The sequence below is a fragment of the Camellia sinensis genome, chromosome 14, assembly GCF_055761805.1.
Source record: "Camellia sinensis isolate YWXY chromosome 14, ASM5576180v1, whole genome shotgun sequence".
In the NCBI taxonomy this organism is placed as follows: Eukaryota; Viridiplantae; Streptophyta; class Magnoliopsida; order Ericales; family Theaceae; genus Camellia; species Camellia sinensis.
Window position 1 is genome coordinate 123927119 of NC_138974.1, and position 72089 is coordinate 123999207.

Here is a 72089-nt window from a genome sequence, read left to right on the forward strand (position 1 = left end):
GATATGTAAATACGGGGTTTACATACCATTTTTTGCGCATTATGGTTCGAACACACGAACACCTATGCGGATTCTCCTGCACAGTGGCAGATATGTAAATACGGGGTTACATACCATTTCTTGCGCATTACGGTTCGAACAATCGAACACCTATACAGATTCTCCAGCACAGTGGCAGATATGTAAATACGGCGTTTACTTACCTTTTCTCACGCATTAGGGTTCGAACACTCGAACACCTATGCGGATTCTTCTGCACAGTGGCAGATATGTAAATACGGGGTTTACATACCATTTCTTGCGCATTACGGCTCGAACACTCGAACACCTATACGGATTCTTCAGCACATTGGCAGATATGTAAATACGGGGTTTACAAACCATTTCTTGCGCATTACGGTTCGAACACTCGAACACCTATACGGATTCTCCCGCATAGTGACAGATATGAAAATACGGGGTTTACTTACCATTTCTTGCGCATTACGGTTCGAACACTTGAACACCTATACGGATTCTCCTGCACAGTGGCAGATATGTAAATACGGGCTTTACATACCATTTCTTGCGCATTACGGTTCGAACACTCGAACACCTATACGGATTCTCCTGCACAATGGCAGATATGTAAATACGGGGTTTACATACCATTTCTTGCGCATTACGGTTCGAACACTCGAACACCTATACGGATTCTCCTGCACAGTGGCAGATATGTAAATACGGGGTTTACATACTATTTCTTGCGCATTACGGTTCGAACACTCGAACACCTATACGGATTCTCCTGCACAGTGGCAGATATGTAAATACGGGGTTTACATACCATTTCTTGCGCATTACGGTTCGAACACTCGAACACCTATACAGATTCTCCAACTCAGTGGCAGATATGTAAAAACGGCGTTTACTTACCATTTCTCACGCATTACGGTTCGAACACTCGAACACCTATACGGATTCTTCTGCACAGAGGCAGATATGTAAATACGGGGTTTACATACCATTTCTTGCGCATTACGGTTCGAACACTAGAACACCTATACGGACTCTCCCGCACAGGGGCAGATATGTAAATATGGGGTTTACAAACCATTTCTTGCGCATTACGGTTCGAACATTCGAACACCTATACGGATTCTCCCGCACAGCGGCAGATATGTAAATACGGGGTTTACTTACCATTTCTTGCGCATTACGGTTCGAACACTCGAACACCTATGCGGATTCTCCTGCACAGTGGCAGATATGTAAATACGGGGTTTACATACCATTTCTTGCGCATTACGGTTCGAACACTCGAACACCTATACGGATTCTCCGGCACAGTGGCAGATATGTAAATACGGGGTTTACATACCATTTCTTGCGCATTACGGTTCGAACACTCGAACACCTATACGGATTCTCCAGCTCAGTGGCAGATATGTAAATACGGCGTTTACTTACCATTTCTCACGCATTAGGGTTTGAACACTCGAACACCTATACGGATTCTCCCTTACAGTGGCAGATATGTAAATACGGGGTTTACAAACCATTTCTTGCGCTTTACGGTTCGAACACTCGAACACCTATACGGATTCTACCGCACAGTGGCAGATATGTAAATACGGGGTTTACTTACCATTTCTTGCGCATTACGGTTCGAACAATTGAACACCTATACGGATTCTACTGCACAGTGGCAGATATGTAAATACGGGGTTTACATACCATTTCTTGCGCATTACGGTTCGAACACTCGAACACCTATACGGATTCTCCTGCACAGTGGCAGATATGTAAATACGGGGTTTACATACCATTTCTTGCGCATTACGGATCGAACACTCGAACACCTATACGGATTCTCCTGCACAGTGGCAGATATGTAAATACGGGGTTTACATACCATTTCTTGCGCATTACGGTTCGAACACTCGAACACCTATACGGATTCTCCAGCTCAGTGGCAGATATGTAAAAACGGCGTTTACTTACCATTTCTCACGCATTACGGTTCGAACACTCGAACACCTATACGGATTCTTCTGCACAGAGGCAGATATGTAAATACGGGGTTTACATACCATTTCTTGCGCATTACGGTTCGAACACTCGAACACCTATACGGATTCTCCCGCACAGGGGCAGATATGTAAATATGGGGTTTACAAACCATTTCTTGCGCATTACGGTTCGAACATTCGAACACCTATACGGATTCTCCCGCACTGTGGCAGATATGTAAATACGGGGTTTACATACCATTTCTTGCGCATTACGGTTCGAACACTCGAACAGCTATACGGATTCTCCAGCACAGTGGCAGATATGTAAATACGAGGTTTACAAACCATTTCTTGCGCATTACGGTTCGAACACTCGAACACCTATACGGATTCTCCCGCACAGTGGCAGATATGAAAATACGGGGTTTACTTACCATTTCTTGCGCATTACGGTTCGAACACTTGAACCCCTATACGGATTCTCCTGCACAGTGGCAGATATGTAAATACGGGCTTTACACACCATTTCTTGCGCATTACGGTTCGAACACTCGAACACCTATACGGATTCTCCTACACAGTGGCAGATATGTAAATACGGGGTTTACATACCATTTCTTGCGCATTATGGTTCGAACACTCGAACACCTATACGGATTCTCCTGCACAGTGGCTGATATGTAAATACGGGGTTTACATACCATTTCTTGCGCATTACGGTTCGAACACTCGAACACCTATACGGATTCTCCTGCACACTGGCAGATATGTAAATACGGGGTTTACATACCATTTCTTGCGCATTACGGTTCGAACACTCGAACACCTATACGGATTCTCCAGCTCAGTGGCAGATATGTAAAAACGGCGTTTACTTACCATTTCTCACGCATTACGGTTCGAACACTCGAACACCTATACGGATTCTTCTGCACAGAGGCAGATATGTAAATACGGGGTTTACATACCATTTCTTGCGCATTACGGTTCGAACAGTCGAACACCTATACGGATTCTCCCGCACAGGGGCAGATATGTAAATATGGGGTTTACAAACCATTTCTTGCGCATTACGGTTCGAACATTCGAACACCTATACGGATTCTCCCGCACTGTGGCAGATATGTAAATACGGGGTTTACTTACCATTTCTTGCGCATTACGGTTCGAACACTCGAACACCTATGCGGATTCTCCTGCACAGTGGCAGATATGTAAATACGGGGTTTACATACCATTTCTTGCGCATTACGGTTCGAACACTCGAACACCTATACGGATTCTCCGGCACAGTGGCAGATATGTAAATACGGGGTTTACATACCATTTCTTGCGCATTACGGTTCGAACACTCGAACACCTATACGGATTCTCCAGCTCAGTGGCAGATATGTAAATACGGCGTTTACTTACCATTTCTCACGCATTAGGGTTCGAACACTCGAACACCTATACGGATTCTTCTGCACAGTGGCAGATATGTAAATACGGGGTTTACATACCATTTCTTGCGCATTACGGTTCGAACACTCGAACACCTATACGGATTCTCCCGCACAGGGGCAGATATGTAAATATGGGGTTTACAAACCATTTCTTGCGCATTACGGTTCGAACACTCGAACACCTATACGGATTCTCCCGCACAGTGGCAGATATGTAAATACGGGGTTTACTTACCATTTCTTGCGCATTACGGTTCGAACACTTGAACACCTACACGGATTCTCCTGCATAGTGGCAGATATGTAAATACGGGGTTTACATACCATTTCTTGCGCATTACGGTTCGAACACTCGAACACCTATACGGATTCTCCTGCACAGTGGCAGATATGTAAATACGGGGTTTACGTACCATTTCTTGCGCATTACGGTTGGAACACTTGAACACCTATACGGATTCTCCTGCACAGTGGCAGATATGTAAATACGGGATTTACATACCACTTCTTGCGCATTACGGTTCGAACACTCGAACACCTATACGGATTCTCCTGCACAGTGGCAGATATGTAAATACGGGGCTTACATACCATTTCTTGCGCATTACGGATCGAACACTCGAACACCTATACGGATTCTCCTGCACAGTGGCAGATATGTAAATACGGGGTTTACATACCATTTCTTGCGCATTACGGTTCGAACACTCGAACACCTATACGGATTCTCCTGCACAGTGGCAGATATGTAAATACGGGGTTTACATACCATTTCTTGCGCATTACGGTTCGAACACTCGAACACCTATACGGATTCTCCTGCACCGTGGCAGATATGTAAATACGGGGTTTACATACCATTTCTTGCGCATTACGGATCGAACACTCGAACACCTATACGGATTCTCCTGCACAGTGGCAGATATGTAAATACGGGGTTTACATACCATTTCTTGCACATTACGGTTTGAACAATCGAACACCTATACAGATTCTCCAACACAGTGGCAGATATGTAAATACGGCGTTTACTTACCATTTCTCACGCATTAGGGTTCGAACACTCGAACCCCTATACGGATTCTTCTTCACAGTGGCAGATATGTAAATACGGGGTTTACATACCATTTCTTGCGCATTACGGTTCGAGCACTCGAACACCTATACGGATTCTCCAGCACAGTGGCAGATATGTAAATACGGGGTTTACAAACCATTTCTTGCGCATTACGGTCCGAACACTCGAACACCAATACGGATTCTCCCGCACAGTTGCAGATATGAAAATACGGGGTTTACTTACCATTTCTTGCGCATTACGGTTCGAACACTTGAACACCTATACGGATTCTCCTGCACAGTGGCAGATATGTAAACACGGGGTTTACATACCATTTGTTGCGCATTACGGTTCGAACACTCGAACACCTATACGGATTCTCCTGCACAGTGGCAGATATGTAAATACGGGGTTTACATAAGATTTCTTGCGCATTACGGTTCGAACACTCGAACACCTATACGGATTCTCCGGCATAGTGGCAGATATGTAAATACGGGGTTTACATACCATTTCTTGCGCATTACGGTTTGAACACTCGAACACCTATACGGATTCTCCAGCTCAGGGGCAGATATGTAAAAACGGCGTTTACTTACCATTTCTCACGCATTACGGTTCGAACACTCGAACACCTATACGGATTCTTCTGCACAGAGGCAGATATGTAAATACGGGGTTTACATACCATTTCTTGCGCATTACGGTTCGAACACTCGAACACCTATACGGATTCTCCCGCACAGGGGCAGATATGTAAATATGGGGTTTACAAACCATTTCTTGCGCATTACGGTTCGAACATTCGAACATCTATACGGATTCTCCCGCACTGTGGCAGATATGTAAATACGGGGTTTACATACCATTTCTTGCGCATTACGGTTCGAACACTCGAACAGCTATACGGATTCTCCAGCACAGTGGCATATATGTAAATACGAGGTTTACAAACCATTTCTTGCGCATTACGGTTCGAACACTCGAACACCTACACGGATTCTCCCGCACAGTGGCAGATATGAAAATACGGGGTTTACTTACCATTTCTTGCGCATTACGGTTCGAACACTTGAACCCCTATACGGATTCTCCTGCACAGTGGCAGATATGTAAATACGGGCTTTACATACCATTTCTTGCGCATTACGGTTCGAACACTCGAACACCTATACGGATTCTCCTACACAGTGGCAGATATGTAAATACGGGGTTTACATACCATTTCTTGCGCATTATGGTTCGAACACTCGAACACCTATACGGATTCTCCTGCACAGTGGCAGATATGTAAATACGGGGTTTACATACCATTTCTTGCGCATTACGGTTCGAACACTCGAACACCTATACGGATTCTCCTGCACACTGGCAGATATGTAAATACGGGGTTTACATACCATTTCTTGCGCATTACGGTTCGAACACTCGAACACCTATACGGATTCTCCAGCTCAGTGGCAGATATGTAAAAACGGCGTTTACTTACCATTTCTCACGCATTACGGTTCGAACACTCGAACACCTATACGGATTCTTCTGCACAGAGGCAGATATGTAAATACGGGGTTTACATACCATTTCTTGCGCATTACGGTTTGAACACTCGAACACCTATACGGATTCTCCAGCTCAGTGGCAGATATGTAAATACGGCGTTTACTTACCATTTCTCACGCATTAGGGTTCGAACACTCGAACACCTATACGGATTCTTCTGCACAGTGGCAGATATGTAAATTTTGGGGTTTACATCCCATTTCTTGCGCATTACGGTTCGAACACTCGAACACCTATACGGATTCTCCCGCACAGGGGCAGATACGTAAATATGGGGTTTACAAACCGTTTCTTGCGCATTATGGTTCGAACACTCGAACACCTATACGGATTCTCCCGCACAGTGGCTGATATGTAAATACGGGGTTTACTTACCATTTCTTGCGCATTACGGTTCGAACACTTGAACACCTACACGGATTCTCCTGCACAGTGGCAGATATGTAAATACGGGGTTTACATACCATTTCTTGCGCATTACGGTTCGAACACTCGAACACCTATACGGATTCTCCTGCCCAATGGCAGATATGTAAATACGGGGTTTACATACCATTTCTTGCGCATTACGGTTTGAACACTCGAACACCTATACGGATTCTCCTGCACAGTGGCAGATATGTAAATACGGGGTTTACATACCACTTCTTGCGCATTACGGTTCGAACACTCGAACACCTATACGGATTCTCCTGCACAGTGGCAGATATGTAAATACGGGGTTTACATACCATTTCTTGCGCATTACGGATCGAACACTCGAACACCTATACGGATTCTCCTGCACAGTGGCAGATATGTAAATACGGGGTTTACATACCATTTCTTGCGCATTACGGTTCGAACACTCGAACACCTATACGGATTCTCCTGCACAGTGGCAGATATGTAAATACGGGGTTTACATACCATTTCTTGCGCATTACGGTTCGAACACTCGAACACCTATACGGATTCTTCTGCACAGTGGCAGATATGTAAATACGGGGTTTACATACCATTTCTTGCGCATTACGGATCGAACACTCGAACACCTATGCGGATTCTCCTGCACAGTGGCAGATATGTAAATACGGGGTTTACATACCATTTCTTGCGCATTACGGTTTGAACACTCGAACACCTATACGGATTCTCCTGCACAGTCTCAGATATGTAAATACGGGGTTAACATACCACTTCTTGCGCATTACGGTTCGAACACTCGAACACCTATGCGGATTCTCCTGCACAGTGGCAGATATGTAAATACGGGGTTTAGATACCATTTCTTGCGCATTACGGTTCGAACACTCGAACACCTATACGGATTCTCCAGCACAGTGGCAGATATGTAAATACGGGGTTTACACACCATTTTTTGCGCATTATGGTTCGAACGCACGAACACCTATGCGGATTCTCCTGCACAGTGGCAGATATGTAAATACAGGGTTTACATACCATTTCTTGCGCATTACGGTTCGAACAATCGAACACCTATACAGATTCTCCAACACAGTGGCAGATATGTAAATACGGCGTTTACTTACCATTTCTCACGCATTAGGGTTCGAACACTCGAACACCTATACGGATTCTTCTGCACAGTGGCAGATATGTAAATACGGGGTTTACATACCATTTCTTGCGCATTACGGTTCGAACACTCGAACACCTATACGGATTCTCCCGCACAGTGGCAGATATGTAAATACGGGGTTTACAAACCATTTCTTCCGCATTACGGTTCGAACACTCGAACACCTATGCGGATTCTCCTGCACAGTGGCAGATATGTAAATACGGGGTTTACATACCATTTCTTGTGCATTACGGTTCGAACACTCGAACACCTATACGGATTCTCCGGCACAGTGGCAGATATGTAAATACGGGGTTTACATACCATTTCTTGCGCATTACGGTTTGAACACTCGAACACCTATACGGATTCTCCTGCACCGTGGCAGATATGTAAATACGGGGTTTACATACCATTTCTTGCGCATTACGGATCGAACACTCGAACACCTATACGGATTCTCCTGCACAGTGGCAGATATGTAAATACGGGGTTTACATACCATTTCTTGCACATTACGGTTTGAACAATCGAACACCTATACAGATTCTCCAACACAGTGGCAGATATGTAAATACGGCGTTTACTTACCATTTCTCACGCATTAGGGTTCGAACACTCGAACCCCTATACGGATTCTTCTTCACAGTGGCAGATATGTAAATACGGGGTTTACATACCATTTCTTGCGCATTACGGTTCGAGCACTCGAACACCTATACGGATTCTCCAGCACAGTGGCAGATATGTAAATACGGGGTTTACAAACCATTTCTTGCGCATTACGGTCCGAACACTCGAACACCAATACGGATTCTCCCGCACAGTTGCAGATATGAAAATACGGGGTTTACTTACCATTTCTTGCGCATTACGGTTCGAACACTTGAACACCTATACGGATTCTCCTGCACAGTGGCAGATATGTAAACACGGGGTTTACATACCATTTGTTGCGCATTACGGTTCGAACACTCGAACACCTATACGGATTCTCCTGCACAGTGGCAGATATGTAAATACGGGGTTTACATAAGATTTCTTGCGCATTACGGTTCGAACACTCGAACACCTATACGGATTCTCCGGCATAGTGGCAGATATGTAAATACGGGGTTTACATACCATTTCTTGCGCATTACGGTTTGAACACTCGAACACCTATACGGATTCTCCAGCTCAGGGGCAGATATGTAAAAACGGCGTTTACTTACCATTTCTCACGCATTACGGTTCGAACACTCGAACACCTATACGGATTCTTCTGCACAGAGGCAGATATGTAAATACGGGGTTTACATACCATTTCTTGCGCATTACGGTTCGAACACTCGAACACCTATACGGATTCTCCCGCACAGGGGCAGATATGTAAATATGGGGTTTACAAACCATTTCTTGCGCATTACGGTTCGAACATTCGAACATCTATACGGATTCTCCCGCACTGTGGCAGATATGTAAATACGGGGTTTACATACCATTTCTTGCGCATTACGGTTCGAACACTCGAACAGCTATACGGATTCTCCAGCACAGTGGCAGATATGTAAATACGAGGTTTACAAACCATTTCTTGCGCATTACGGTTCGAACACTCGAACACCTATACGGATTCTCCCGCACAGTGGCAGATATGAAAATACGGGGTTTACTTACCATTTCTTGCGCATTACGGTTCGAACACTTGAACCCCTATACGGATTCTCCTGCACAGTGGCAGATATGTAAATACGGGCTTTACATACCATTTCTTGCGCATTACGGTTCGAACACTCGAACACCTATACGGATTCTCCTACACAGTGGCAGATATGTAAATACGGGGTTTACATACCATTTCTTGCGCATTATGGTTCGAACACTCGAACACCTATACGGATTCTCCTGCACAGTGGCAGATATGTAAATACGGGGTTTACATACCATTTCTTGCGCATTACGGTTCGAACACTCGAACACCTATACGGATTCTCCTGCACACTGGCAGATATGTAAATACGGGGTTTACATACCATTTCTTGCGCATTACGGTTCGAACACTCGAACACCTATACGGATTCTCCAGCTCAGTGGCAGATATGTAAAAACGGCGTTTACTTACCATTTCTCACGCATTACGGTTCGAACACTCGAACACCTATACGGATTCTTCTGCACAGAGGCAGATATGTAAATACGGGGTTTACATACCATTTCTTGCGCATTACGGTTTGAACACTCGAACACCTATACGGATTCTCCAGCTCAGTGGCAGATATGTAAATACGGCGTTTACTTACCATTTCTCACGCATTAGGGTTCGAACACTCGAACACCTATACGGATTCTTCTGCACAGTGGCAGATATGTAAATTTTGGGGTTTACATCCCATTTCTTGCGCATTACGGTTCGAACACTCGAACACCTATACGGATTCTCCCGCACAGGGGCAGATACGTAAATATGGGGTTTACAAACCGTTTCTTGCGCATTATGGTTCGAACACTCGAACACCTATACGGATTCTCCCGCACAGTGGCTGATATGTAAATACGGGGTTTACTTACCATTTCTTGCGCATTACGGTTCGAACACTTGAACACCTACACGGATTCTCCTGCACAGTGGCAGATATGTAAATACGGGGTTTACATACCATTTCTTGCGCATTACGGTTCGAACACTCGAACACCTATACGGATTCTCCTGCCCAATGGCAGATATGTAAATACGGGGTTTACATACCATTTCTTGCGCATTACGGTTTGAACACTCGAACACCTATACGGATTCTCCTGCACAGTGGCAGATATGTAAATACGGGGTTTACATACCACTTCTTGCGCATTACGGTTCGAACACTCGAACACCTATACGGATTCTCCTGCACAGTGGCAGATATGTAAATACGGGGTTTACATACCATTTCTTGCGCATTACGGATCGAACACTCGAACACCTATACGGATTCTCCTGCACAGTGGCAGATATGTAAATACGGGGTTTACATACCATTTCTTGCGCATTACGGTTCGAACACTCGAACACCTATACGGATTCTCCTGCACAGTGGCAGATATGTAAATACGGGGTTTACATACCATTTCTTGCGCATTACGGTTCGAACACTCGAACACCTATACGGATTCTTCTGCACAGTGGCAGATATGTAAATACGGGGTTTACATACCATTTCTTGCGCATTACGGATCGAACACTCGAACACCTATGCGGATTCTCCTGCACAGTGGCAGATATGTAAATACGGGGTTTACATACCATTTCTTGCGCATTACGGTTTGAACACTCGAACACCTATACGGATTCTCCTGCACAGTCTCAGATATGTAAATACGGGGTTAACATACCACTTCTTGCGCATTACGGTTCGAACACTCGAACACCTATGCGGATTCTCCTGCACAGTGGCAGATATGTAAATACGGGGTTTAGATACCATTTCTTGCGCATTACGGTTCGAACACTCGAACACCTATACGGATTCTCCAGCACAGTGGCAGATATGTAAATACGGGGTTTACATACCATTTTTTGCGCATTATGGTTCGAACGCACGAACACCTATGCGGATTCTCCTGCACAGTGGCAGATATGTAAATACAGGGTTTACATACCATTTCTTGCGCATTACGGTTCGAACAATCGAACACCTATACAGATTCTCCAACACAGTGGCAGATATGTAAATACGGCGTTTACTTACCATTTCTCACGCATTAGGGTTCGAACACTCGAACACCTATACGGATTCTTCTGCACAGTGGCAGATATGTAAATACGGGGTTTACATACCATTTCTTGCGCATTACGGTTCGAACACTCGAACACCTATACGGATTCTCCCGCACAGTGGCAGATATGTAAATACGGGGTTTACAAACCATTTCTTCCGCATTACGGTTCGAACACTCGAACACCTATGCGGATTCTCCTGCACAGTGGCAGATATGTAAATACGGGGTTTACATACCATTTCTTGTGCATTACGGTTCGAACACTCGAACACCTATACGGATTCTCCGGCACAGTGGCAGATATGTAAATACGGGGTTTACATACCATTTCTTGCGCATTACGGTTTGAACACTCGAACACCTATACGGATTCTCCAGCTCAGTGGCAGATATGTAAATACGGCGTTTACTTACCATTTCTCACGCATTAGGGTTCGAACACTCGAACACCTATACGGATTCTTCTGCACAGTGGCAGATATGTAAATACGGGGTTTACATACCATTTCTTGCGCATTACGGTTCGAACACTCGAACACCTATACGGATTCTCCCGCACAGGGGCAGATATGTAAATATGGGGTTTACAAACCGTTTCTTACGCATTATGGTTCGAACACTCGAACACCTATACGGATTCTCCCGCACAGTGGCAGATATGTAAATACGGGGTTTACTTACCATTTCTTGCGCATTACGGTTCGAACACTTGAACACCTACACGGATTCTCCTGAACAGTGGCAGATACGTAAATACGGGGTTTACATACCATTTCTTGCGCATTACGGTTCGAACACTCGAACACCTATACGGATTCTCCTGCACAGTGGCAGATATGTAAATACGGGGTTTACATACCATTTCTTGCGCATTACGGTTTGAACACTCGAACACCTATACGGATTCTCCTGCACAGTGGCAGATATGTAAATACGGGGTTTACATACCACTTCTTGCGCATTACGGTTCGAACACTCGAACACCTATACGGATTCTCCTGCACAGTGGCAGATATGTAAATACGGGGTTTACATACCATTTCTTGCGCATTACGGATCGAACACTCGAACACCTATACGGATTCTCCTGCACAGTGGCAGATATGTAAATACGGGGTTTACATACCATTTCTTGCGCATTACGGTTCGAACACTCGAACACCTATACGGATTCTCCTGCACAGTGGCAGATATGTAAATACGGGGTTTACATACCATTTCTTGCGCATTACGGTTCGAACACTCGAACACCTATACAGATTCTCCTGCATAGTGGCAGATATGTAAATACGGGAATTACATACCATTTCTTGCGCATTACGGATCGAACACTCGAACACCTATACGGATTCTCCTGCACAGTGGCAGATATGTAAATACGGGGTTTAGATATCATTTCTTGCGCATTACGGTTCGAACACTCGAACACCTATACGGATTCTCCAGCACAGTGGCAGATATGTAAATACGGGGTTTACATACCATTTTTTGCGCATTACGGTTCGAACGCACGAACACCTATGCGGATTCTCCTGCACAGTGGCAGATATGTAAATACGGGGTTTACATACCATTTCTTGCGCATTACGGTTCGAACAATCGAACACCTATACAGATTCTCCAACACAGTGGCAGATATGTAAATACGGCGTTTACTTACCATTTCTCACGCATTAGGGTTCGAACACTCGAACACCTATACGGATTCTTCTGCACAGTGGCAGATATGTAAATACGGGGTTTACATACCATTTCTTGCGCATTACGGTTCGGACACTCGAACACCTATACGGATTCTCCCGCACAGTGGCAGATATGTAAATACGGGGTTTACAAACCATTTCTTGCGCATTACGGTTCGAACACTCGAACACCTATACGGATTCTCCCGCACAGTGGTAGATATGTAAATACGGGGTTTACTTACCATTTCTTGCGCATTACGGTTCGAACACTTGAACACCTATACGGATTCTCCTGCACAGTGGCAGATATGTAAATACGGGGTTTACGTACCATTTCTTGCGCATTACGGTTCGAACACTCGAACACCTATACGGATTCTCCTGCACAGTGGCAGATATGTAAATACGGGGTTTACATACCATTTCTTGCGCATTACGGTTCGAACACTCGAACACCAATACGGATTCTCCAGCTCAGTGGCAGATATGTAAATACGGCGTTTACTTACCATTTCTCACGCATTAGGGTTTGAACACTCGAACACCTATACGGATTCTTCTGCACAGTGGCAGATATGTAAATACGGGGTTTACATACCATTTCTTGCGCATTACGGTTCGAACACTCGAACACCTATACGGATTCTCCTGCACAGTGGCAGATATGTAAATACGGGGTTTACAAAACATTTCTTGCGCATTACGGTTCGAACACTCGAACACCTATACGGATTCTCCCGCACAGTGGCAGATATGAAAATACGGGGTTTACTTACCATTTCTTGCGCATTACGGTTCGAACACTTGAACACCTATACGGATTCTCCTGCACAGTGGTAGATATGTAAATACGGGGTTTACATACCATTTCTTGCGCATTACGGTTCGAACACTCGAACACCTATACGGATTCTCCTGCACAGTGGCAGATATGTAAATACGGGGTTTACATACCATTTCTTGCGCATTACGGTTCAAACACTCGAACACCTATACGGATTCTCCTGCACAGTGGCAGATATGTAAATACGGGGTTTACATACCATTTCTTGCGCATTACGGTTCGAACACTCGAACACTTATACGGATTCTCCTGCACAGTGGCAGATATGTAAATACGGGGTTTACATACCATTTCTTGCGCATTACGGTTCGAACACTCGAACACCTATACGGATTCTCCAGCTCAGTGGCAGATATGTAAAAACGGCGTTTACTTACCATTTCTCACGCATTACGGTTCGAACACTCGAACACCTATACGGATTCTTCTGCACAGAGGCAGATATGTAAATACGGGGTTTACGTACCATTTCTTGCGCATTACGGCTCGAACACTCGAACACCTATACGGATTCTCCCGCACAGGGGCAGATATGTAAATATGGGGTTTACAAACCATTTCTTGCGCATTACGGTTCGAACATTCGAACACCTATACGGATTCTCCCGCACAGTGGCAGATATGTAAATACGGGGTTTACTTACCATTTTTTGCGCATTACGGTTCGAACACTCGAACACCTATGCGGATTCTCCTGCACAGTGGCAGATATGTAAATACGGGGTTTACATACCATTTCTTGCGCATTACGGTTCGAACACTCGAACACCTATACGGATTCCCCGGCACAGTGGCAGATATGTAAATACGGGGTTTACATACCATTTCTTGCGCATTACGGTTCGAACACTCGAACACCTATATGGATTCTCCAGCTCAGTGGCAGATATGTAAATACGGCGTTTACTTACCATTTCTCACGCATTAGGGTTCGAACACTCGAACACCTATACGGATTCTTTTGCACAGTGGCAGATATGTAAATACGGGGTTTACATACCATTTCTTGCGCATTACGGTTCAAACACTCGAACACCTATACGGATTCTCCCGCACAGGGGCAGATATGTAAATATGGGGTTTACAAACCATTTCATGCGCATTACGGTTCGAACACTCGAACACCTGTACGGATTCTCCCGCACAGTGGCAGATATGTAAATACGGGGTTTACTTACCATTTCTTGCGCATTACGGTTCGAACACTTGAACACCTACACGGATTCTCCTGCACAGTGGCAGATATGTAAATACGGGGTTTACATACCATTTCTTGCGCATTACGGTTCGAACACTCGAACACCTATACGGATTCTCCTGCACAGTGGCAGATATGTAAATACGGGGTTGACATACCATTTCTTGCGCATTACGGTTCGAACACTCGAACACCTATACGGATTCTCCTGCACAGTGGCAGATATGTAAATACGGGGTTTACATACCACTTCTTGCGCATTACGGTTCGAACACTCGAACACCTATACGGATTCTCCTGCACAGTGGCAGATATGTAAATACGGGGTTTACATACCATTTCTTGCGCATTACGGATCGAACACTCGAACACCTATACGGATTCTCCTGCACAGTGGCAGATATGTAAATACGGGGTTTACATACCATTTCTTGCGCATTACGGTTCGAACACTCTAACACCTATACGGATTCTCCTGCACAGTGGCAGACATGTAAATACGGGGTTTACATACCATTTCTTGCGCATTACGGATCGAACACTCGAACACCTATACGGATTCTCCTGTACAGTGGCAGATATGTAAATACGGGGTTTACATACCATTTCTTGCGCATTACGGTTCGAACACTCGAACACCTATACGGATTCTCCAGCACAGTGGCAGATATGTAAATACGGGGTTTACATACTATTTTTTGCGCATTATGGTTCGAACACACGAACACCTATGCGGATTCTCCTACACAGTGGCAGATATGTAAATACGGGGTTTACATACCATTTCTTGCGCATTACGGTTCGAACAATCGAACACCTATACAGATTCTCCAGCACGGTGGCAGATATGCAAGTACGGCGTTAACTTACCATTTCTCACGCATTAGGGTTCGAACACTCGAACACCTATACGGATTCTTCTGCACAGTGGCAGATATGTAAATACGGGGTTTACATACCATTTCTTTCGCATTACGGTTCGAACACTCGAACACCTATACGGATTCTCCTGCACAGTGGCAGATATGTAACTACGGGGTTTACATACCATTTCTTGCGCATTACGGTTCGAACACTCGAACACCTATACGGATTCTCCAGCATAGTGGCAGATATGTAAATACGGGGTTTACATACCATTTCTTGCGCATTACGGTTCGAACACTCGAACACCTATACGGATTCTTCTGCACAGTGGCAGATATGTAAATAAGGGGTTTACATACCATTTCTTACGCATTACGGATCGAACACTCGAACACCTATACGGATTCTCCTGCACAGTGGCAGATATGTAAATACGGGGTTTACATACCATTTCTTGCGCATTACGGTTCGAACAATCGAACACCTATACAGATTCTCTAGCACAGTGGAAGATATGTAAATACGGCGTTTACTTACCATTTCTCACGCATTAGGGTTCGAACACCCGAACACCTATACGGATTCTTCGGCACAGTGGCAGATATGTAAATACGGGGTTTACATACCATTTCTTGCGCATTACGGTTCGAACACTCGAACACCTATACGGATTCTCCCGCACAGTGGCAGATATGTAAATACGTGGTTTACAAACCATTTCTTGCGCATTACGGTTCGAACACTCGAACACCTATACGGATTCTCCCGCACAGTGGTAGATATGTAAATACGGGGTTTACGTACCATTTCTTGCGCATTACGGTTCGAACACTGGAACACCTATACGGATTCTCCTGCACAGTGGCAGATATGTAAATACGGGGTTTACATACCATTTCTTGCGCATTACGGTTCGAACACTCGAACACCTATACGGATTCTCCTGCACAGTGGCAGATATGTAAATACGGGGTTTACATACCATTTCTTGCGCATTACGGTTCGAACACTCGAACACCTATACGGATTCTCCAGCTCAGTGGCAGATATATAAATACGGCGTTTACTTACCATTTCTCACGCATTAGGGTTCGAACACTCGAACACCTATACGGATTCTCCTGCACAGTGGCAGATATGTAAATACGGGGTTTACATACCATTTCTCACGCATTACGGTTCGAACACTCGAACACCTATACGGATTCTCCCGCACAGGGGCAGATATGTAAATATGGGGTTTACAAACCATTTCTTGCGCATTACGGTTCGAACACTCGAACACCTATACGGATTCTCCCGCACAGTGGCAGATATGTAAATACGGGGTTTACTTACCATTTCTTGCGCATTACGGTCCGAACACTCGAACACCTACACGGATTCTCCTGCACAGTGGCAGATATGTAAATACAGGGTTTACATACCATTTCTTGCGCATTACGGTTCGAACACTCGAACACCTATACGGATTCTCCTGCACAGTGGCAGATATGTAAATACGGGGTTTACATACCGTTTCTTGCGCATTACGGTTTGAACACTCGAACACCTATACGGATTCTCCTGCATAGTCGCAGATATGTAAATACGGGGTTTACATACCACTTCTTGCGCATTACGGTTCGAACACTCGAACACCTATACGGATTCTCCTGTACAGTGGCAGATATGTAAAAACGGGGTTTACATACCATTTCTTGCGCATTACGGATCGAACACTCGAACACCTATACGGATTCTCCTGCACAGTGGCAGATATGTAAATACGGGGTTTACATACCATTTCTTGCGCATTACGGTTCGAACACTCGAACACCTATACGGATTCTCCTGCACAGTGGCAGATATGTAAATACGGGGTTTACATACCATTTCTTGCGCATTACGGTTCGAACACTCGAACACCTATACGGATTCTCCTGCACAGTGGCAGATATGTAAATACGGGGTTTACATACCATTTCTTGCGCATTACGGATCGAACACTCGAACACCTATACGGATTCTCCTGCACAGTGGCAGATATGTAAATACGGGGTTTACATACCATTTCTTGCGCATTACGGTTCGAACAATCGAACACCTATACAGATTCTCCAGCACAGTGGCTGATATGTAAATACGGCGTTTACTTACCATTTCTCACGCATTAGGGTTCGAACACCCGAACACCTATACGGATTCTTCTGCACAGTGGAAGATATGTAAATACGGGGTTTACATACCATTTCTTGCGCATTACGGTTCGAACACTCGAACACCTATACGGATTCTCCCGCACAGTGGCAGATATGTAAATACGTGGTTTACAAACCATTTCTTGCGCATTACGGTTCGAACACTAGAACACCTATACGGATTCTCCCGCACAGTGGTAGATATGTAAATACGGGGTTTACGTACCATTTCTTGCGCACTACGGTTCGAACACTTGAACACCTATATGGATTCTCCTGCACAGTGGCAGATATGTAAATACGGGGTTTACATACCATTTCTTGCGCATTACGGTTCGAACACTCGAACACCTACACGGATTCTCCTGCACAGTGGCAGATATGTAAATACGGGGTTTACATACCATTTCTTGCGCATTACGGTTCGAACACTCGAACACCTATACGGATTCTCCAGCTCAGTGGCAGATATTTAAATACGGCGTTTACTTACCATTTCTCACGCATTAGGGTTTGAACACTCGAACACCTATGCGGATTCTTCGGCACAGTGGCAGATATGTAAATACGGGGTTTACATACCATTTCTTGTGCATTACGGTTCGAACACTCGAACACCTATACGGATTCTCCAGCTCAGTGGCAGATATGTATAAACGGCGTTTACTTACCATTTCTTGCGCATTACGGTTCGAACACTCGAACACCTATATGGATTCTCCCGCACAGTGGCAGATATGTAAATACGGGCTTTACATACCATTTCATGCGCATTACGGTTCGAACACTCGAACACCTATACGGATTCTCCTGCACAGTGGCAGATATGTAAATACGGGCTTTACATACCATTTCTTGCGCATTACGGTTCGAACACTCGAACACCTATACGGATTCTCCTGCACAGTGGCAGATATTTAAATACGGGGTTTACATACGATTTCTTGCGCATTACGGTTCGAACACTCGATCACCTATACGGATTCTCCATCACAGTGGCAGATATGTAAATACGGGGTTTACATACCATTTCTTGCGCATTACGGTTCGAGTGTATACGGATTCTCCTGCACAGTGGCAGATATGTAAATACGGGGTTTACATACCATTTCTTGCGCATTACGGTTCGAACACTCGAACACCTATACGGATTCACCAGCTCAGTGGCAGATATGTAAAAACGGCGTTTACTTACCATTTCTCACGCATTACGGTTCGAACACTCGAACACCTATACGGATTCTGCCGCACAGGGGCAGATATGTAAATATGGGGTTTACAACCCATTTCTTGCGCATTTCGGTTCGAACATTCGAACACCTATACGGATTCTCCTGCACAGTGGCAGATATGTAAATATGGGGTTTACTTACCATATTTTGCGCATTACGGTTCGAACACTCGAACACCTATGCGGATTCTCCTGCACAGTGGCAGATATGTAAATACGGGGTTTACATACCATTTCTTGCGCATTACGGTTCGAACACTCGAACACCTATACGGATTCTCCGGCACAGTGGCAAATATGTAAATACGGGGTTTACATACCATTTCTTGCGAATTACGGTTCGAACACTCGAACGCCTATACGGATTCTCCAGCTCAGTGGCAGATATGTAAATACGGCGTTTACTTACCATTTCTCACGCATTAGGGTTTGAACACTCGAACACCTGTACGGATTCTTCTGCACAGTGGCAGATATGTAAATACGGTGTTTCCATACCATTTCTTGCGCATTACGGTTCGAACACTCGAACACCTATACGGATTCTCCTGCACAGTGGCAGATATGTAAATACGGGGTTTACATACCATTTCTTGCGCATTACGGTTCGAACACTCGAACACCTATACGGATTCTCCTGCATAGTGGCAGATATGTAAATACGGGGTTTACATACCATTTCTTGCGCATTATGGTTCGAACACCCGAACACCTATACGGATTCTCCCGCACAGGGGCAGATATGTAAATATGGGGTTTACAAACCATTTCTTGCGCATTACGGTTCGAACACTCGAACACTTATACGGATTCTCCCGCACAGTGGCAGATATGTAAATACGGGGTTTACTTACCATTTCTTGCGCATTACGGTTCGAACAGTCGAACACCTATACGGATTCTCCCGCATAGTGGTAGATATGTAAATACGGGGTTTACGTACCATTTCTTGCGCATTACGGTTCGAACACTTGAACACCTCTACGGATTCTCCTGCACAGTGGCAGATATGTAAATACGGGGTTTACATACCATTTCTTGCGCATTACGGTTCGAACACTCGAACACCTACACGGATTCTCCTGCACAGTGGCAGATATGTAAATACGGGGTTTACATACCATTTCTTGCGCATTACGGTTCGAACACTCGAACACCTATACGGATTCTCCAGCTCAGTGGCAGATATTTAAATACGGCGTTTACTTCCCATTTCTCACGCATTAGGGTTTGAACACTCGAACACCTATACGGATTCTTCTGCACAGTGGCAGATATGTAAATACGGGGTTTACATACCATTTCTTGCGCATTACGGTTCGAACACTCGAACACCTATACGGATTCTCCAGCTCAGTGGCAGATATGTAAAAACGGCGTTTACTTACCATTTCTCACGCATTACGGTTCCAACACTCGAACACCTATACGGATTCTTCTGCACAGAGGCAGATATGTAAATACGGGGTTTACATACCATTTCTTGCGCATTACGGTTCGAACACTCGAACACCTATACGGATTCTCCCGCACATGGGCAGATATGTAAATATGGGGTTTACAAACCATTTCTTGCGCATTTCGGTTCGAACATTCGAACACCTATACGGATTCTCCTGCACAGTGGCAGATATGTAAATACGGGGTTTACTTACCATATTTTGCGCATTACGGTTCGAACACTCGAACACCTATGCGGATTCTCCTGCACAGTGGCAGATATGTAAATACGGGGTTTACATACCATTTCTTGCGCATTACGGTTCGAACACTCGAACACCTATACGGATTCTCCGGCACAGTGGCAGATATGTAAATACGGGGTTCACATACCATTTCTTGCGAATTACGGTTCGAACACTCGAACACCTATACGGATTCTCCAGCTCAGTGGCAGATATGTAAATACGGCGTTTACTTACCATTTCTCACGCATTAGGGTTCGAACACTCGAACACCTATACGGATTCTTCTGCACAGTGGCAGATATGTAAATACGGTGTTTACATACCATTTCTTGCGCATTACGGTTCGAACACTCGAACACCTATACGGATTCTCCTGCACAGTGGCACATATGTAAATACGGGGTTTACATACCATTTCTTGCGCATTACGGTTCGAACACTCGAACACCTATACGGATTCTCCTGCATAGTGGCAGATATGTAAATACGGGGTTTACATACCATTTCTTGCGCATTACGGTTCGAACATCCGAACACCTATACGGATTCTCCCGCACAGGGGCAGATATGTAAATATGGGGTTTACAAACAATTTCTTGCGCATTACGGTTCGAACACTCGAACACTTATACGGATTCTCCCGCACAGTGGCAGATATGTAAATACGGGGTTTACTTACCATTTCTTGCGCATTACGGTTCGAACACTCGAACACCTATACGGATTCTCCCGCACAGTGGTAGATATGTAAATACGGGGTTTACGTACCATTTCTTGCGCATTACGGTTCGAACACTTGAACACCTATACGGATTCTCCTGCACAGTGGCAGATATGTAAATGCGGGGTTTACTTACCATATTTTGCGCATTACGGTTCGAACACTCGAACACCTATGCGGATTCTCCTGCACAGTGGCAGATATGTAAATACGGGGTTTACATACCATTTCTTGCGCATTACGGTTCGAACACTCGAACACCTATACGGATTCTCCAGCTCAGTGGCAGATATGTAAATACGGCGTTTACTTGCCATTTCTCACGCATTAGGGTTCGAACACTCGAACACCTATACGGATTCTTCTGCACAGTGGCAGATATGTAAATACGGTGTTTACATACCATTTCTTGCGCATTACGGTTCGAACACTCGAACACCTATACGGATTCTCCTGCACAGTGGCAGATATGTAAATACGGGGTTTACATACCATTTCTTGCGCATTACGGTTCGAACACTCGAACACCTATACGGATTCTCCTGCATAGTGGCAGATATGTAAATACGGGGTTTACATACCATTTCTTGCGCATTATGGTTCGAACACCCGAACACCTATACGGATTCTCCCGCACAGGGGCAGATATGTAAATATGGGGTTTACAAACCATTTCTTGCGCATTACGGTTCGAACACTCGAACACCTATACGGATTCTCCGGCACAGTGGCAGATATGTAAATACGGGGTTTACATACCATTTCTTGCGAATTACGGTTCGAACACTCGAACACCTATACGGATTCTCCAGCTCAGTGGCAGATATGTAAATACGGCGTTTACTTGCCATTTCTCACGCATTAGGGTTCGAACACTCGAACACCTATACGGATTCTTCTGCACAGTGGCAGATATGTAAATACGGTGTTTACATACCATTTCTTGCGCATTACGGTTCGAACACTCGAACACCTATACGGATTCTCCTGCACAGTGGCAGATATGTAAATACGGGGTTTACATACCATTTCTTGCGCATTACGGTTCGAACACTCGAACACCTATACGGATTCTCCTGCATAGTGGCAGATATGTAAATACGGGGTTTACATACCATTTCTTGCGCATTATGGTTCGAACACCCGAACACCTATACGGATTCTCCCGCACAGGGGCAGATATGTAAATATGGGGTTTACAAACCATTTCTTGCGCATTACGGTTCGAACACTCGAACACTTATACGGATTCTCCCGCACAGTGGCAGATATGTAAATACGGGGTTTACTTACCATTTCTTGCGCATTACGGTTCGAACACTCGAACACCTATACGGATTCTCCCGCACAGTGGTAGATATGTAAATACGGGGTTTACATACCATTTCTTGCGCATTACGGTTCGAACACTCGAACACCTATACGGATTCTCCAGCTCAGTGGCAGATATTTAAATACGGCGTTTACTTACCATTTCTCACGCATTAGGGTTTGAACACTCGAACACCTATACGGATTCTTCTGCACAGTGGCAGATATGTAAATACGGGGTTTACATACCATTTCTTGCGCATTACGGTTCGAACACTCGAACACCTATACGGATTCTCCAGCTCAGTGGCAAATATGTATAAACGGCGTTTACTTACCATTTCTCACGCATTACGGTTCCAACACTCGAACACCCATACGGATTCTTCTACACAGAGGCAGATATGTAAATACGGGGTTCACATACCATTTTTGCGCATTACGGTTCGAACACTCGAACACCTATACGGATTCTCCCGCACATGGGCAGATATGTAAATATGGGGTTTACAAACCATTTCTTGCGCATTTCGGTTCGAACATTCGAACACCTATACGGATTCTCTTGCACAGTGGCAGATATGTAAATACGGGGTTTACTTACCATATTTTGCGCATTACGGTTCGAACACTCGAACACCTATGCGGATTCTCCTGCACAGTGGCAGATATGTAAATACGGGGTTTACATACCATTTCTTGCGCATTACGGTTCGAACACTCGAACACCTATACGGATTCTCCGGCACAGTGGCAGATATGTAAATACGGGGTTCACATACCATTTCTTGCGAATTACGGTTCGAACACTCGAACACCTATACAGATTCTCCAGCTCAGTGGCAGATATGTAAATACGGCGTTTACTTACCATTTCTCACGCATTAGGGTTCGAACACTCGAACACCTATACGGATTCTTCTGCACAGTGGCAGATATGTAAATACGGTGTTTACATACCATTTCTTGCGCATTACGGTTCGAACACTCGAACACCTATACGGATTCTCCTGCACAGTGGCAGATATGTAAATACGGGGTTTACATACCATTTCTTGCGCATTACGGTTCGAACACTCGAACACCTATACGGATTCTCCTGCATAGTGGCAGATATGCAAATACGGGGTTTACATACCATTTCTTGCGCATTACGGTTCGAACAGCCGAACACCTATACGGATTCCTCCGCACAGGGGCAGATATGTAAATATGGGGTTTACAAACCATTTCTTGCGCATTACGGTTCGAACACTCGAACACTTATACGGATTCTCCCGCACAGTGGCAGATATGTAAATACGGGGTTTACTTACCATTTCTTGCGCATTACGGTTCGAACACTCGAACACCTATACGGATTCTCCCGCACAGTGGTAGATATGTAAATACGGGGTTTACGTACCATTTCTTGCGCATTACGGTTCGAACACTTGAACACCTATACGGATTCTCCTGCACAGTGGCAGATATGTAAATACGGGGTTTACATACCATTTCTTGCGCATTACGGTTCGAACACTCGAACACCTACACGGATTCTCCTACACAGTGGCAGATATGTAAATACGGGGTTTACATACCATTTCTTGCGCATTACGGTTCGAACACTCGAACACCTATACGGATTCTCCAGCTCAGTGGCAGATATTTAAATACGGCGTTTACTTACCATTTCTCACGCATTAGGGTTTGAACACTCGAACACCTATACGGATTCTTCTGCACAGTGGCAGATATGTAAATACGGGGTTTAAATACCATTTCTTGCGCATTACGGTTCGAACACTAGAACACCTATACGGATTCTCCAGCACAGTGGCAGATATGTAAATACGGGGTTTACTTACCATTTCTTGCGCATTACGGTTCGAACACTCGAACACCTATACGGATTCTTCTGCACAGTGGCAGATATGTAAATACGGTGTTTACATACCATTTCTTGCGCATTACGGTTCGAACACTCGAACACCTATACGGATTCTCCTGTACAGTGGCAGATATGTAAATACGGGGTTTACATACCATTTCTTGCGCATTACGGTTCGAACACTCGAACACCTATACGGATTCTCCTGCATAGTGGCAGATATGTAAATACGGGGTTTACATACCATTTCTTGCGCATTACGGTTCGAACACCCGAACACCTATACGGATTCTCCCGCACAGGGGCAGATATGTAAATATGGGGTTTACAAACCATTTCTTGCGCATTACGGTTCGAACACTCGAACACTTATACGGATTCTCCCGCACAGTGGCAGATATGTAAATACGGGGTTTACTTACCATTTCTTGCGCATTACGGTTCGAACACTTGAATACCTATACGGATTCTCCTGCACAGTGGCAGATATGTAAATACGGGGTTTACATACCATTTCTTGCGCATTACGGTTCGAACACTCGAACACCTATACGGATTCTCCTGCACAGTGGCAGATATGTAAATACGGGGTTTACATACCATTTCTTGCGCATTACGGTTCGAACACTCGAACACCTATACGGATTCTCCTGCATAGTGGCAGATATGTAAATACGGGGTTTACATACCATTTCTTGCGCATTACGGTTCGAACATCCGAACACCTATACGGATTCTCCCGCACAGGGGCAGATATGTAAATATGGGGTTTACAAACCATTTCTTGCACATTACGGTTCGAACACTCGAACACTTATACGGATTCGCCCGCACAGTGGCAGATATGTAAATACGGGGTTTACTTACCATTTCTTGCGCATTACGGTTCGAACACTCGAACACCTATACGGATTCTCCCGCACAGTGGTAGATATGTAAATACGGGGTTTACGTACCATTTCTTGCGCATTACGGTTCGAACACTTGAACACCTATACGGATTCTCTTGCACAGTGGCAGATATGTAAATGCGGGGTTTACTTACCATATTTTGCGCATTACGGTTCGAACACTCGAACACCTATGCGGATTCTCCTGCACAGTGGCAGATATGTAAATACGGGGTTTACATACCATTTCTTGCGCATTACGGTTCGAACACTCGAACACCTATACGGATTCTCCGGCACAGTGGCAGATATGTAAATACGGGGTTTACATACCATTTCTTGCGAATTACGGTTCGAACACTCGAACACCTATACGGATTCTCCAACTCAGTGGCAGATATGTAAATACGGCGTTTACTTGCCATTTCTCACGCATTAGGGTTCGAACACTCGAACACCTATACGGATTCTTCTGCACAGTGGCAGATATGTAAATACGGTGTTTACATACCATTTCTTGCGCATTACGGTTCGAACACTCGAACACCTATACGGATTCTCCTGCACAGTGGCAGATATGTAAATACGGGGTTTACATACCATTTCTTGCGCATTACGGTTCGAACACTCGAACACCTATACGGATTCTCCTGCATAGTGGCAGATATGTAAATACGGGGTTTACATACCATTTCTTGCGCATTATGGTTCGAACACCCGAACACCTATACGGATTCTCCCGCACAGGGGCAGATATGTAAATATGGGGTTTACAAACCATTTCTTGCGCATTACGGTTCGAACACTCGAACACTTATACGGATTCTCCCGCACAGTGGCAGATATGTAAATACGGGGTTTACTTACCATTTCTTGCGCATTACGGTTCGAACACTCGAACACCTATACGGATTCTCCCGCACAGTGGTAGATATGTAAATACGGGGTTTACGTACCATTTCTTGTGCATTACGGTTCGAACACTTGAACACCTATACGGATTCTCCTGCACAGTGGCAGATATGTAAATACGGGGTTTACATACCATTTCTTGCGCATTACGGTTCGAACACTCGAACACCTACACGGATTCTCCTGCACAGTGGCAGATATGTAAATACGGGGTTTACGTACCATTTCTTGCGCATTACGGTTCGAACACTCGAACACCTATACGGATTCTCCAGCTCAGTGGCAGATATTTAAATACGGCGTTTACTTACCATTTCTCACGCATTAGGGTTTGAACACTCGAACACCTATACGGATTCTTCTGCACAGTGGCAGATATGTAAATACGGGGTTTACATACCATTTCTTGCGCATTACGGTTCGAACACTCGAACACCTATACGGATTCTCCAGCTCAGTGGCAGATATGTATAAACGGCGTTTACTTACCATTTCTCACGCATTACGGTTCCAACACTCGAACACCTATACGGATTCTTCTACACAGAGGCAGATATGTAAATACGGGGTTCACATACCATTTTTGCGCATTACGGTTCGAACACTCGAACACCTATACGGATTCTCCCGCACATGGGCAGATATGTAAATATGGAGTTTACAAACCATTTCTTGCGCATTTCGGTTCGAACATTCGAACACCTATACGGATTCTCCTGCACAGTGGCAGATATGTAAATACGGGGTTTACTTACCATATTTTGCGCATTACGGTTCGAACACTCGAACACCTATGCGGATTCTCCTGCACAGTGGCAGATATGTAAATACGGGGTTTACATACCATTTCTTGCGCATTACGGTTCGAACACTCGAACACCTATACGGATTCTCCGGCACAGTGGCAGATATGTAAATACGGGGTTCACATACCATTTCTTGCGAATTACGGTTCGAACACTCGAACACCTATACAGATTCTCCAGCTCAGTGGCAGATATGTAAATACGGCGTTTACTTACCATTTCTCACGCATTAGGGTTCGAACACTCGAACACCTATACGGATTCTTCTGCACAGTGGCAGATATGTAAATACGGTGTTTACATACCATTTCTTGCGCATTACGGTTCGAACACTCGAACACCTATACGGATTCTCCTGCACAGTGGCAGATATGTAAATACGGGGTTTACATACCATTTCTTGCGCATTACGGTTCGAACACTCGAACACCTATACGGATTCTCCTGCATAGTGGCAGATATGTAAATACGGGGTTTACATACCATTTCTTGCGCATTACGGTTCGAACAGCCGAACACCTATACGGATTCTCCCGCACAGGGGCAGATATGTAAATATGGGGTTTACAAACCATTTCTTGCGCATTACGGTTCGAACACTCGAACACTTATACGGATTCTCCCGCACAGTGGCAGATATGTAAATACGGGGTTTACTTACCATTTCTTGCGCATTACGGTTCGAACACTCGAACACCTATACGGATTCTCCCGCACAGTGGTAGATATGTAAATACGGGGTTTACGTACCATTTCTTGCGCATTACGGTTCGAACACTTGAACACCTATACGGATTCTCCTGCACAGTGGCAGATATGTAAATACGGGGTTTACATACCATTTCTTGCGCATTACGGTTCGAACACTCGAACACCTACACGGATTCTCCTGCACAGTGGCAGATATGTAAATACGGGGTTTACATACCATTTCTTGCGCATTACGGTTCGAACACTCGAACACCTATACGGATTCTCCAGCTCAGTGGCAGATATTTAAATACGGCGTTTACTTACCATTTCTCACGCATTAGGGTTTGAACACTCGAACACCTATACGGATTCTTCTGCACAGTGGCAGATATGTAAATACGGGGTTTAAATACCATTTCTTGCGCATTACGGTTCGAACACTAGAACACCTATACGGATTCTCCAGCACAGTGGCAGATATGTAAATACGGGGTTTACTTACCATTTCTTGCGCATTACGGTTCGAACACTCGAACACCTATACGGATTCTTCTGCACAGTGGCAGATATGTAAATACGGTGTTTACATACCATTTCTTGCGCATTACGGTTCGAACACTCGAACACCTATACGGATTCTCCTGTACAGTGGCAGATATGTAAATACGGGGTTTACATACCATTTCTTGCGCATTACGGTTCGAACACTCGAACACCTATACGGATTCTCCTGCATAGTGGCAGATATGTAAATACGGGGTTTACATACCATTTCTTGCGCATTACGGTTCCAACACACGAACACCTATACGGATTCTCCCGCACAGGGGCAGATATGTAAATATGGGGTTTACAAACCATTTCTTGCGCATTACGGTTCGAACACTCGAACACTTATACGGATTCTCCCGCACAGTGGCAGATATGTAAATACGGGGTTTACTTACCATTTCTTGCGCATTACGGTTCGAACACTTGAATACCTATACGGATTCTCCTGCACAGTGGCAGATATGTAAATACGGGGTTTACATACCATTTCTTGCGCATTACGGTTCGAACACTCGAACACCTATACGGATTCTCCTGCACAGTGGCAGATATGTAAATACGGGGTTTACATACCATTTCTTGCGCATTACGGTTCGAACACTCGAACACCTATACGGATTCTCCTGCATAGTGGCAGATATGTAAATACGGGGTTTACATACCATTTCTTGCGCATTACGGTTCGAACACCCGAACACCGATACGGATTCTCCAGCACAGTGGCAGATATGTAAATACGGGGTTTACATATCATTTTTTGCGCATTATGGTTCGAACACTCGAACACCTATGCGGATTCTCCTGCACAGTGGCAGATATGTAAATACGGGGTTTACATACCATTTCTTGCGCATTACGGTTCGAACAATCGAACACCTATACAGATTCTCCAGCACAGTGGCAGATATGTAAATACGGCGTTTACTTACCATTTCTCACGCATTAGGGTTCGAACACTCGAACACCTATACGGATTCTTCTGCACAGTGGCAGATATGTAAATACGGGGTTTACATACCATTTCTTGCGCATTACGGTTCGAACACTCGAACACCTATCCGGATTCTCCCGCACAGTGGCAGATATGTAAATACGGGGTTTACAAACCTTTTCTTGCGCATTACGGTTCGAACACTCGAACACCTATGCGGATTCTCCCGCACAGTGGTAGATATGTAAATACGGGGTTTACTTACCATTTCTTGCGCATTACGGTTCGAACACTTGAACAACTATACGGATTCTCCTGCACAGTGGCAGATATGTAAATACGGGGTTTAAATACCATTTCTTGCGCATTACGGTTCGAACACTCGAACACCTTTACGGATTCTCCTGCACAGTGGCAGATATGTAAATACGGGCTTTACATACCATTTCTTGCGCATTACGGTTCGAACACTCAAACACCTATACGGATTCTCCTGCTCAGTGGCAGATATGTAAATACGGCGTTTACTTACCATTTCTCACGCATTAGGGTTCGAACACTCGAACACCTATACGGATTCTCCTGCACAGTGGCAGATATGTAAATACGGGGTTTACATACCATTTCTTGCGCATTACGGTTCGAACACTCGAACACCTATACGGATTCTCCCGCACAGGGGCAGATATGTAAATATGGGGTTTACAAACCATTTCTTGCGCATTACGGTTCGAACACTCGAACACCTATACGGATTCTCCCGCACAGTGGCAGATATGTAAATACGGGGTTTACTTACCATTTCTTGCGCATTACGGTCCGAACACTTGAACACCTACACGGATTCTCCTGCATAGTGGCAGATATGTAAATACGGGGTTTACTTACCATTTCTTGCGCATTACGGTTCGAACACTCGAACACCTATACGGATTCTCCTGCACAGCGGCAGATATGTAAATACGGGGTTTACATACCATTTCTTGCGCATTACGGTTTGAACACTCGAACACCTATACGGATTCTCTTGCACAGTGGCAGATATGTAAATACGGGGTTTACATACCACTTCTTGCGCATTACGGTTCGAACACTCGAACACCTATACGGATTCTCCTGCACAGTGGCAGATATGTAAATACGGGGTTTACATACCATTTCTTGCGCATTACGGATCGAACACTCGAACACCTATACGGATTCTCCTGCACAGTGTCAGATATGTAAATACGCGGTTTACATACCATTTCTTGCGCATTACGGTTCGAACACTCGAACACCTATACGGATTCTCCAGCATAGTGGCAGATATGTAAATACGGGGTTTACATACCATTTTTTGCGCATTATGGTTCGAACACACGAACATCTATGCGGATTCTCCTGCACAGTGGCAGATATGTAAATACGGCGTTTACTTACCATTTCTCACGCATTAGGGTTCGAACACCCGAACACCTATACGGATTCTTCTGCACAGTGGCAGATATGTAAATACGGGGTTTACATATCATTTCTTGCGCATTACGGTTCGAACACTCGAACACCTATACGGATTCTCCTGCACAGTGGCAGATATGTAAATACGGGGTTTACATACCATTTCTTGCGCATTACGGTTCGAACACTCGAACACCTATACGGATTCTCCAGCTCAGTGGCAGATATGTAAAAACGGCGTTTACTTACCATTTCTCACGCATTACGGTTCGAACACTCGAACACCTATACGGATTCTTCTGCACAGAGGCAGATATGTAAATACGGGGTTTACATACCATTTCTTGCGCATTACGGTTCGAACACTCGAACACCTATACGGATTCTCCCGCACAGGGGCAGATATGTAAATATGGGGTTTACAAACCATTTCTTGCGCATTTCGGTTCGAACATTCGAACACCTATACGGATTCTCCTGCACAGTGGCAGATATGTAAATACGGGGTTTACTTACCATATTTTGCGCATTACGGTTCGAACAATCGAACACCTATGCGGATTCTCCTGCACAGTGGCAGATATGTAAATACGGGGTTTACATACCATTTCTTGCGCATTACGGTTCGAACACTCGAACACCTATACGGATTCTCCGGCACAGTGGCAGATATGTAAATACGGGGTTTACATACCATTTCTTGCGAATTACGGTTCGAACACTCGAACACCTATACGGATTCTCCAGCTCAGTGGCAGATATGTAAATACGGCGTTTACTTGCCATTTCTCACGCATTAGGGTTCGAACACTCGAACACCTATACGGATTCTTCTGCACAGTGGCAGATATGTAAATACGGGGTTTACATACCATTTCTTGCGCATTACGGTTCGAACACTCGAACACCTATACGGATTCTCCTGCACAGTGGCAGATATGTAAATACGGGGTTTACATACCATTTCTTGCGCATTACGGTTCGAACACTCGAACACCTATACGGATTCTCCAGCTTAGTGGCAGCTATGTAAAAACGGCGTTTACTTACCATTTCTCACGCATTACGGTTCGAACACTCGAACACCTATACGGATTCTTCTGCACAGAGGCAGATATGTAAATACGGGGTTTACATACCATTTCTTGCGCATTACGGTTCGAACACTCGAACACCTATACGGATTCTGCCGCACAGGGGCAGATATGTAAATATGGGGTTTACAAACCATTTCTTGCGCATTTCGGTTCGAACATTCGAACACCTATACGGATTCTCCTGCACAGTGGCAGATATGTAAATACGGGGTTTACTTACCAAATTTTGCGCATTACGGTTCGAACACTCGAACACCTATGCGGATTCTCCTGCACAGTGGCAGATATGTAAATACGGGGTTTACATACCATTTCTTGCGCATTACGGTTCGAACACTCGAACACCTATACGGATTCTCCGGCACAGTGGCAGATATGTAAATACCGGGTTTACATACCATTTCTTGCGAATTACGGTTCGAACACTCGAACACCTATACGGATTCTCCAGCTCAGTGGCAGATATGTAAATACGGCGTTTACTTACCATTTCTCACGCATTAGGGTTCGAACACTCGAACACCTATACGGATTCTTCTGCACAGTGGCAGATATGTAAATACGGTGTTTACATACCATTTCTTACGCATTAGGGTTCGAACACTCGAACACCTATACGGATTCTCCCGCACAGGGGCAGATATGTAAATATGGGGTTTACAAACCATTTCTTGCGCATTACGGTTCGAACACTCGAACACTTATACGGATTCTCCCGCACAGTGGCAGATATGTAAATACGGGGTTTACTTACCATTTCTTGCGCATTACGGTTCGAACACTTGAACACCTATACGGATTCTCCTGCACAGTGGCAGATATGTAAATACGGGGTTTACATACCATTTCTTGCGCATTACGGTTCGAACACTCGAACAACTATACGGATTCTCCTGCACAGTGGCAGATATGTAAATACGGGGTTTACATACCATTTCTTGCGCATTACGGTTCGAACACTCGAACACCTATACGGATTCTCCTGCACGGTGGCAGATATGTAAATACGGGGTTTACATACCATTTCTTGCGCATTACGGTTCGAACACCCGAACACCTATACGGATTCTCTTGCACAGTGGCAGATATGTAAATACGGGGTTTACATACCATTTCTTGCGCATTACGGTTCGAACACTCGAACACCTATACGGATTCTCCTGCACAGTGGCAGATATGTAAATACGGGGTTTACATACCATTTCTTGCGCATTACGGTTCGAACACTCGAACACCTATACGGATTCTCCAGCTCAGTGGCAGATATGTAAAAACGGCGTTTACTTACCATTTCTCACGCATTACGGTTCGAACACTCGAACACCTATACGGATTCTTCTGCACAGAGACAGATATGTAAATACGGGGTTTACATAACATTTCTTGCGCATTACGGTTCGAACACTCGAACACCTATACGGATTCTCCCGCACAGGGGCAGATATGTAAATATGGGGTTTACAAACCATTTCTTGCGCATTTCGGTTCGAACATTCGAACACCTATACGGATTCTCCTACACAGTGGCAGATATGTAAATACGGGGTTTACTTACCATATTTTGCGCATTACGGTTCGAACACTCGAACACCTATGCGGATTCTCCTGCACAGTGGCAGATATGTAAATACGGGGTTTACATACCATTTCTTGCGCATTACGGTTCGAACACTCGAACACCTATACGGATTCTCCGGCACAGTGGCAGATATGTAAATACGGGGTTCACATACCATTTCTTGCGAATTACGGTTGGAACACTCGAACACCTATTCGGATTCTCCAGCTCAGTGGCAGATATGTAAATACGGCGTTTACTTACCATTTCTCACGCATTAGGGTTCGAACACTCGAACACCTATACGGATTCTTCTGCACAGTGGCAGATATGTAAATACGGTGTTTACATACCATTTCTTGCGCATTACGGTTCGAACACTCGAACACCTATACGGATTCTCCCGTACAGGGGCAGATATGTAAATATGGGGTTTACAAACCATTTCTTGCGCATTACGGTTCGAACACTCGAACACTTATACGGATTCTCCCGCACAGTGGCAGATATGTAAATACGGGGTTTGCTTACCATTTCTTGCGCATTACGGTTCGAACACTTGAACACCTATACGGATTCTCCTGCACAGTGGCAGATATGTAAGTACGGGGTTTACATACCATTTCTTGCGCATTACGGTTCGAACACTCGAACACCTATACGGATTCTCCTGCACAGTGGCAGATATGTAAATACGGGGTTTACATACCATTTCTTGCGCATTACGGTTCGAACACTCGAACACCTATACGGATTCTCCTGCACAGTGGCAGATATGTAAATACGGGGTTTACATACCATTTCTTGCGCATTACGGTTCGAACACCCGAACACCTATACGGATTCTCCAGCATAGTGGCAGATATGTAAATACGGGGTTTACATATCATTTTTTGCGCATTATGGTTCGAACACTCGAACACCTATGCGGATTCTCCTGCACAGTGGCAGATATGTAAATACGGGGTTTACATACCATTTCTTGCGCATTACGGTTCGAACAATCGAACACCTATACAGATTCTCCAGCACAGTGGCAGATATGTAAATACGGCGTTTACTTACCATTTCGCACGCATTAGGGTTCGAACACTCGAACACCTATACGGATTCTTCTGCACAGTGGCAGATATGTAAATACGGGGTTTACATACCATTTCTTGCGCATTACGGTTCGAACACTCGAACACCTATCCGGATTCTCCCGCACAGTGGCAGATATGTAAATACGGGGTTTACAAACCATTTTCTTGCGCATTACGGTTCGAACACTCGAACACCTATACGGATTCTCCCGCACAGTGGTAGATATGTAAATACGGGGTTTACTTACCATTTCTTGCGCATTACGGTTCGAACACTTGAACAACTATACGGATTCTCCTGCACAGTGGCAGATATGTAAATACGGGGTTTACATACCATTTCTTGCGCATTACGGTTCGAACACTCGAACACCTTTACGGATTCTCCTGCACAGTGGCAGATATGTAAATACGGGCTTTACATACCATTTCTTGCGCATTACCGTTCGAACAATCGAACACCTATACAGATTCTCCAGCACAGTGGCAGATATGTAAATACGGCGTTTACTTACCATTTCTCACGCATTAGGGATCGAACACCCGAACACCTATACGGATTCTACTGCACAGTGGCAGATATGTAAATACGGGGTTTACATACCATTTCTTGCGCATTACGGTTCGAACACTCGAACACCTACACGGATTCTCCTGCACAGTGGCAGATATGTAAATACGGGGTTTACATACCATTTCTTGCGCATTACGGTTCGAACACTCGAACACCTATACGGATTCTCCAGCTCAGTGGCAGATATGTAAAAACGGCGTTTACTTACCATTTCTCACGCATTACGGTTCGAACACTCGAACACCTATACGGATTCTTCTGCACAGAGGCAGATATGTAAATACGGGGTTTACATACCATTTCTTGCGCATTACGGTTCGAACACTCGAACACCTATACGGATTCTCCCGCACAGGGGCAGATATGTAAATATGGGGTTTACAAACCATTTCTTGCGCATTTCGGTTTGAACATTCGAACACCTATACGGATTCTCCTGCACAGTGGCAGATATGTAAATACGGGTTTACTTACCATATTTTGCGCATTACGGTTCGAACACTCGAACACCTATGCGGATTCTCCTGCACAGTGGCAGATATGTAAATACGGGGTTTACATACCATTTCTTGCGCATTACGGTTCGAACACTCGAACACCTATACGGATTCTCCTGCACAGTGGCAGATATGTAAATACGGGGTTTACATACCATTTCTTGCGCATTACGGTTCGAACACTCGAACACCTATACGGATTCTCCAGCTTAGTGGCAGATATGTAAAAACGGCGTTTACTTACCATTTCTCACGCATTACGGTTCGAACACTCGAACACCTAAACGGATTCTTCTGCACAGAGGCAGATATGTAAATACGGGGTTTACATACCATTTCTTGCGCATTACGGTTCGAACACTCGAACACCTATACGGATTCTGCCGCACAGGGGCAGATATGTAAATATGGGGTTTACAAACCATTTCTTGCGCATTTCGGTTCGAACATTCGAACACCTATACGGATTCTCCTGCACAGTGGCAGATATGTAAATACGGGGTTTACTTACCATATTTTGCGCATTAAGGTTCGAACACTCGAACACCTATGCGGATTCTCCTGCACAGTGGCAGATATGTAAATACGGGGTTTACATACCATTTCTTGCGCATTACGGTTCGAACACTCGAACACCTATACGGATTCTCCGGCACAGTGGCAGATATGTAAATACGGGGTTTACATACCATTTCTTGCGAATTACGGTTCGAACACTCGAACACCTATACGGATTCTCCAGCTCAGTGGCAGATATGTAAATACGGCGTTTACTTACCATTTCTCACGCATTAGGGTTCGAACACTCGAACACCTATACGGATTCTTCTACACAGTGGCAGATATGTAAATACGGTGTTTACATACCATTTTTACGCATTAGGGTTCGAACACTCGAACACCTATACGGATTCTCCCGCACAGGGGCAGATATGTAAATATGGGGTTTACAAACCATTTCTTGCGCATTACGGTTCGAACACTCGAACACTTATACGGATTCTCCCGCACAGTGGCAGATATGTAAATACGGGGTTTACTTACCATTTCTTGCGCATTACGGTTCGAACACTTGAACACCTATACGGATTCTCCTGCACAGTGGCAGATATGTAAATACGGGGTTTACATACCATTTCTTGCGCATTACGGTTCGAACACTCGAACACCTATACGGATTCTCCTGCACAGTGGCAGATATGTAAATACGGGGTTTACATACCATTTCTTGCGCATTACGGTTCGAACACTCGAACACCTATACGGATTCTCATGCACGATGGCAGATATGTAAATACGGGGTTTACATACCATTTCTTGCGCATTACGGTTCGAACACCCGAACACCTATACGGATTCTCCTGCACAGTGGCAGATATGTAAATACGGGGTTTACATACCATTTCTTGCGCATTACGGTTCGAACACTCGAACACCTATACGGATTCTCCTGCACAGTGGCAGATATGTAAATACGGGGTTTACATACCATTTCTTGCGCATTACGGTTCGAACACTCGAACACCTATACGGATTCTCCAGCTCAGTGGCAGATATGTAAAAACGGCGTTTACTTACCATTTCTCACGCATTACGGTTCGAACACTCGAACACTTATACGGATTCTTCTGCACAGAGGCAGATATGTAAATACGGGGTTTACATACCATTTCTTGCGCATTACGGTTCGAACACTCGAACACCTATACGGATTCTCCCGCACAGGGGCAGATATGTAAATATGGGGTTTACAAACCATTTCTTGCGCATTTCGGTTCGAACATTCGAACACCTATACGGATTCTCCTACACAGTGGCAGATATGTAAATACGGGGTTTACTTACCATATTTTGCGCATTACGGTTCGAACACTCGAACACCTATGCGGATTCTCCTGCACAGTGGCAGATATGTAAATACGGGGTTTACATACCATTTCTTGCGCATTACGGTTCGAACACTCGAACACCTATACGGATTCTCCAGCACAGTGGCAGATATGTAAATACGGGGTTCACATACCATTTCTTGCGAATTACGGTTCGAACACTCGAACACCTATACGGATTCTCCAGCTCAGTGCAGATATGTAAATACGGCGTTTACTTACCATTTCTCACGCATTAGGGTTCGAACACTCGAACACCTATACGGATTCTTCTGCACAGTGGCAGATATGTAAATACGGTGTTTACATACCATTTCTTGCGCATTACGGTTCGAACACTCGAACACCTATACGGATTCTCCCGCACAGGGGCAGATATGTAAATATGGGGTTTACAAACCATTTCTTGCGCATTACGGTTCGAACACTCGAACACTTATACGGATTCTCCCGCACAGTGGCAAATATGTAAATACGGGGTTTACTTACCATTTCTTGCGCATTACGGTTCGAACACTTGAACACCTATACGGATTCTCCTGCACAGTGGCAGATATGTAAGTACGGGGTTTACATACCATTTCTTTCGCATTACGGTTCGAACACTCGAACACCTATACGGATTCTCCTGCACAGTGGCAGATATGTAAATACGGGGTTTACATACCATTTCTTGCGCATTACGGTTCGAATACTCGAACACCTATACGGATTCTCCTGCACAGTGGCAGATATGTAAATACGGGGTTTACATACCATTTCTTGCGCATTACGGTTCGAACACCCGAACACCTATACGGATTGTCCAGCACAGTGGCAGATATGTAAATACGGGGTTTACATATCATTTTTTGCGCATTATGGTTCGAACACTCGAACACCTATGCGGATTCTCCTGCACAGTGGCAGATATGTAAATACGGGGTTTACATACCATTTCTTGCGCATTACGGTTCGAACAATCGAACACCTATACAGATTCTCCAGCACAGTGGCAGATATGTAAATACGGCGTTTACTTACCATTTCTCACGCATTAGGGTTCGAACACTCGAACACCTATACGGATTCTTCTGCACAGTGGCAGATATGTAAATACGGGGTTTACATACCATTTCTTGCGCATTACGGTTCGAACACTCGAACACCTATACGGATTCTCCCGCACAGTGGTAGATATGTAAATACGGGGTTTACTTACCATTTCTTGCGCATTACGGTTCGAACACTTGAACAACTATACGGATTATCCTGCACAGTGGCAGATATGTAAATACGGGGTTTACATACCATTTCTTGCGCATTACGGTTCGAACACTCGAACACCTTTACGGATTCTCCTGCACAGTGGCAGATATGTAAATACGGGCTTTACATACCATTTCTTGCGCATTACCATTCGAACACTCGAACACCTATACGGATTCTCCTGCTCAGTGCCAGATATGTAAATACGGCGTTTACTTACCATTTCTCACGCATTAGGGTTCGAACACTCGAACACCTATACGGATTCTCCTGCACAGTGGCAGATATGTAAGTACGGGGTTTACATACCATTTCTTGCGCATTACGGTTCGAACACTCGAACGCCTATACGGATTCTCCCGCACAGGGGCAGATATGTAAATATGGGGTTTACAAACCATTTCTTGCGCATTACGGTTCGAACACTCGAACACCTATACGGATTCTCCCGCACAGTGGCAGATATGTAAATACGGGGTTTACTAACCATTTCTTGCGCATTACGGTCCGAACACTTGAACACCTACACGGATTCTCCTGCACAGTGGCAGATATGTAAATACGGGGTTTACTTACCATTTCTTGCGCATTACGGTTCGAACACTCGAACACCTATACGGATTCTCCTGCACAGCGGCAGATATGTAAATACGGGGTTTACATACCATTTCTTGCGCATTACGGTTTGAACACTCGAACACCTATACGGATTCTCCTACACAGTGGCAGATATGTAAATACGGGGTTTACATACCACTTCTTGCGCATTACGGTTCGAACACTCGAACACCTATACGGATTCTCCTGCACAGTGGCAGATATGTAAATACGGGGTTTACATACCATTTCTTGCGCATTACGGATCGAACACTCGAACACCTATACGGATTCTCCTGCACAGTGGCAGATATGTAAATACGGGGTTTACATACCATTTCTTGCGCATTACGGTTCGAACACTCGAACACCTATACGGATTCTCCTGCACAGTGGCAGATATGTAAATACGGGGTTTACATACCATTTCTTTCGCATTACGGTTCGAACACTCGAACACCTATACGGATTCTCCTGCACAGTGGCAGATATGTAAATACGGGGTTTACATACCATTTCTTGCGCATTACGGATCGAACACTCGAACACCTATACGGATTCTCCTGCACAGTGGCAGATATGTAAATACGGGGTTTACATACCATTTCTTGCGCATTACGGTACGAACACTCGAACACCTATACGGATTCTCCAGCATAGTGGCAGATATGTAAATACGGGGTTTACATACCATTTTTTGCGCATTATGGTTCGAACACACGAACACCTATGCGGATTCTCCTGCACAGTGGCAGATATGTAAATACGGGGTTTACATGCCATTTCTTGCGCATTACGGTTCGAACAATCGAACACCTATACAGATTCTCTAGCACAGTGGCAGATATGTAAATACGGCGTTTACTTACCATTTCTCACGCATTAGGGATCGAACACCCGAACACCTATACGGATTCTTCTGCACAGTGGCAGATATGTAAATACGGGGTTTACATACCATTTCTTGCACATTACGGTTCGAACACTCGAACACCTACACGGATTCTCCTGCGCAGTGGCAGATATGTAAATACGGGGTTTACATACCATTTCTTGCGCATTACGCTTCGAACACTCGAACACCTATACGGATTCTCCAGCTCAGTGGCAGATATGTAAAAACGGCGTTTACTTACCATTTCTCACGCATTACGGTTCGAACACTCGAACACCTATACGGATTCTTCTGCACAGAGGCAGATATGTAAATACGGGGTTTACATACCATTTCTTGCGCATTACGGTTCGAACACTCGAACACCTATACGGATTCTCCCGCACAGGGGCAGATATGTAAATATGGGGTTTACAAACCATTTCTTGCGCATTTCGGTTCGAACATTCGAACACCTATACGGATTCTCCTGCACAGTGGCAGATATGTAAATACGGGTTTACTTACCATATTTTGCGCATTACGGTTCGAACACTCGAACACCTATGCGGATTCTCCTGCACAGTGGCAGATATGTAAATACGGGGTTTACATACCATTTCTTGCGCATTACGGTTCGAACACTCGAACACCTATACGGATTCTCCGGCGCAGTGGCAGATATGTAAATACGGGGTTTACATACCATTTCTTGCGAATTACGGTTCGAACACTCGAACACCTATACGGATTCTCCAGCTCAGTGGCAGATATGTAAATACGGCGTTTACTTACCATTTCTCACGCATTAGGGTTCGAACACTCGAACACCTATACGGATTCTTCTGCACAGTGGCAGATATGTAAATACGGTGTTTACATACCATTTCTTGCGCATTACGGTTCGAACACTAGAACACCTATACGGATTCTCCCGCACAGGGGCAGATATGTAAATATGGGGTTTACAAACCATTTCTTGCGCATTACGGTTCGAACACTCGAACACTTATACGGATTCTCCCGCACAGTGGCAGATATGTAAATACGGGGTTTACATACCATTTCTTGCGGATTACGGTTCGAACACTCGAACACCTTTACGGATTCTCCTGCACAGTGGCAGATATGTAAATACGGGCTTTACATACCATTTCTTGCGCATTACGGTTCGAACACTCGAACACCTATACGGATTCTCCTGCACAGTGGCAGATATGTAAATACGGGGTTTACATACCATTTCTTGCGCATTACGGTTCGAACACTCGAACACCTATACGGATTCTCCTGCACGGTGGCAGATATGTAAATACGGGGTTTACATACCATTTCTTGCGCATTACGGTTCGAACACCCGAACACCTATACGGATTCTCCAGCACAGTGGCAGATATGTAAATACGGGGTTTACATATCATTTTTTGCGCATTATGGTTCGAACACTCGAACACCTATGCGGATTCTCCTGCACAGTGGCAGATATGTAAATACGGGGTTTACATACCATTTCTTGCGCATTACGGTTCGAACAATCGAACACCTATACAGATTCTCCAGCACAGTGGCAGATATGTAAATACGGCGTTTACTTACCATTTCTCACGCATTAGGGTTCGAACACTCGAACACCTATACGGATTCTTCTGCACAGTGGCAGATATGTAAATACGGGGTTTACATACCATTTCTTGCGCATTACGGTTCGAACACTCGAACACCTATCCGGATTCTCCCGCACAGTGGCAGATATGTAAATACGGGGTTTACAAACCATTTCTTGCGCATTACGGTTCGAACACTCGAACACCTATACGGATTCTCCCGCACAGTGGTAGATATGTAAATACGGGGTTTACTTACCATTTCTTGCGCATTACGGTTCGAACACTTGAACAACTATACGGATTCTCCTGCACAGTGGCAGATATGTAAATACGGGGTTTACATACCATTTCTTGCGGATTACGGTTCGAACACTCGAACACCTTTACGGATTCTCCTGCACAGTGGCAGATATGTAAATACGGGCTTTACATACCATTTCTTGCGCATTACGGTTCGAACACTCGAACACCTATACGGATTCTCCTGCTCAGTGGCAGATATGTAAATACAGCGTTTACTTACCATTTCTCACGCATTAGGGTTCGAACACTCGAACACCTATACGGATTCTCCTACACAGTGGCAGATATGTAAATACGGGCTTTACATACCATTTCTTGCGCATTACGGTTCGAACACTCGAACACCTATACGGATTCTCCCGCACAGGGGCAGATATGTAAATATGGGGTTTACAAACCATTTCTTGCGCATTACGGTTCGAACACTCGAACACCTATACGGATTCTCCCGCACAGTGGCAGATATGTAAATACGGGATTTACTTACCATTTCTTGCGCATTACGGTCCGAACACTTGAACACCTACACGGATTCTCCTGCACAGGGGCAGATATGTAAATACGGGGTTTACTTACCATTTCTTGCGCATTACGGTTCGAACACTCGAACACCTATACGGATTCTCCTGCACAGCGGCAGATATGTAAATACGGGGTTTACATACCATTTCTAGCGCATTACGGTTTGAACACTCGAACACCTATACGGATTCTCCTACACAGTGGCAGATATGTAAATACGGGGTTTACATACCACTTCTTGCGCATTACGGTTCGAACACTCGAACACCTATACGGATTCTCCTGCACAGTGGCAGATATGTAAATACGGGGTTTACACATCATTTCTTGCGCATTACGGATCGAACACTCGAACACCTATACGGATTCTCCTGCACAGTGGCAAATATGTAAATACGGGGTTTACATACCATTTCTTGCGCATTGCGGTTCGAACACTCGAACACCTATAGGGATTCTCCTGCACAGTGGCAGATATGTAAATACGGGGTTTACATACCATTTCTTGCGCATTACGGTTCGAACAATCGAACACCTATACAGATTCTCCAGCACAGTGGCAGATATGTAAATACGGCGTTTACTTACCATTTCTCACGCATTAGGGTTCCAACACTCGAACACCTATACGGATTCTTCTGCACAGTGGCAGATATGTAAATACGGGGTTTACATACCATTTCTTGCGCATTACGGTTCGAACACTCGAACACCTATCCGGATTCTCCCGCACAGTGGCAGATATGTAAATACGGGGTTTACAAACCATTTCTTGCGCATTACGGTTCGAACACTCGAACACCTATACGGATTCTCCCGCACAGTGGTAGATATGTAAATACGGGGTTTACTTACCATTTCTTGCGCATTACGGTTCGAACACTTGAACAACTATACGGATTCTCCTGCACAGTGGCAGATATGTAAATACGGGGTTTACATACCATTTCTTGCGCATTACGGTTCGAACACTCGAACACCTTTACGGATTCTCCTGCACAGTGGCAGATATGTAAATACGGGCTTTACATACCATTTCTTGCGCATTACGGTTCGAACACTCGAACACCTATACGGATTCTCCTGCTCAGTGGCAGATATGTAAATACGGCGTTTACTTACCATTTCTCACGCATTAGGGTTCGAACACTCGAACACCTATACGGATTCTCCTACACAGTGGCAGATATGTAAATACGGGCTTTACATACCATTTCTTGCGCATTACGGTTCGAACACTCGAACACCTATACGGATTCTCCCGCACAGGGGCAGATATGTAAATATGGGGTTTACAAACCATTTCTTGCGCATTACGGTTCGAACACTCGAACACCTATACGGATTCTCCCGCACAGTGGCAGATATGTAAATACGGGGTTTACTTACCATTTCTTGCGCATTACGGTCCGAACCCTTGAACACCTACACGGATTCTCCTGCACAGTGGCAGATATGTAAATACGGGGTTTACTTTCCATTTCTTGCGCATTACGGTTCGAACACTCGAACACCTATACGGATTCTCCTGCACAGCGGCAGATATGTAAATACGGGGTTTACATACCATTTCTTGCGCATTACGGTTTGAACACTCGAACACCTATACGGATTCTCCTACACAGTGGCAGATATGTAAATACGGGGTTTACATACCACTTCTTGCGCATTACGGTTCGAACACTCGAACACCTATACGGATTCTCCTGCACAGTGGCAGATATGTAAATACGGGGTTTACATACCATTTCTTGCGCATTACGGATCGAACACTCGAACACCTATACGGATTCTCCTGCACAGTGGCAGATATGTAAATACGGGGTTTACATACCATTTCTTGCGCATTACGGTTCGAACACTCGAACACCTATACGGATTCTCCTGCACAGTGGCAGATATGTAAATACGGGGTTTACATACCATTTCTTTCGCATTACGGTTCGAACACTCGAACACCTATACGGATTCTCCTGCACAGTGGCAGATATGTAAATACGGGGTTTACATACCATTTCTTGCGCATTACGGATCGAACACTCGAACACCTATACGGATTCTCCTGCACAGTGGCAGATATGTAAATACGGGGTTTACATACCATTTCTTGCGCATTACGGTTCGAACACTCGAACACCTATACGGATTCTCCAGCATAGTGGCAGATATGCAAATACGGGCTTTACATACCATTTTTTGCGCATTATGGTTCGAACACACGAACACCTATGCGGATTCTCCTGCACAGTGGCAGATATGTAAATACGGGGTTTACAAGCCATTTCTTGCGCATTACGGTTCGAACAATCGAACACCTATACAGATTCTCCAGCACAGTGGCAGATATGTAAATACGGCGTTTACTTACCATTTCTCACGCATTAGGGTTCGAACACCCGAACACCTATACGGATTCTTCTGCACAGTGGCAGATATGTAAATACGGGGTTTACATACCATTTCTTGCGCATTACGGTTCGAACACTCGAACACCTATACGGATTCTCCCGCACAGTGGCATATATGTAAATACGGGGTTTACAAACCATTTCTTGCGCATTACGGTTCGAACACTCGAACACCTATACGGATTCTCCCGCACAGTGGTAGATATGTAAATACGGGGTTTACTTACCATTTCTTCCGCATTACGGTTCGAACACTTGAACACCTATACGGATTCTCCTGCACAGTGGCAGATATGTAAATACGGGATTTACATACCATTTCTTGCGCATTACGGTTCGAACACTCGAACACCTATACGGATTCTCCTGCACAGTGGCAGATATGTAAATACGTGGTTTACATACCATTTCTTGCGCATTACGGTTCGAACACTCGAACACCTATACGGATTCTCCTGCTCAGTGGCAGATATGTAAATACGGCGTTTACTTACCATTTCTCACGCATTAGGGTTCGAACACTCGAACACCTATACGGATTCTCCTACACAGTGGCAGATATGTAAATACGGGGTTTACATACCATTTCTTGCGCATTACGGTTCGAACACTCGAATACCTATACGGATTCTCCCGCACAGGTGCAGATATGTAAATATGGGGTTTACAAACCATTTCTTGCGCATTACGGTTCGAACACTCGAACACCTATACGGATTCTCCCGCACAGTGGCAGATATGTAAATACGGGGTTTACTTACCATTTCTTGCGCATTACGGTCCGAACACTTGAACACCTACACGGATTCTCCTGCACAGTGGCAGATATGTAAATACGGGGTTTACTTTCCATTTCTTGCGCATTACGGTTCGAACACTCGAACACCTATACGGATTCTCCCTCAAAGCGGCAGATATGTAAATACGGGGTTTACATACCATTTCTTGCGCATTACGGTTTGAACACTCGAACACCTATACGGATTCTCCTGCACAGTGGCAGATATGTAAATACGGGGTTTACATACCACTTCTTGCGCATTACGGTTCGAACACTCGAACACCTATACGGATTCTCCTGCACAGTGGCAGATATGTAAATACGGGGTTTACATACCATTTCTTGCGCATTACGGATCGAACACTCGAACACCTATACGGATTCTCCTGCACAGTGGCAGATATGTAAATACGGGGTTTACATACCATTTCTTGCGCATTACGGTTCGAACACTCGAACACCTATACGGATTCTCCTGCACAGTGGCAGATATGTAAATACGGGGTTTACATACCATTTCTTTCGCATTACGGTTCGAACACTCGAACACCTATACGGATTCTCCTGCACAGTGGCAGATATGTAAATACGGGGTTTACATACCATTTCTTGCGCATTACGGATCGAACACTCGAGCACCTATACGGATTCTCCTGCACAGTGGCAGATATGTAAATACGGGGTTTACATACCATTTCTTGCGCATTACGGTTCGAACACTCGAACACCTATACGGATTCTCCAGCATAGTGGCAGATATGCAAATACGGGGTTTACATACCATTTTTTGCGCATTATGGTTCGAACACACGAACACCTATGCGGATTCTCCTGCACAGTGGCAGATATGTAAATACGGGGTTTACATGCCATTTCTTGCGCATTACGGTTCGAACAATCGAACACCTATACAGATTCTCCAGCACAGTGGCAGATATGTAAATACGGCGTTTACTTACCATTTCTCACGCATTAGGGTTCGAACACCCGAACACCTATACGGATTCTTCTGCACAGTGGCAGATATGTAAATACGGGGTTTACATACCATTTCTTGCGCATTACGGTTCGAACACTCGAACACCTATACGGATTCTCCCGCACAGTGGCAGATATGTAAATACGGGGTTTACATACCATTTCTTGCACATTACGGTTCGAACACTCGAACACCTATACGGATTCTCCTGCACAGTGGTAGATATGTAAATACGGGGTTTACATACCATTTCTTGCGCATTACGGTTCGAACACTCGAACACCTATACGGATTCTCCTGTACAGTGGTAGATATGTAAATACGGGGTTTACATACCATTTCTTGCGCATTACGGTTCGAACACTCGAACACCTATACGGATTCTTCAGCTCAGTGGCAGATATTTAAATACGGCGTTTACTTACCATTTCTCACGCATTAGGGTTTGAACACTCGAACACCTGTACGGATTCTTCTGCACAGTGGCAGATATGTAAATACGGGGTTTACATACCATTTCTTGCGCATTACGATTCGAACACTCGAACACCTATACGGATTCTCCAGCACAGTGGCAGATATGTAAATATGGGGTTTACTTACCATTTCTTGCGCATTACGGTTCGAACACTCGAACACCTATACGGATTCTCCTGCAAAGCGGCAGATATGTAAATACGGGGTTTACATACCATTTCTTGCGCATTACGGTTTGAACACTCGAACACCTATACGGATTCTCCTGCACAGTGGCAGATATGTAAATACGGGGTTTACATACCACTTCTTGCGCATTACGGTTCGAACACTCGAACACCTATACGGATTCTCCTGCACAGTGGCAGATATGTAAATACGGGGTTTACATACCATTTCTTGCGCATTACGGATCGAACACTCGAACACCTATACGGATTCTCCTGCACAGTGGCAGATATGTAAATACGGGGTTTACATACCATTTCTTGCGCATTACGGTTCGAACACTCGAACACCTATACGGATTCTCCTGCACAGTGGCAGATATGTAAATACGGGGTTTACATACCATTTCTTGCGCATTACGGTTCGAACACTTGAACACCTATACGGATTCTCCTGCACAGTGGCAGATATGTAAATACGGGGTTTACATACCATTTCTTGCGCATTACGGTTCGAACACTCGAACACCTATACGGATTCTCCTGCACAGTGGCAGATATGTAAATACGGGGTTTACATACCATTTCTTGCGCATTACGGTTCGAACACTCGAACACCTATAGGGATTCTTCAGCTCAGTGGCAGATATTTAAATACGGCGTTTACTTACCATTTCTCACGCATTAGGGTTTGAACACTCGAACACCTGTACGGATTCTTCTGCACAGTGGCAGATATGTAAATACGGGGTTTACATACCATTTCTTGCGCATTACGGTTCGAACACTCGAACACCTATACGGATTCTCCAGCACAGTGGCAGATATGTAAATACGGGGTTTACTTACCATTTCTTGCGCATTACGGTTCGAACACTCGAACACCTATACGGATTCTCCCGCACAGTGGCAGATATGTAAATACGGGCTTTACATACCATTTCTTGCGTATTACGGTTCGAACACTCGAACACCTATACGGATTCTCCTGCACAGTGGCAGATATGTAAATACGGGCTTTACATACCATTTCTTGCGCATTACGGTTCGAACACTCGAACACCTATACGGATTCTCCTGCACAGTGGCAGATTTGTAAATACGGGGTTTACATACCATTTCTTGCGCATTACGGTTCGAACACTCGAACACCTATACGGATTCTCCTGCACAGTGGCAGATATGTAAATACGGGGTTTACATACCATTTCTTGCGCATTACGGTTCGAACACTCGAACACCTATACGGATTCTCCTGCACAGTGGCAGATATGTAAATACGGGGTTTACATACCATTTCTTGCGCATTACGGTTCGAACACTCGAACACCAATACGGATTCTCCAGCTCAGTGGCAGATATGTAAAAACGGCGTTTACTTACCATTTCTCACGCATTACGGTTCGAACACTCGAACACCTATACGGATTCTTCTGCACAGAGGCAGATATGTAAATACGGGGTTTACATACCATTTCTTGCGCATTACGGTTCGAACACTCGAACACCTATACGGATTCTCCCGCACAGGGGCAGATATGTAAATATGGGGTTTACAAACCATTTCTTGCGCATTACGGTTCGAACAATTGAACACCTATACGGATTCTCCTGCACAGTGGCAGATATGTAAATACGGGGTTTATTTACCATATTTTGCGCATTACGGTTCGAACACTCGAACACCTATGCGGATTCTCCTGCAAAGTGGCAGATATGTAAATACGGGGTTTACATACCATTTCTTGCGCATTACGGTTCGAACACTCGAACACCTATACGGATTCTCCGGCACAGTGGCAGATATGTAAATACGGGGTTTACTTACCATTTCTTGCGCATTACGGCTCGAACACTCGAACACCTATACGGATTCTCCAGCTCAGTGGCAGATATGTAAATACGGCGTTTACTTACCATTTCTCACGCATTAGGGTTCGAACACTCGAACACCTATACGGATTCTTCTCCACCGTGGCAGATATGTAAATACGGGGTTTACATACCATTTCTTGCGCATTACGGTTCGAACACTCGAACACCTATACGGATTCTCCCGCACAGGGGCAGATATGTAAATATGGGGTTTACAAACCATTTCTTGCGCATTACGGTTCGAACAATTGAACACCTATACGGATTCTCCTGCACAGTGGCAGATATGTAAATACGGGGTTTATTTACCATATTTTGCGCATTACGGTTCGAACACTCGAACACCTATGCGGATTCTCCTGCAAAGTGGCAGATATGTAAATACGGGGTTTACATACCATTTCTTGCGCATTACGGTTCGAACACTCGAACACCTATACGGATTCTCCGGCACAGTGGCAGATATGTAAATACGGGGTTTACTTACCATTTCTTGCGCATTACGGCTCGAACACTCGAACACCTATACGGATTCTCCAGCTCAGTGGCAGATATGTAAATACGGCGTTTACTTACCATTTCTCACGCATTAGGGTTCGAACACTCGAACACCTATACGGATTCTTCTCCACAGTGGCAGATATGTAAATACGGGGTTTACATACCATTTCTTGCGCATTACGGTTCGAACACTCGAACACCTATACGGATTCTCCCGCACAGGAGCAGATATGTAAATGTGGGGTTTACAAACCATTTCTTGCGCATTACGGTTCGAACACTCGAACACTTATACGGATTCTCCCGCACAGTGGCAGATATGTAAATACGGGGTTTACTTACCATTTCTTGCGCATTACGGTTCGAACACTTGAACACCTATACGGATTCTCCTGCACAGTGGCAGATATGTAAATACGGGGTTTACATACCATTTCTTGCGCATTACGGATCGAACACTCGAACACCTATACGGATTCTCCTGCACAGTGGCAGATATGTAAATACGGGGTTGACATACCATTTCTTGCGCATTACGGTTCGAACACTCGAACACCTATACGGATTCTCCTGCACAGTGGCAGATATGTAAATACGGGGTTCACATACCATTTCTTGCGCATTACGGTTCGAACACTCGAACACCTATACGGATTCTCCAGCACAGTGGCAGATATGTAAATACGGGGTTTACATACCATTTTATGCGCATTATGGTTCGAACACACGAACACCTATGCGGATTCTCCTGCACAGTGGCAGATATGTAAATACGGGGTTTACATACCATTTCTTCCGCATTACGGTTCGAACAATCGAACACCTATACAGATTCTCCAGCACAGTGGCAGATATGTAAATACGGCGTTTACTTACCATTTCTCACGCATTAGGGTTCGAACACTCGAACACCTATACGGATTCTTCTGCACAGTGGCAGATATGTAAATACGGGGTTTACATACCATTTCTTGCGCATTACGGTTCGAACACTCGAACACCTATCCGGATTCTCCCGCACAGTGGCAGATATGTAAATACGGGGTTTACAAACCATTTCTTGCGCATTACGGTTCGAACACTCGAACACCTCTACGGATTCTCCCGCACAGTGGTAGATATGTAAATACGGGGTTTACTTACCATTTCTTGCGCATTACGGTTCGAACACATGAACAACTATACGGATTCTCCTGCACAGTGGCAGATATGTAAATACGGGGTTTACATACCATTTCTTGCGCATTACGGTTCGAACACTCGAACACCTATACGGATTCTCCAGCACAGTGGCAGATATGTAAATACGGGGTTTACTTACCATTTCTTGCGCATTACGGTTCGAACACTCGAACACCTATACGGATTCTCCCGCACAGTGGCAGATATGTAAATACGGGCTTTACATACCATTTCTTGCGTATTACGGTTCGAACACTCGAACACCTATACGGATTCTCCTGCACAGTGGCAGATATGTAAATACGGGCTTTACATACCATTTCTTGCGCATTACGGTTCGAACACTCGAACACCTATACGGATTCTCCTGCACAGTGGCAGATTTGTAAATACGGGGTTTACATACCATTTCTTGCGCATTACGGTTCGAACACTCGAACACCTATACGGATTCTCCTGCACAGTGGCAGATATGTAAATACGGGGTTTACATACCATTTCTTGCGCATTACGGTTCGAACACTCGAACACCTATACGGATTCTCCTGCACAGTGGCAGATATGTAAATACGGGGTTTACATACCATTTCTTGCGCATTACGGTTCGAACACTCGAACACCAATACGGATTCTCCAGCTCAGTGGCAGATATGTAAAAACGGCGTTTACTTACCATTTCTCACGCATTACGGTTCGAACACTCGAACACCTATACGGATTCTTCTGCACAGAGGCAGATATGTAAATACGGGGTTTACATACCATTTCTTGCGCATTACGGTTCGAACACTCGAACACCTATACGGATTCTCCCGCACAGGGGCAGATATGTAAATATGGGGTTTACAAACCATTTCTTGCGCATTACGGTTCGAACATTTGAACACCTGTACGGATTCTCCTGCACAGTGGCAGATATGTAAATACGGGGTCTATTTACCATATTTTGCGCATTACGGTTCGAACACTCGAACACCTATGCGGATTCTCCTGCAAAGTGGCAGATATGTAAATACGGGGTTTACATACCATTTCTTGCGCATTACGGTTCGAACACTCGAACACCTATACGGATTCTCCGGCACAGTGGCAGATATGTAAATACGGGGTTTACTTACCATTTCTTGCGCATTACGGTTCGAACACTCGAACACCTATACGGATTCTCCAGCTCAGTGGCAGATATGTAAATACGGCGTTTACTTACCATTTCTCACGCATTAGGGTTCGAACACTCGAACACCTATACGGATTCTTCTCCACAGTGGCAGATATGTAAATACGGGGTTTACATACCATTTCTTGCGCATTACGGTTCGAACACTCGAACACCTATACGGATTCTCCCGCACAGGGGCAGATATGTAAATATGGGGTTTACAAACCATTTCTTGCGCATTACGGTTCGAACACTCGAACACTTATACGGATTCTCCCGCACAGTGGCAGATATGTAAATACGGGGTTTACTTACCATTTCTTGCGCATTACGGTTCGAACACTCGAACACCTATACGGATTCTCCTGCACAGTGGCAGATATGTAAATACGGGGTTTACATACCATTTCTTGCGCATTACTGATCGAACACTCGAACACCTATACGGATTCTCCCGCACAGGGGCAGATATGTAAATACGGGGTTTACATACCATTTCTTGCGCATTACGGTTCGAACACTCGAACACCTATACGGATTCTCCTGCACAGTGGCAGATATGTAAATACGGGGTTTACATACCATTTCTTGCGCATTACGGTTCGAACACCCGAACACCGATACGGATTCTCCAGCACAGTGGCAGATATGTAAATACGGGGTTTACATACCATTTTATGCGCATTATGGTTCGAACACACGAACACCTATGCGGATTCTCCTGCACAGTGGCAGATATGTAAATACGGGGTTTACATACCATTTCTTGCGCATTACGGTTCGAACAATCGAACACCTATACAGATTCTCCAGCACAGTGGCAGATATGTAAATACGGCGTTTACTTACCATTTCTCACGCATTAGGGTTCGAACACTCGAACACCTATACGGATTCTTCTCCACAGTGGCAGATATGTAAATACGGGGTTTACATACCATTTCTTGCGCATTACGGTTCGAACACTCGAACACCTATCCGGATTCTCCCGCACAGTGGAAGATATGTAAATACGGGGTTTACAAACCATTTCTTGCGCATTACGGTTCGAACACTCGAACACCTATACGGATTCTCCCGCACAGTGGTAGATATGTAAATACGGGGTTTACTTACCATTTCTTGCGCATTACGGTTCGAACACTTGAACAACTATACGGATTCTCCTGCACAGTGGCAGATATGTAAATACGGGGTTTACATACCATTTCTTGCGCATTACGGTTCGAACACTCGAACACCTATACGGATTCTCCTGCACAGTGGCAGATATGTAAATACGGGGTTTACATACCATTTCTTGCACATTACGGTTCGAACACTCGAACACCTATACGGATTCTCCGGCACAGTGGCAGATATGTAAATACGGGGTTTACATACCATTTCTTGCGCATTACGGTTCGAACACTCGAACACCTATACGAATTCTCCAGCTCAGTGGCAGATATGTAAATACGGGGTTTACATACCATTTCTCACGCATTACGGTTCGAACACTCGAACACCTATACGGATTCTTCAGCACAGTGGCAGATATGTAAATACGGGTTTTACATACCATTTCTTGCGCATTGCGGTTCGAACACTCGAACACCTATACGGATTCTCCTGCACAGTGGCAGATATGTAAATACGGGGTTTACATACCATTTCTTGCGCATTACGGTTCGAACAGTCGAACACCTATACGGATTCTCCTGCACAGTGGCAGATATGTAAATACGGGGTTTACATACCATTTCTTGCGCATTACGGTTCGAACACTCGAACACCTATACGGATTCTCCTGCTCAGTGGCAGATATGTAAATACGGGGTTTACATACCATTTCTTGCGCATTACGGATCGAACACTCGAACACCTATACGGATTCTCCTGCACAGTGGCAGATATGTAAATACGGGGTTTACATACCATTTCTTGCGCATTACGGTTCGAACACTCGAACACCTATACGGATTGTCCAGCACAGTGGCAGATATGTAAATACGGGGTTTACATACCATTTTTTGCGCATTACGGTTCGAACACACGAACACCTATACGGATTCTCCTGCACAGTGGCAGATATGTAAATACGGGGTTTACATACCATTTCTTGCGCATTACGGTTCGAACACACGAACACCTATGCGGATTCTCCTGCACAGTGGCAGATATGTAAATACGGGGTTTACATACCATTTCTTGCACATTACGGTTCGAACACTCGAACACCTATACGGATTCTCCTGCACAGTGGCAGATATGTAAATACGGGGTTTACATACCATTTCTTACGCATTACGGTTCGAACACTCGAACACCTATACGGATTCTCTTGCACAGTGGCCGATATGTAAATACGGGGTTTACATACCATTTTTTGCGCATTACGGTTCGAACACACGAACACCTAAGCGGATTCTCCTGCACAGTGGCAGATATGTAAATACGGGGTTTACATACCATTTCTTGCGCATTACGGTTCGAACAATCGAACACCTATACAGATTCTCCAGCACAGTGGCAGATATGTAAATACGGCGTTTACTTACCATTTCTCACGCATTAGGGTTCGAACACTCGAACACCTATACGGATTCTTCTGCACAGTGGCAGATATGTAAATACGGGGTTTACATACCATTTCTTGCGCATTACAGTTCGAACACCCGAACACCTATACGGATTCTCCCGCACAGTGGCAGATATGTAAATACGGGGTTTACAAACCATTTCTTGCGCATTACGGTTCGAACACTCGAACACCTATACGGATTCTCCCGCACAGTGGTAGATATGTAAATACGGGGTTTACTTACCATTTCTTGCGCATTACGGTTCGAACACTTGAACAACTATACGGATTCTCCTGCACAGTGGCAGATATGTAAATACGGGGTTTACATACCATTTCTTGCGCATTACGGTTCGAACACTCGAACACCTATACGGATTCTCCTGCACAGTGGCAGATATGTAAATACGGGGTTTACATACCATTTCTTGCACATTACGGTTCGAACACTCGAACACCTATACGGATTCTCCGGCACAGTGGCAGATATGTAAATACGGGGTTTACATACCATTTCTTGCGCATTACGGTTCGAACACTCGAACACCTATACGAATTCTCCAGCTCAGTGGCAGATATGTAAATACGGGGTTTACATACCATTTCTCACGCATTACGGTTCGAACACTCGAACACCTATACGGATTCTTCAGCACAGTGGCAGATATGTAAATACGGGTTTTACATACCATTTCTTGCGCATTGCGGTTCGAACACTCGAACACCTATACGGATTCTCCTGCACAGTGGCAGATATGTAAATACGGGGTTTACATACCATTTCTTGCGCATTACGGTTCGAACAGTCGAACACCTATACGGATTCTCCTGCACAGTGGCAGATATGTAAATACGGGGTTTACATACCATTTCTTGCGCATTACGGTTCGAACACTCGAACACCTATACGGATTCTCCTGCTCAGTGGCAGATATGTAAATACGGGGTTTACATACCATTTCTTGCGCATTACGGATCGAACACTCGAACACCTATACGGATTCTCCTGCACAGTGGCAGATATGTAAATACGGGGTTTACATACCATTTCTTGCGCATTACGGTTCGAACACTCGAACACCTATACGGATTGTCCAGCACAGTGGCAGATATGTAAATACGGGGTTTACATACCATTTTTTGCGCATTACGGTTCGAACACACGAACACCTATACGGATTCTCCTGCACAGTGGCAGATATGTAAATACGGGGTTTACATACCATTTCTTGCGCATTACGGTTCGAACACACGAACACCTATGCGGATTCTCCTGCACAGTGGCAGATATGTAAATACGGGGTTTACATACCATTTCTTGCACATTACGGTTCGAACACTCGAACACCTATACGGATTCTCCTGCACAGTGGCAGATATGTAAATACGGGGTTTACATACCATTTCTTACGCATTACGGTTCGAACACTCGAACACCTATACGGATTCTCTTGCACAGTGGCCGATATGTAAATACGGGGTTTACATACCATTTTTTGCGCATTACGGTTCGAACACACGAACACCTAAGCGGATTCTCCTGCACAGTGGCAGATATGTAAATACGGGGTTTACATACCATTTCTTGCGCATTACGGTTCGAACAATCGAACACCTATACAGATTCTCCAGCACAGTGGCAGATATGTAAATACGGCGTTTACTTACCATTTCTCACGCATTAGGGTTCGAACACTCGAACACCTATACGGATTCTTCTGCACAGTGGCAGATATGTAAATACGGGGTTTACATACCATTTCTTGCGCATTACAGTTCGAACACCCGAACACCTATACGGATTCTCCTGCACAGTGGCAGATATGTAAATACGGGGTTTACAAACCATTTCTTGCGCATTACGGTTCGAACACTCGAACACCTATACGGATTCTCCCGCACAGTGGTAGATATGTAAATACGGGGTTTACATACCATTTCTTGCGCATTACGGTTCGAACACTTGAACACCTATACGGATTCTCCTGCACAGTGGCAAATATGCAAATACGGGGTTTACATACCATTTCTTGCGCATTACGGTTCGAAAACTCGAACACCTACACGGATTCTCCCGCACAGTGGTAGATATGTAAATACGGGGTTTACTTACCATTTCTTGCGCATTACGGTTCGAACACTCGAACACCTATGCGGATTCCCCTGCACAGTGGCAGATATGTAAATACGGGGTTTACATACCATTTCTTGCGCATTACGGTTCGAACACTCGAACACCTATACGGATTCTCCGGCACAGTGGCAGATATGTAAATACGGGGTTTACATACCATTTCTTGCGCATTACGGTTCGAACACTCGAACACCTATACGGATTCTCCAGTTCAGTGGCAGATATGTAAATACGGCGTTTACTTACCATTTCTCACGCATTAGGGTTCGAACACTCGAACACCGATACGGATTCTTCTACACAGTGGCAGATATGTAAATACGGGGTTTACATACCATTTCTTGCGCATTACGGTTCGAACACTCGAACACCTATCCGGATTCTCCCGCACAGTGGCAGATATGTAAATACGGGGTTTACAAACCATTTCTTGGGCATTACGGTTCGAACAATCGAACACCTATACAGATTCTCCAGCACAGTGGCAGATATCTAAATACGGCGTTTACTTACCATTTCTTACGCATTAGGGTTCGAACACTCGAACACCTATACGGATTCTTCTGCACAGTGGCAGATATGTAAATACGGGGTTTACATACCATTTCTTGCGCATTACGGTTCGAACACTCGAACACCTATCCGGATTCTCCCGCACAGTGGCAGATATGTAAATACGGGGTTTACAAACCATTTCTTGCGCATTACGGTTCGAACACTCGAACACGTATACGGATTCTCCCGCATAGTGGTAGATATGTAAATACGGGGTTTACTTACCATTTCTTTCGCATTACGGTTCGAACACTTGAACAACTATACGGATTCTCCTGCACAGTGGCAGATATGTAAATACGGCGTTTACATACCATTTCTTGCGCATTACGGTTCGAACACTCGAACACCTATACGGATTCTCCAGCACAGTGGCAGATATGTAAATACGGGGTTTACATACCATTTTTTGCGCATTACGGTTCGAACACACGAACACCTATACGGATTCTCCTGCACAGTGGCAGATATGTAAATACGGGGTTTACATACCATTTCTTGCGCATTACGGTTCGAACACACGAACACCTATGCGGATTCTCCTGCACAGTGGCAGATATGTAAATACGGGGTTTACATAGCATTTCTTGCGCATTACGGTTCGAACACTCGAACACCTATACGGATTCTCCTGCACAGTGGCAGATATGTAAATACGGGGTTTACATACCATTTCTTGCGCATTACGGTTTGAACACTCGAACACCTATACGGATTCTCCTGCACAGTGGCCGATATGTAAATACAGGGTTTACATACCATTTTTTGCGCATTACGGTTCGAACACACGAACACCTAAGCGGATTCTCCTGCACAGTGGCAGATATGTAAATACGGGGTTTACATACCATTTCTTGCGCATTACGGTTCGAACAATCGAACACCTATACAGATTCTCCAGCACAGTGGCAGATATGTAAATACGGCGTTTACTTACCATTTCTCACGCATTAGGGTTCGAACACTCGAACACCTATACGGATTCTTCTGCACAGTGGCAGATATGTAAATACGGGGTTTACATACCATTTCTTGCGCATTACAGTTCGAACACCCGAACACCTATACGGATTCTCCCGCACAGTGGCAGATATGTAAATACGGGGTTTACAAACCATTTCTTGCGCATTACGGTTCGAACACTCGAACACCTATACGGATTCTCCCGCACAGTGGTAGATATGTAAATACGGGGTTTACATACCATTTCTTGCGCATTACGGTTCGAACACTTGAACACCTATACGGATTCTCCTGCACAGTGGCAAATATGTAAATACGGGGTTTACATACCATTTCTTGCGCATTACGGTTCGAAAACTCGAACACCTATACGGATTCTCCCGCATAGTGGTGGATATGTAAATACGGGGTTTACTTACCATTTCTTGCGTATTACGGTTCGAACACTCGAACACCTATGCGGATTCTCCTGCACAGTGGCAGATATGTAAATACGGGGTTTACATACCATTTCTTGCGCATTACGGTTCGAACACTCGAACACCTATACGGATTCTCCGGCACAGTGGCAGATATGTAAATACGGGGTTTACATACCATTTCTTGCGCATTACGGTTCGAACACTCGAACACCTATACGGATTCTCCAGCTCAGTGGCAGATATGTAAATACGGCGTTTACTTACCATTTCTCACGCATTAGGGTTCGAACACTCGAACACCTATACGGATTCTTCTGCACAGTGGCAGATATGTAAATACGGGGTTTACATACCATTTCTTGCGCATTACGGTTCGAACACTCGAACACCTATCCGGATTCTCCCGCACAGTGGCAGATATGTAAATACGGGGTTTACAAACCATTTCTTGCGCATTACGGTTCGAACACTCGAACACCTATACGGATTCTCCCGCACAGTGGTAGATATGTAAATACGGGGTTTACTTACCATTTCTTGCGCATTACGGTTCGAACACATGAACAACTATACGGATTCTCCTGCACAGTGGCAGATATGTAAATACGGGGTTTACATACCATTTCTTGCGCATTACGGTTCGAACACTCGAACACCTATACGGATTCTCCAGCACAGTGGCAGATATGTAAATACGGGGTTTACTTACCATTTCTTGCGCATTACGGTTCGAACACTCGAACACCTATACGGATTCTCCCGCATAGTGGTAGATATGTAAATACGGGGTTTACTTACCATTTCTTTCGCATTACGGTTCAAACACTTGAACAACTATACGGATTCTCCTGCACAGTGGCAGATATGTAAATACGGCGTTTACATACCATTTCTTGCGCATTACGGTTCGAACACTCGAACACCTATACGGATTCTCCAGCACAGTGGCAGATATGTAAATACGGGGTTTACATACCATTTTTTGCGCATTACGGTTCGAACACACGAACACCTATACGGATTCTCCTGCACAGTGGCAGATATGTAAATACGGGGTTTACATATCATTTCTTGCGCATTACGGTTCGAACACACGAACACCTATGCGGATTCTCCTGCACAGTGGCAGATATGTAAATACGGGGTTTACATACCATTTCTTGCGCATTACGGTTCGAACACTCGAACACCTATACGGATTCTCCTGCACAGTGGCAGATATGTAAATACGGGGTTTACATACCATTTCTTGCGCATTACGGTTCGAACACTCGAACACCTATACGGATTCTCCTGCACAGTGGCCGATATGTAAATACAGGGTTTACATACCATTTTTTGCGCATTACGGTTCGAACACACGAACACCTAAGCGGATTCTCCTGCACAGTGGCAGATATGTAAATACGGGGTTTACATACCATTTCTTGCGCATTACGGTTCGAACAATCGAACACCTATACAGATTCTCCAGCACAGTGGCAGATATGTAAATACGGCGTTTACTTACCATTTCTCACGCATTAGGGTTCGAACACTCGAACACCTATACGGATTCTTCTGCACAGTGGCAGATATGTAAATACGGGGTTTACATACCATTTCTTGCGCATTACAGTTCGAACACCCGAACACCTATACGGATTCTCCCGCACAGTGGCAGATATGTAAATACGGGGTTTACAAACCATTTCTTGCGCATTACGGTTCGAACACTCGAACACCTATACGGATTCTCCCGCACAGTGGTAGATATGTAAATACGGGGTTTACATACCATTTCTTGCGCATTACGGTTCGAACACTTGAACACCTATACGGATTCTCCTGCACAGTGGCAAATATGTAAATACGGGGTTTACATACCATTTCTTGCGCATTACGGTTCGAAAACTCGAACACCTATACGGATTCTCCCGCATAGTGGTGGATATGTAAATACGGGGTTTACTTACCATTTCTTGCGTATTACGGTTCGAACACTCGAACACCTATGCGGATTCTCCTGCACAGTGGCAGATATGTAAATACGGGGTTTACATACCATTTCTTGCGCATTACGGTTCGAACACTCGAACACCTATACGGATTCTCCGGCACAGTGGCAGATATGTAAATACGGGGTTTACATACCATTTCTTGCGCATTACGGTTCGAACACCCGAACACCTATACGGATTCTCCAGCCCAGTGGCAGATATGTAAATACGGCGTTTACTTACCATTTCTCACGCATTAGGGTTCGAACACTCGAACACCTATACGGATTCTTCTGCACAGTGGCAGATATGTAAATACGGGGTTTACATACCATTTCTTGCGCATTACGGTTCGAACACTCGAACACCTATCCGGATTCTCCCGCACAGTGGCAGATATGTAAATTCGGGGTTTACAAACCATTTCTTGCGCATTACGGTTCGAACACTCGAACACCTATACGGATTCTCCCGCACAGTGGTAGATATGTAAATACGGGGTTTACTTACCATTTCTTGCGCATTACGGTTCGAACACATGAACAACTATACGGATTCTCCTGCACAGTGGCAGATATGTAAATACGGGGTTTACATACCATTTCTTGCGCATTACGGTTCGAACACTCGAACACCTATACGGATTCTCCAGCACAGTGGCAGATATGTAAATACGGGGTTTACTTACCATTTCCTGCGCATTACGGTTCGAACACTCGAACACCTATACGGATTCTCCCGCACAGTGGCAGATATGTAAATACGGGCTTTACATACCATTTCTTGCGTATTACGGTTCGAACACTCGAACACCTATACGGATTCTCCTGCACAGTGGCAGATATGTAAATACGGGCTTTACATACCATTTCTTGCGCATTACGGTTCGAACACTCGAACACCTATACGGATTCTCCTGCACAGTGGCAGATTTGTAAATACGGGGTTTACATACCATTTCTTGCGCATTACGGTTCGAACACTCGAACACCTATACGGATTCTCCTGCACAGTGGCAGATATGTAAATACGGGGTTTACATACCATTTCTTGCGCATTACGGTTCGAACACTCGAACACCTATACGGATTCTCCTGCACAGTGGCAGATATGTAAATACGGGGTTTACATACCATTTCTTGCGCATTACGGTTCGAACACTCGAACACCAATACGGATTCTCCAGCTCAGTGGCAGATATGTAAAAACGGCGTTTACTTACCATTTCTCACGCATTACGGTTCGAACACTCGAACACCTATACGGATTCTTCTGCACAGAGGCAGATATGTAAATACGGGGTTTACATACCATTTGTTGCGCATTACGGTTCGAACACTCGAACACCTATACGGATTCTCCCGCACAGGGGCAGATATGTAAATATGGGGTTTACAAACCATTTCTTGCGCATTACGGTTCGAACATTTGAACACCTATACGGATTCTCCTGCACAGTGGCAGATATGTAAATACGGGGTTTATTTACCATATTTTGCGCATTACGGTTCCAACACTCGAACACCTATGCGGATTCTCCTGCAAAGTGGCAGATATGTAAATACGGGGTTTACATACCATTTCTTGCGCATTACGGTTCGAACACTCGAACACCTATACGGATTCTCCGGCACAGTGGCAGATATGTAAATACGGGGTTTACTTACCATTTCTTGCGCATTACGGTTCGAACACTCGAACACCTATACGGATTCTCCAGCTCAGTGGCAGATATGTAAATACGGCGTTTACTTACCATTTCTCACGCATTAGGGTTCGAACACTCGAACACCTATACGGATTCTTCTGCACAGTGGCAGATATGTAAATACGGGGTTTACATACCATTTCTTGCGCATTACGGTTCGAACACTCGAACACCTATACGGATTCTCCCGCACAGGGGCAGATATGTAAATATGGGGTTTACAAACCATTTCTTGCGCATTACGGTTCGAACACTCGAACACTTATACGGATTCTCCCGCACAGTGGCAGATATGTAAATACGGGGTTTACTTACCATTTCTTGCGCATTACGGTTCGAACACTTGAACACCTATACGGATTCTCCTGCACAGTGGCAGATATGTAAATACGGGGTTTACATACCATTTCTTGCGCATTACGGATCGAACACTCGAACACCTATACGGATTCTCCTGCACAGTGGCAGATATGTAAATACGGGGTTTACATACCATTTCTTGCGCATTACGGTTCGAACACTCGAACACCTATACGGATTCTCCTGCACAGTGGCAGATATGTAAATACGGGGTTTACATACCATTTCTTGCGCATTACGGTTCGAACACTCGAACACCTATACGGATTCTCCAGCACAGTGGCAGATATGTAAATACGGGGTTTACATACCATTTTATGCGCATTATGGTTCGAACACACGAACACCTATGCGGATTCTCCTGCACAGTGGCAGATATGTAAATACGGGGTTTACATACCATTTCTTGCGCATTACGGTTCGAACAATCGAACACCTATACAGATTCTCCAGCACAGTGGCAGATATGTAAATACGGCGTTTACTTACCATTTCTCACGCATTAGGGTTCGAACACTCGAACACCTATACGGATTCTTCTGCACAGTGGCAGATATGTAAATACGGGGTTTACATACCATTTCTTGCGCATTACGGTTCGAACACTCGAACACCTATCCGGATTCTCCCGCACAGTGGCAGATATGTAAATACGGGGTTTACAAACCATTTCTTGCGCATTACGGTTCGAACACTCGAACACCTATACGGATTCTCCCGCACAGTGGCAGATATGTAAATACGGGGTTTACATACCATTTCTTGCGTATTACGGTTCGAACACTCGAACACCTATGCGGATTCTCCTGCACAGTGGCAGATATGTAAATACGGGGTTTACATACCATTTCTTGCGCATTACGGTTCGAACACTCGAACACCTATACGGATTCTCCGGCACAGTGGCAGATATGTAAATACGGGGTTTACATACCATTTCTTGCGCATTACGGTTCGAACACTCGAACACCTATACGGATTCTCCAGCCCAGTGGCAGATATGTAAATACGGCGTTTACTTACCATTTCTCACGCATTAGGGTTCGAACACTCGAACACCTATACGGATTCTTCTGCACAGTGGCAGATATGTAAATACGGGGTTTACATACCATTTCTTGCGCATTACGGTTCGAACACTCGAACACCTATCCGGATTCTCCCGCACAGTGGCAGATATGTAAATACGGGGTTTACAAACCATTTCTTGCGCATTACGGTTCGAACACTCGAACACCTATACGGATTCTCCCGCACAGTGGTAGATATGTAAATACGGGGTTTACTTACCATTTCTTGCGCATTACGGTTCGAACACATGAACAACTATACGGATTCTCCTGCACAGTGGCAGATATGTAAATACGGGGTTTACATACCATTTCTTGCGCATTACGGTTCGAACACTCGAACACCTATACGGATTCTCCAGCACAGTGGCAGATATGTAAATACGGGGTTTACTTACCATTTCCTGCGCATTACGGTTCGAACACTCGAACACCTATACGGATTCTCCCGCACAGTGGCAGATATGTAAATACGGGCTTTACATACCATTTCTTGCGTATTACGGTTCGAACACTCGAACACCTATACGGATTCTCCTGCACAGTGGCAGATATGTAAATACGGGCTTTACATACCATTTCTTGCGCATTACGGTTCGAACACTCGAACACCTATACGGATTCTCCTGCACAGTGGCAGATTTGTAAATACGGGGTTTACATACCATTTCTTGCGCATTACGGTTCGAACACTCGAACACCTATACGGATTCTCCTGCACAGTGGCAGATATGTAAATACGGGGTTTACATACCATTTCTTGCGCATTACGGTTCGAACACTCGAACACCTATACGGATTCTCCTGCACAGTGGCAGATATGTAAATACGGGGTTTACATACCATTTCTTGCGCATTACGGTTCGAACACTCGAACACCAATACGGATTCTCCAGCTCAGTGGCAGATATGTAAAAACGGCGTTTACTTACCATTTCTCACGCATTACGGTTCGAACACTCGAACACCTATACGGATTCTTCTGCACAGAGGCAGATATGTAAATACGGGGTTTACATACCATTTCTTGCGCATTACGGTTCGAACACTCGAACACCTATACGGATTCTCCCGCACAGGGGCAGATATGTAAATATGGGGTTTACAAACCATTTCTTGCGCATTACGGTTCGAACATTTGAACACCTATACGGATTCTCCTGCACAGTGGCAGATATGTAAATACGGGGTTTATTTACCATATTTTGCGCATTACGGTTCGAACACTCGAACACCTATGCGGATTCTCCTGCAAAGTGGCAGATATGTAAATACGGGGTTTACATACCATTTCTTGCGCATTACGGTTCGAACACTCGAACACCTATACGGATTCTCCGGCACAGTGGCAGATATGTAAATACGGGGTTTACTTACCATTTCTTGCGCATTACGGTTCGAACACTCGAACACCTATACGGATTCTCCAGCTCAGTGGCAGATATGTAAATACGGCGTTTACTTACCATTTCTCACGCATTAGGGTTCGAACACTCGAACACCTATACGGATTCTTCTGCACAGTGGCAGATATGTAAATACGGGGTTTACATACCATTTCTTGCGCATTACGGTTCGAACACTCGAACACCTATACGGATTCTCCCGCACAGGGGCAGATATGTAAATATGGGGTTTACAAACCATTTCTTGCGCATTACGGTTCGAACACTCGAACACTTATACGGATTCTCCCGCACAGTGGCAGATATGTAAATACGGGGTTTACTTACCATTTCTTGCGCATTACGGTTCGAACACTTGAACACCTATACGGATTCTCCTGCACAGTGGCAGATATGTAAATACGGGGTTTACATACCATTTCTTGCGCATTACGGATCGAACACTCGAACACCTATACGGATTCTCCTGCACAGTGGCAGATATGTAAATACGGGGTTTACATACCATTTCTTGCGCATTACGGTTCGAACACTCGAACACCTATACGGATTCTCCTGCACAGTGGCAGATATGTAAATACGGGGTTTACATACCATTTCTTGCGCATTACGGTTCGAACACTCGAACACCTATACGGATTCTCCAGCACAGTGGCAGATATGTAAATACGGGGTTTACATACCATTTTATGCGCATTATGGTTCGAACACACGAACACCTATGCGGATTCTCCTGCACAGTGGCAGATATGTAAATACGGGGTTTACATACCATTTCTTGCGCATTACGGTTCGAACAATCGAACACCTATACAGATTCTCCAGCACAGTGGCAGATATGTAAATACGGCGTTTACTTACCATTTCTCACGCATTAGGGTTCGAACACTCGAACACCTATACGGATTCTTCTGCACAGTGGCAGATATGTAAATACGGGGTTTACATACCATTTCTTGCGCATTACGGTTCGAACACTCGAACACCTATCCGGATTCTCCCGCACAGTGGCAGATATGTAAATACGGGGTTTACAAACCATTTCTTGCGCATTACGGTTCGAACACTCGAACACCTATACGGATTCTCCCGCACAGTGGTAGATATGTAAATACGGGGTTTACTTACCATTTCTTGCGCATTACGGTTCGAACACTTGAACAACTATACGGATTCTCCTGCACAGTGGCAGATATGTAAATACGGGGTTTACATACCATTTCTTGCGCATTACGGTTCGAACACTCGAACACCTATACGGATTCTCCTGCACAGTGGCAGATATGTAAATACGGGGTTTACATACCATTTCTTGCACATTACGGTTCGAACACTCGAACACCTATACGGATTCTCCGGCACAGTGGCAGATATGTAAATACGGGGTTTACATACCATTTCTTGCGCATTACGGTTCGAACACTCGAACACCTATACGAATTCTCCAGCTCAGTGGCAGATATGTAAATACGGGGTTTACATACCATTTCTCACGCATTACGGTTCGAACACTCGAACACCTATACGGATTCTTCAGCACAGTGGCAGATATGTAAATACGGGTTTTACATACCATTTCTTGCGCATTACGGTTCGAACACTCGAACACCTATACGGATTCTCCTGCACAGTGGCAGATATGTAAATACGGGGTTTACATACCATTTCTTGCGCATTACGGTTCGAACAGTCGAACACCTATACGGATTCTCCTGCACAGTGGCAGATATGTAAATACGGGGTTTACATACCATTTCTTGCGCATTACGGTTCGAACACTCGAACACCAATACGGATTCTCCAGCTCAGTGGCAGATATGTAAAAACGGCGTTTACTTACCATTTCTCACGCATTACGGTTCGAACACTCGAACACCTATACGGATTCTTCTGCACAGAGGCAGATATGTAAATACAGGGTTTAAATACCATTTCTTGCGCATTACGGTTCGAACACTCGAACACCTATACGGATTCTCCCGCACAGGGGCAGATATGTAAATATGGGGTTTACAAACCATTTCTTGCGCATTACGGTTCGAACATTTGAACACCTATACGGATTCTCCTGCACAGTGGCAGATATGTAAATACGGGGTTTATTTACCATATTTTGCGCATTACGGTTCGAACACTCGAACACCTATGCGGATTCTCCTGCAAAGTGGCAGATATGTAAATACGGGGTTTACATACCATTTCTTGCGCATTACGGTTCGAACACTCGAACACCTATACGGATTCTCCGGCACAGTGGCAGATATGTAAATACGGGGTTTACTTACCATTTCTTGCGCATTACGGTTCGAACACTCGAACACCTATACGGATTCTCCAGCTCAGTGGCAGATATGTAAATACGGCGTTTACTTACCATTTCTCACGCATTAGGGTTCGAACACTCGAACACCTATACGGATTCTTCTGCACAGTGGCAGATATGTAAATACGGGGTTTACATACCATTTCTTGCGCATTACGGTTCGAACACTCGAACACCTATACGGATTCTCCCGCACAGGGGCAGATATGTAAATATGGGGTTTACAAACCATTTCTTGCGCATTACGGTTCGAACACTCGAACACTTATACGGATTCTCCCGCACAGTGGCAGATATGTAAATACGGGGTTTACTTACCATTTCTTGCGCATTACGGTTCGAACACTTGAACACCTATACGGATTCTCCTGCACAGTGGCAGATATGTAAATACGGGGTTTACATACCATTTCTTGCGCATTACGGATCGAACACTCGAACACCTATACGGATTCTCCTGCACAGTGGCAGATATGTAAATACGGGGTTTACATACCATTTCTTGCGCATTACGGTTCGAACACTCGAACACCTATACGGATTCTCCTGCACAGTGGCAGATATGTAAATACGGGGTTTACATACCATTTCTTGCGCATTACGGTTCGAACACTCGAACACCTATACGGATTCTCCAGCACAGTGGCAGATATGTAAATACGGGGTTTACATACCATTTTATGCGCATTATGGTTCGAACACACGAACACCTATGCGGATTCTCCTGCACAGTGGCAGATATGTAAATACGGGGTTTACATACCATTTCTTGCGCATTACGGTTCGAACAATCGAACACCTATACAGATTCTCCAGCACAGTGGCAGATATGTAAATACGGCGTTTACTTACCATTTCTCACGCATTAGGGTTCGAACACTCGAACACCTATACGGATTCTTCTGCACAGTGGCAGATATGTAAATACGGGGTTTACATACCATTTCTTGCGCATTACGGTTCGAACACTCGAACACCTATCCGGATTCTCCCGCACAGTGGCAGATATGTAAATACGGGGTTTACAAACCATTTCTTGCGCATTACGGTTCGAACACTCGAACACCTATACGGATTCTCCCGCACAGTGGTAGATATGTAAATACGGGGTTTACTTACCATTTCTTGCGCATTACGGTTCGAACACTTGAACAACTATACGGATTCTCCTGCACAGTGGCAGATATGTAAATACGGGGTTTACATACCATTTCTTGCGCATTACGGTTCGAACACTCGAACACCTATACGGATTCTCCTGCACAGTGGCAGATATGTAAATACGGGGTTTACATACCATTTCTTGCACATTACGGTTCGAACACTCGAACACCTATACGGATTCTCCGGCACAGTGGCAGATATGTAAATACGGGGTTTACATACCATTTCTTGCGCATTACGGTTCGAACACTCGAACACCTATACGAATTCTCCAGCACAGTGGCAGATATGTAAATACGGGGTTTACATACCATTTCTCACGCATTACGGTTCGAACACTCGAACACCTATACGGATTCTTCAGCACAGTGGCAGATATGTAAATACGGGTTTTACATACCATTTCTTGCGCATTACGGTTCGAACACTCGAACACCTATACGGATTCTCCTGCACAGTGGCAGATATGTAAATACGGGGTTTACATACCATTTCTTGCGCATTACGGTTCGAACAGTCGAACACCTATACGGATTCTCCTGCACAGTGGCAGATATGTAAATACGGGGTTTACATACCATTTCTTGCGCATTACGGTTCGAACACTCGAACACCTATACGGATTCTCCTGCTCAGTGGCAGATATGTAAATACGGGGTTTACATACCATTTCTTGCGCATTACGGATCGAACACTCGAACACCTATACGGATTCTCCTGCACAGTGGCAGATATGTAAATACGGGGTTTACATACCATTTCTTGCGCATTACGGTTCGAACACTCGAACACCTATACGGATTCTCCAGCACAGTGGCAGATATGTAAATACGGGGTTTACATACCATTTTTTGCGCATTACGGTTCGAACAGACGAACACCTATACGGATTCTCCTGCACAGTGGCAGATATGTAAATACGGGGTTTACATACCATTTCTTGCGCATTACGGTTCGAACACACGAACACCTATGCGGATTCTCCTGCACAGTGGCAGATATGTAAATACGGGGTTTACATACCATTTCTTGCGCATTACGGTTCGAACACTCGAACACCTATACGGATTCTCCTGCACAGTGGCAGATATGTAAATACGGGGTTTACATACCATTTCTTACGCATTACGGTTCGAACACTCGAACACCTATACGGATTCTCCTGCACAGTGGCCGATATGTAAATACGGGGTTTACATACCATTTTTTGCGCATTACGGTTCGAACACACGAACACCTAAGCGGATTCTCCTGCACAGTGGCAGATATGTAAATACGGGGTTTACATACCATTTCTTGCGCATTACGGTTCGAACAATCGAACACCTATACAGATTCTCCAGCACAGTGGCAGATATGTAAATACGGCGTTTACTTACCATTTCTCACGCATTAGGGTTCGAACACTCGAACACCTATACGGATTCTTCTGCACAGTGGCAGATATGTAAATACGGGGTTTACATACCATTTCTTGCGCATTACAGTTCGAACACCCGAACACCTATACGGATTCTCCCGCACAGTGGCAGATATGTAAATACGGGGTTTACAAACCATTTCTTGCGCATTACGGTTCGAACACTCGAACACCTATACGGATTCTCCCGCACAGTGGTAGATATGTAAATACGGGGTTTACATACCATTTCTTGCGCATTACGGTTCGAACACTTGAACACCTATACGGATTCTCCTGCACAGTGGCAAATATGCAAATACGGGGCTTACATACCATTTCTTGCGCATTACGGTTCGAAAACTCGAACACCTACACGGATTCTCCCGCACAGTGGTAGATATGTAAATACGGGGTTTACTTACCATTTCTTGCGCATTACGGTTCGAACACTCGAACACCAATGCGGATTCCCCTGCACAGTGGCAGATATGTAAATACGGGGTTTACATACCATTTCTTGCGCATTACGGTTCGAACACTCGAACACCTATACGGATTCTCCGGCACAGTGGCAGATATGTAAATACGGGGTTTACATACCATTTCTTGCGCATTACGGTTCGAACACTCGAACACCTATACGGATTCTCCAGTTCAGTGGCAGATATGTAAATACGGCGTTTACTTACCATTTCTCACGCATTAGGGTTCGAACACTCGAACACCTATACGGATTCTTCTGCACAGTGGCAGATATGTAAATACGGGGTTTACATACCATTTCTTGCGCATTACGGTTCGAACACTCGAACACCTATCCGGATTCTCCCGCACAGTGGCAGATATGTAAATACGGGGTTTACAAACCATTTCTTGCGTATTACGGTTCGAACAATCGAACACCTATACAGATTCTCCAGCACAGTGGCAGATATCTAAATACGGCGTTTACTTACCATTTCTCACGCATTAGGGTTCGAACACTCGAACACCTATACGGATTCTTCTGCACAGTGGCAGATATGTAAATACGGGGTTTACATACCATTTCTTGCGCATTACGGTTCGAACACTCGAACACCTATCCGGATTCTCCCGCACAGTGGCAGATATGTAAATACGGGGTTTACAAACCATTTCTTGCGCATTACGGTTCGAACACTCGAACACGTATACGGATTCTCCCGCATAGTGGTAGATATGTAAATACGGGGTTTACTTACCATTTCTTTCGCATTACGGTTCGAACACTTGAACAACTATACGGATTCTCCTGCACAGTGGCAGATATGTAAATACGGCGTTTACATACCATTTCTTGCGCATTACGGTTCGAACACTCGAACACCTATACGGATTCTCCAGCACAGTGGCAGATATGTAAATACGGGGTTTACATACCATTTTTTGCGCATTACGGTTCGAACACACGAACACCTATACGGATTCTCCTGCACAGTGGCAGATATGTAAATAC